Source organism: Pleurodeles waltl, chromosome 3_1 (assembly GCF_031143425.1).
Source record: "Pleurodeles waltl isolate 20211129_DDA chromosome 3_1, aPleWal1.hap1.20221129, whole genome shotgun sequence".
Taxonomy (NCBI): domain Eukaryota; kingdom Metazoa; phylum Chordata; class Amphibia; order Caudata; family Salamandridae; genus Pleurodeles; species Pleurodeles waltl.
In genome coordinates this window covers 380,138,597-380,210,685 of record NC_090440.1, presented here as the reverse complement: position 1 = coordinate 380,210,685, position 72,089 = coordinate 380,138,597, and positions in this window count along the sequence as shown.

The window sequence follows — 72,089 nt, the reverse complement described above, 5'->3', positions numbered from 1 at the left end:
CAAGCTCATAGGTGTCGGCGTTTTGGCCTTTAGTGGCAGTCAGAGGTCCGTCAGACCATCACCAGGACTCAGTGTTGTTAAATAATGCAACAGGTTGCAAAACTAGGCTCTGTACCAACACACCAGGGGACTTCAACCTACAAGCCCAAGTAAACAAATCTTTTGAATATAGGAAAGCTAATGTCTGTCTCCATCCACATCTGCTCAACACATGCAAGTCAGACATTATCTTCTCATTTGACAAGCTGAATTGAAAGTCCATGATAATACTTGAACTGGGACTGAAAACTAGGAAATTATTGTGCGGAACTGTGTCATGAGGAGGGTTATAACCCCTTTCTGGATCTGCAGTTGGGATTCAATATTATGATTTAAAGGGGTTATATAGAGTGTTGTTGTTTATGAAATGGACATTCATTGGAATTGTTGTATATTTTTTATGAACTTCCTGAATCCTATTGAGTAATCGTTGGATTTTAACAGTACGGAGCTGTCTTATTCATTGGTTGAAGACTGGAACATATGTACGCATACTATATCTAAATAATTCCTCTAGGAGCATTTTCAAGGGAGACATTGTCTGTACCCAGTTCCTAGGGGAATACTGGGTTGCCCCTAAGTGTGTTCTCGTTTAGAAAGTAGGCATGTTCTTGCTTAAACTATTCTGTGACTCTGCCTGCTTGTGTATCCCCTGTCTGGGTCAGACTGACAGTTGGGCTGTTTGTGAATCCTATCTAGAGAGTGACATAAAGGGAGCTGGGGTGTAGCCTGTATATCCTGATGGGCCATCTGAGCTACAGTGGAGGAGGTAGTAGTCACTTACACCTGAATGGGCTGTGCCTGCCCTCACACAATGCAGTCTCCAACCCCCTGGAGCCAGGCGTGGCAAGGCAGGATCTTGTGAACAACAGAGTCTTTCCTTTGAAGTTTACCTACTTCAAAGGCAGAAAGGAGCTCATGTAGTGGCCCCAAAAAAACAGTTTTTTAGATTACATCTGGAATCAAGAGGAACCTCTGCCAAGGAGAAGAGCTGAAGAGCTGGAGGAGGAGTACTGCCCCTTTGCCTGTGACGGTGCTTTGCTGGGTTGGTCTGAAGTCGTTGCTTCTACCTGAAAGAGGACAAAGAATGGACTTTCTGGTATATTCCTGCTTGTGAAGAATCTCTAAGGGTTTGGATTGAGCTTGCCTCTTGTTTTGAAGTCTCAGGGCCATCAAAGACTTCCTCTGTCAGCACCTGGACTCTCTGCTGAGACTCCTGCCATGCCAACTGGTGCCCTGTCCAGTCCCTAGGCCCTTGAGAAGTGAAGTTGGCAGAACAAGGACTGAAATCCACACACAGAACATGGTGCAGAGAAAATTTCAATGCACCACCTGCAACGTGGCTGAAAAACAACACGCCACCCTCTTTGTGGCTAAAATCGACTCTCCACCTGCTTCGCGGTTGGGAGATCGAAGCATCCTGGCTGAAGAAATTATGCAACACGCACTTGCAGCTGCTGATAACGATGCAAACCCCACACAGAGCGGATTTCTCATGCATCATTGATGGGTGTAAAAAATCAATGCAAGCCTTTGCGGATCCTTGGTGCCCGTCTGGAAATCAACGCATCGCTCTCTTGCAGGAGAGAAAAACGACCCGACCTGACCGGAGCAGAAAATGACGCACAGCCTCACTTGCGAGTAAGGAATCGACGCATCGCTGACTTTTTCGATGCACACTTGTCCGTGCAGCTTTCCAGGTACTTTGTTTAAAATCAACCTTTCCATTGTTTTCTATGGAGTAAGACTCTTATTCTTTTGAAAACTCATATCTTAACTGGTGTATGTTGGATTTTTGTCATTTTGGTCTTGTTTGATTTAGATAAATATTTTTCTAAACTGGTGTGGTGTCCATTTTGTAGTGTTTTCACTATATTACTCTACGTGTTGGTACAAATACTTTACACATTGCCTTTGAGATAAGCCTGACTGCTTGTGACAAGCTACCAAGGGGGTGAGCAGGGGTTATCTTAAGTGTGTATCTCCTTCGCCCTGACTAGAGTGAGGGTCCCTGCATACTGACTGCCAACCAGAGACCCCATTTCTAACAGCAGCCGTCACTAAGTTCCTTATTTTCAAGCACACAATCTTCTAAACTCATTACAGACATGTAAATATAGTTGAATTACTGTCAACATCTGAGATATGTTGACAGGTTAAAAGACATAAACATTTCTTCCTGTTTCTCATGTTTTTGCATTTATATTCAGTTTACATAAACCTAATAATGTTATATCATTTTAAAATAAAATCCATCATTGACACACTGTCCTTGGCAGCATACTATTCAGACAAAGAAGGTCTCCATATATATATATATATATATATATATATATATATATATACACACACATATATATATATATATATATATATATATATATATTAGAAATTGAGTTTCTGGTTGGCTAGGGTATGCACCGAAGGCAGGCAGAATGCACCATTGAATAAGTTACACACCAAAACTTACGTGTGCTCACCCCCGTCAGCTTGGCACAGAGCAGTCAGGCTCATTTCCAGAGGTCATGTGTAAAGCGTTTGTACAAAACACACAACAGTAACAATAAAATACACCACAAAAGAGACTTCACACAAAAGGTATAAAATAGGTTTCTATATTGTAACATACATCATATACTAAAAATGTCATGTCATAAATATTGTGCAAGGGAAACCCTTATTGCCATGGAACTCAGTATAACGATCATGCCCAGATTACCACAAACTGAATTTACTGATCAATAAAAGCTTCAGTCACAGCAGTAAAACCTGTACATTCCCTAGTGTCCCCATAAGAGCATGTCCCATAGGGAAACCCTCCCCGCCATCCTCTATGATGCAGTAGCTTATGTGGAACATCTGAATCACGATATGAATACCAGGACTGTAGCATTGTCTAGAGGCATTAACCTATAAAGCCACTGAATAAGCAATACTTTTTGAGCAAATAATTAGCAGGCATTTTAACAAAAGCGGTCAGGTTATGCCAAAGAGTCAGCATGACAGGTTATCACCATCAAAAACACAGATGAGTAGCCGGTACAGTACTTACGTTATCCTCAACATATAGGGTGCACTGCACCTATGCTGTTAATACCTGGGGTTTGGATACTTGTGACGTGGCCTTCCCAAAATCGGCAAAGCGGGAGGCATCCTTCAAGGTTTCACCCTGGTGTGCTTGGATTGGGCAAGGTCACCTGCCTGCAATCACCGGGTGCAGCTGCATAAAGCAGACCGGCTCTTGTACCTGGTCCTAGGTACCACGAAGGGAGCACCTGCGTGGTCAATACAGTGGCCAGTGAGGGACTGCAGACTGGCAGAGTTTTTTCCACAACCCTGCTGCATCCCTCAGCATCGCTGAGAGAGTTTTTGGACCGTCTCTCTCTGGTCTAGTAGTGTATGAAACTAACTCTCTGCATCCCTCACGGTACAGGGGCCTCGCCAAGGGGGTTCCCCACCACTGGTGGTGTTATTCCTCAGGAGGGGGAGGCTGCTGCAGGGCACATGCTACTCCTCACAGATCAGAAATTACCATGTAGACATGTATAAGGGAATTCCCAATGCAAACCTTTGAGAGGAGCAGCACTCAAAGTAGTGAAAAAAAAAGCTGTTTTCACTACTAGGACATGTAACACACAAAAATATATGTCCTACCTTTTACACACATAGCACCCCACCCAAACGGCTATCTAGGGCCTAATTTAGGGGTGACTTAGGTGTAGTAAAAAGGGAGTTTAGGCCTTGGCAAGTATTATGACTTGCCAGGTCAGTGTGGCAGTGACCGTGCACGCAGGCACTACAGTGGCAGGCTTGAGACAAGTTTGAAAGGCTACTTCTGAGGATGGTCCAATTTGTGCTGCAAGCCATTAGTAGCATTTAATTTACAGGTCCTGGGTATATGGTATACCACTTTAAAAGGGACTTACAGGTATATTCAATAAGCCAAATAGGTGTAAGCTAAATATACCATGTTTTAGGCGAGAGATTACATGCACTTTAGCACAGTGGTAAAGTGCCCCAAGTCCTAAAGTCAACAGATAGAGGGCCATGGCAAGGGCACGAGATACAGTTACCTTAGGACGCATGATATAGTTACTTAAAGGAATTTCTATGGTTTTATATGAGTAAATTTAGAACCTAACTATCATGTCCCTGTAACCTTTGTTTTTCTCAGTGAACAGATATATTCACTTAAAAAAACCAAAGGTTACAGGGATGATATAATTAGACTCACATTTTAAACATAGCAAACCATAAAAATTCACCAGCTATAGAGTTACTTCAAGCAACTATAACTTGTGCCCTAAGGAAACTATAATTCACTCATTTTATTTTCCCGCCTGATCCGTGGATCTGCTGCAAATCAATGTGAAAAGTTTGAAAAAAATGCTTTTTAGCCCTATGGGGGTTGCTTTGGGACCCCAACACCAGAGCTAGGGGGTCAAGGTATCTGTAACCAGGCCCCTTTTTTTTTTTTTACATTTCTGTCTGGAACTTAGCTCAAGCTGAGTCCCAACATGGCTAACAACACTTCCTTGTTAAAAGTGTGTCAGCCAATCAGATCTCAGCACGAGATTGGGAGGGGTGGCAAATACAAATTTGGATTTCCTTAAATTTCACAAAAACTGCTGAACTTATTTACACTCACTCAATTCGTCCCAGTAGTTTTTGTGCTATTGCTGTTCAAAATTCCTATGGAAAAATGAATGGGGAAAACATACTTTGGGACCTCCCTTTTTCTTGGCCTACCCTGGACGGGTCACCCCTAAAACTTTGCAGACAGCAACTTATGTGAGCATTCAAGTTTTTGGGAAAATTTCGATAAGATTCATCAAGTGGCAACAAAGTTATTAGCAAAACAAAAATGCTTTGTCTTTAGAATCTTGGTCCTAACTATAACTACCTTGTGGCGACTGCCACTAGGTATTACATATATATATATATATACATATATACATATATATATATATACCCCCACACACACATATCTATGTCTGTGAGTAGTTCAACACAAGATTTCAAGGCTATAGTGAGAAACTGATCATTAATGTTCTCCTTACTGACCTCCTATGATTGTAAAATTTTGTGATGATTTCCTCACTGGACAAGGGTGATACACCTTGGCCAACTGCTTTAAGGCCTCCTCAGGATAGAACAAGGTAGTGTGTGAATATTCAACTAAAAAAAACAAAAATAATATATTTATATATGTGCATAGCTATGCTAATGAAATAAAGGAGAAATAATTGGACTTGTGGAGTGCAGTGAAAATTCTTTGTTTTCTATATATTAATGTGGGTGGTCCCCATCGTCACAAGCACCGCAGATGAGTGCTCTATATATATATATATATATATATATATATATATATATATATATATATATATATATATCAACAACATTCATGAAATACTTCACGAACGACCGTACTCCGGGATCTCTTGTTTCACAAATTTCATTTATTCAGGCTCAGTTCACTTCGTCTACAGCTCAACAATCACCTGCCCTACGCGTTTCGGTCTGAGAGACCTTGATCACAGGCATTTCCGGTAGGGGGTTTCTATTTCCACATTTATATCTACAGATAACAATTCATTAAGACTCAACATATTTCTAAATGCACTTAGAAAATACTTCTCTCTGCTTGTTAAGTTTAATAACTGCGGTCTACACAACTAAAACTCTCCCATAATTCCCAAATAAATCCAATTATTAACTGGTGCACTATAAACTTATAATGCTGCATTCTGGGAGTTGTAGTTACCGCAAAACTAAACCAATTTAACCAATCTGTTGATACACCTCATAAATGTGCGGATGTGACATACTGTCCATGTCTCACCCCATAATAAAAAAACTAAAATATTAACCAAACTGAATATTAGCTGCAAGTGCTGCAGAATAGAAAATAGAAAAAACAGTGTTTTATGATTATTTGCAATGGCTGCCATGTAAAATTACAAATGTACAAATAACTCCTCATCCTGATTCATCCCCATAGGGGTCAAGGTTCGAATCTCCAAGATGTGTTTAGACTCCAATTGTCGTAGTCTCTTTTCTCTGTCCCCTCCTCGTTCACTTATTGGGACATGGTCAATCGCATAAAAAGTCATTGTTTCCCATTGGCTATCATGTGCCAACTCCATATGCTTAGCCGTGGCGTAACTTCTGTCTGTGTTGACGATGGCACGAATATGTTCAAGGATCCTTTTCTTTGTTTCACATATGGTGCTCCCAACATACTTTAAACCGCAGGGGCATTCAATAACATATACTGTGAACCGGCTCTTACAAGTGATATGTTGTTTAATGCTTTTTGTAACACCATTACCAATGGTGTATTCCTTAGTGTTTTTCGCAATTTTGCAAGCCTTGCAATTGCCACATTTCCAAAAACCTGTTTTTTTGAGCCAGTTGCCCCTTTTCGGAGAGCTAAAGTGACTTTTCGTGATTCTGTCCCGCAAATTTGGTGCTCTTCTAAAAGTCATTCGAGGAAAATCTCCCATAATCTCCTTTACTATAGAATCCAATTGGAGAATAGACCAGTGTTTGGTTAGAATCTTCCGTAACTGGGAGACGTTATTGGAGTATGTTGTGATGAAACGTATAGGATCCTCCGATTGACCTTCCAACACAGAAGTTTTTTTATGAACTAATTCTGTTCTCGAAATCTTTTCCACTCGCTGTTTTGCCTTATTAATACATTTCCTGGGATATTGTCTGGAGATAAATCTTTCTTCTGAGGCCTTTATATGTTTAGCAAATTCTCCAGATTCTGAACAAATTCATTTTATCCGTAAGAATTCACCATATGGTATGTTCCATTTAGTATTAGGTGGGTGAAAACTATTGGCATGTAACACTGAATTTGTGGCAGTAGATTGTCTGTGTAATGTGGTATGTATCTCTCCTTCTCTTATATAGATTTCTGTGTCCAGGAACGTCACTCGTGTGTCACTGATTTCATAAGTGAATTGCAGTTTGGCAACAGTATTGTTCAGAACGTTAAAATATTCTTTAAATTCAATTTCTGTGCCATCCCAAATTAGAAATAAATCATCAATGAATCTTAACCAGCTAATCACTTTCTGCTGGAATCTTTCATTTTCTTCTGCCCATGCTATTCTCTGTTCAAACCAGCCCATTGTTAAGTTCGCAAAATTAGGAGAAAAGGAAAAGCCCATGGCTGTTCCTTTTATCTGTAAAACTAACTGCTGGTCAAACTGAAAGAAATTATTGGTAAGGCAGAGATGGATCATTTCTAAAAGCATTTCATTATGTTGGGCAAATTGAATATTTCTTTGGCTCAGAAAGTGCCTACATGCCTGGATGCCAATCTGATGTTCAATATTGGTGTATAGTGAAATGACATCCATTGTTATCAACTTATATGAGTCCTGCCACGGAATGCCATCCAAATGTCTCAATAAATCCCCTGTGTCTTTCAAATATGAATTTAAGTTACACGCCACTGGTGCTAAAAAGAAATCAATATAATTTGATATAGGTTCCAATAGAGATTGATTTGCTGAAACCATTGGCCTCCCAGGTGGATTTTTTAGATCTTTGTGAATTTTGGGAAGAAAATAAATTGTGGGAGTGACCGGATGTTCAACTGTCAGGTATTTAGCCTCCTCTTGATTAATGAGGCCATGTTCTATCCAATTTTGTAAATATGTTTGAATCTGAACTGCCACATGTTTCGTAGGATTGCTATTAATGGGTTGATAATAAGTTGCATCTGATAGTTGTCGCATTGCCTCCTGTACATATCTGTTTTTATCTTGAATTACAATATTCCCGCCTTTGTCTGCAGGTTTTATTATTAAAGTTTCATCTTTTTGTAAATCACGCAAAATTTGTACTTCAGTTTTTGTCAAGTTGTTTTTGCCACGAATCCATTCTGTTTTATACAAGTCATCAACAACAATTTCAGCAAATAAATCAATTTTATTTCCTGCTGGTAATGCTGGGCAAAACTTGGACCTAGGTCTTTTTTTAGTTAGGCCTGCGCCTAATGGTATTATCGCCTGTGATTCGCTAATCGGCTCTTCCTCTTGTGTGCAATCCAGATTTATTAAAGTCATTAAGGTATCTTTATCTTGTACTGTTAATTCATAAATTGGCGTGGTGATACTCGTTTTACTAATGAGATTTGCATCTCTTTGAAACTTTGCCAATTTGATTTTCCGTATATATTTGTATAAGTCAATCCGTGTCTGTACTAAGTCAATGTCGATGGCAGGACAAAAATTGAAGCCTTTTTTCAATAAGGACTCTTCTTGTGATGACATTACTCTATCAGAGAGATTTATCACATTTAGGCCCATATTTATACTTTTTGACGCAAAACTGCGCTAATGCAGTTTTGCGCCAAAAAAATTTGCGCCGGCTAACGCCATTCTGAAGCGCCATGCGGGCGCCGTATTTATTGAATGGCGTTAGCCGGCGTTAGCCGACCGGCGCTGCCTGGTGTGCGTGAAAAAAAAACACGTACACCAGGCAGCGCCGGCGTAGGGAAAAATGGCGTTTGGGCGTCCACAAATGGGGCAAGTCAGGCTGAGGCAAAAAAATCGTCTTAACCCGATTTGCGCCATTTTTTTACGACGCCCATCCCCGATAGAAATGACTCCTGTCTTAGCAAAGACAGGAGTCATGCCCCCTTGCCCAATGGCCATGCCCAGGGGACTTCTGTCCCCTGGGCATGGTCATTGGGCATAGTGGCATGTAGGGGGGCACAAATCAGGCCCCCCTATGCCACAATAAAAAAAAATAAAAAAATACTTACCTGGACTTACCTTAATGTCCCTGGGGTGAGTCCCTCCAGCCTTGGGTGTTCTAGGGTGGGAGGGGGTGTCCCTGGGGGCAGGGGAGGGCACCTCTGGGCTCATTCTGAGCCCACAGGTCCCTTAACGCCTGCCCTGACCCAGGCGCTAAAATCTGGCGCAAATGCGGGTTTTTTAGACCCGCCCACTCCCGGGCGTCATTTTTGCCCGGGAGTATAAATACGACGCAATAGCATTGCAGTCATTTTTTAAGACGGGAACGCCTACCTTGCATATCATTAACGCAAGGAAGGTGTTCACGCAAAAAAATGACGCTAATTCCATGGACTTTGGCGCTAGACGCGTCTAACGCCAAAGTATAAATATGGAGTTAGTTTTGCGTCGAATTTGCGTAAAAAAAAACGACGCAAATTCGGCGCAAACGGAGTATAAATATGCCCCTTAATTCTTGAATAATGTTGCGGCATTCGCTCTGGTGTTTCTTTGAATTCCCCCTCTGTCCCCTTCCTGTGCGTTTGTTTTTCTTTCGCCCCGTCCTCGTCCTTTTCCACGTCTGCTGCTCTGTTGGTCCTTGGATTGTTGTTGGAGGGCGAGACGCATTTCGTTTAAAAGTGTCGGATTCGATTCATGTGATGTTGCACTTCCATCCTCACTTGCGCTGGTGTCACTATGCACAGAAAGAGATTCAATACTTGAATTTTCCGATCTTTGAGATTGTGGCGAATCAAGTTGAGCTCCATGTTTTGCACTCTGAAATTTGCGCGAAAATGTGAATATTTTTCCTTCTGCATAATCCTGTTTATCTCTCTGAAATTTAAATTGCTTGCGCGCTATAACAGTTTCCTCATGTTGCTGTACTTTCAAACTTAAATCATTTTTAATTTTCTTTTCTTCCTCAGTCAGAGTTAGAGAGTCCAAATCTTGTTCAAGATTTTTTAGCTCATTTTGAATTTTATCCAATGCTATCTCTGCATGCTTAATAAGGATTTCAACCAAACCTCTCGATGACTCCAAAATATATGTTCCCCATTCTTCCAATAGGGCACTGCTGGCATCTTGGTAACTTGGCATAATTCTTATTCTCAAACCTCTAGGTATACGTTTTACTTCAATGTATTTTTTCAAAGTCACCACTTCCCACCATTTATTTATTTCCTTCCGAGACAGTTTCTCCCATTCACGTAATTTAGCTTTCACATTTGAAGGGCCTTGACCTGTGCCCCCATTATCAGTTTTGGAATTAGTGGAAACTATTTGATCAAATATTGTAACCATTTAGTTTCACAGTGCCGCTTTAAAACCATGCCAAGTATAAAGCAAATATTCACCGGCTTTTCATTCAAGGAAATGCTTTCCTTCGGTGTTTATACAACTCTGGTAGTTAATCAAAATGTGCTTACTTGGAATGGTGGCTGCTCACGCCGATTTGTCTGCAAGTATTTCAAAGATTGTCCCTGTTTTGGCATGTACTAGCGCACTTAATTCAGCGGTGGTGCTGGTGACGGCAGGACACTCCGTAATTTATCAACAACATTCATGAAATACTTCACGAACGACCGCACTCCGGGATCTCTTGTTTCACAAATTTCATTTATTCAGGCTCAGTTAACTTCGTCTACAGCTCAACAATCACCTGCCCTACGCGTTTCACATATATTCACTGCAAAAACAAAGCTAAATGTGACATTATAGTTAGGTGAACATTTCAGTGCCAACATAATAGTTTATACACACAAAAAACACTGAAATTCACCAGTTATAATTATTTCTAGTAACTAGAGCTCATGCCACAGCCGGGGGCGTGACCAGAAACCGAGGGAGTGAGACATGGTCTGCCAGAGCTCCCGACGGGCCCCTACATCTGACCCCATCTTGTTGGCTCTTTTGACTCTCAGGGCAGCTAACCCCCTATTGTTGTTGCCAATGGATTGCGGTCCCCCCTTGGTGACCTGATGATCAGTGGGAATAGCCTGCTGCTGCTGGGTGCAACTGTCAACACCAGCTGCATTGCACAGCTCCCAAGATAGCAGCTGCCCACTGTTGATTGCAGCAGCTACCAAATACCTTCCTTCTTTATGGTGGGAACTGTTGCCAGACACCAGCGGGGCTGCTGATCCCTGGACTTTCTGGTGGGGCTATTGATGGATCTCCTCTCTGCTCTCCTCTCTGCCTTCAGCCGCACTGCCCCACCTTCATGCTGGTGGGCTCCTGGACCTGAGTGGGGTGATGAGAGACCTTTCATCCGAGTGCAGCTGTAGCGATGCCAAGATGCCGTCGACACACCTGGAGACCCACTTCGGGTTAGTGTAGAGAGGAATGATGATGATTATGGGCCTGTGATTGATGTCTTGAGGGCTTAGCTTGCACGCTGGCCCTAGATGGCCTGCCTCAAGCCCTTCTTCTGTATCCTCGGGTCTCCTGACCATCTAAAGAGCAGGCATCACTGGATTCAGATTGGGGGAGCCCATTGGCAACTGCTGGCCCCCACCAGACTTTACGGCGACTCCGACTGCTGACTAGAGGGCCCAGCTTGCATGTCGGCCTCAGACAGCCTACCTTGCATCCTCCCTCCACATCCATGGGTCCCCTGACCACCTGAGGAGCAGGTGTTTCAAGACTTGGGTGATACCTCCGGGGCCCTGTGTTGCCGTAAGACAATGAAGATCAATGATGTGGTTTGCCCCCAGCGAAGGCCCCAAACTGTTCTCCTAGAACTGCCAGCTGGCGCTTTGGCCCTGGCTTGGAGACCCTAATATCTGCCACACTCATATATTTATTTATTTTTTATCAAGGGGAAAAAAAGTTCTCCTAGGCTCCCCAACTAAGTCTTAAAGGAGATGCCTCATCCCCTTTAATCACTTCATACTTGTCTACTGCTATGGGAGCTATTTCTACCTAACTTAAATTGGCTGAAACCTGCATGGCTGCGGTGCAAAAACTGATTAATGTCCCTCCAAGTTCCCCGCCATCTCTATTAACTGAGGGAATTGCTGTCTCTTTAAGCAACCTTTCAAAAGACTCCCAGCAGATTGCTCCTGTTCCAAATACAAATCCTTGTGTTGTACACAATTTTGTCTACAATATCTCCATTACCTGTTCCACTACATCCCCTTAAATGTCTCTAAATCGCCTCCCTTGAAACAAAAATGCAATGAAGGTAATTTAAAAAAGGAAGCAGCTAAGCTCAACAATTCCCATGCCAAAGCAGCTATACCATCCACCTTTTCAGCTCCCAATAGCATTCGAAAGAATATTAAACCTTTCTTTGACAACATTGATATTAAATTGAGAGAATTCAAACAGGCAGTATTGTCACTAATCTGTTAAATGAAAAACAACAAACTTTATGTGATAACCAGGGTAATCTTTCATAGCCCCATCCCCACCAGCTATTGCAATCCAGACCCTATCAAGCATCTGCTCCTAATATATCAAGTACTCCCCTAGCAACTAGTACTTCTGGCCCTCCCGTGCCGGACCACTTAAACATACTACCGGCTCATCTGAACAAGTTAATATTGTGCAAGGCTCCAGTTTTATACGGAACTTCAGCGTGAAAAACCCAGGGGCCCTGAAATCACTGACCATAGTTGCTCCATTTGCTTACAATAGCCCCCTGATTGTACGCCATATGTCTTTGTCCTCACAAGTGTGACTTCCCCGTGTAAGGATTCCTCGAAAGATTGGCAAACACTCAAATGAAGAGTTGTTTGTCTCAAAAACAGGCTGGGGAACTGATCGGATGGATGACATTCTTACTGTATTCAGGGTTGACTGGGTTGGCCATGCCCTAAAGTTGATTCAAGTACTTAGTCATACATTTTAGAAGTCCTTGACTGGTGCATTCCCCATTTCAATGTCTGGATTATCTCACTACAAGACATGCCACTATCTGTGCTTTTCCCCTTGGTTACTTCTACAGTCCACCACCCATATTAGGGCAGGTCACAAGGATGCCCACTGAAGAATGTATTCATTCTAGCAATCTCATAGCTCTTCCTGCGTCAGTTAAACAGTTAGCACATCACTCTGGGCTCTCAGATAATGAATGACTTCCCCCACAGATTCCACCGATAGCCCCCAGTTATAGACACACACACAAATACCCAAATACTCTTTCAGGAGAGTCTACTTCCACTGGTACCACCACTATCCCTAAGTTATCCAGGTCAGGCGGGCTATGCATCTTTTCTTGGAACGTTGCAGGCATCTGTGAAAAACTGGACAATGTGGGCTGGTTGGAAACTATAAACCAGCTTGATGTGTGGTGTTGCCAAGAAACATGGGCTTTCAACAATTTCCCTGTAAATGGTTATCAATCCTTTTGTGTGGCAGCTATGCCCTATTTGCCCGGTTGGCCCAAGGGTCAGCTTGAAGTACTCGTTTCACTCAAATTGAGAAATTTAATAACTGTTGAATTGAATATGACCCCTTGGTATCAAATTCTGTTAATGAGCTTTCCTGGTTTTAATTTTCATTTGATTAATTTCTATTTTAACTATTTTAAAAAATCAACCTGTTTAAATCCTTTAGGAACTGGTTAGTTTTATTTCTGATTTTTAGCGTGAAGCTTGAAAAGGGTGACTGTTATATGGCTAGGAGACTTTAGCATCTTGAAATGTTCCTTACCAGGGGACAGCATATGTGGCTTTAAGCTCATTTCTTTGATCATTGATGTGAATTATGTAACCTCTCCCATCCTAAAGAGTATCCCTGGTAAGGCACCTGGCCCGGACAGGGTCCTGATTGATGTTTTTAGGCATAATCTACTCTTTTGGACACGTTCCATGGCATATCCCAAGCAGAAATACAAAGCTCTTGGAAGAAATCTACCAACATCCCCATCTTCAAGAAGGGTGACAGAAGTAGCCAAACATGCTACTGCCTGATCTCCCTGTTGGACTACTGTGTCAAACTTCTTGGCAGGGTGATTCTTTGGAAATCAAAGACGTGGGCAGAAGAGAAGGGCTTCCTTTCTGAAGTTGTTTGGTTTCCTACCAGGTGTGGGCATGGTGAAACAGTCTCTCAACCTGCCCCTGATCCTGGGGAAGTACGTAGAGGCCAAGGGAGGCTCATTACATCTGGCTTTCATGAACCTTTCTAGTGTGTTTGACCTTGTGATAAGGACATGTTGTGGGATCTAATGTCTAAAGCTGGGGTAGACAGCTGGTTGATCTAACTACTTAAGCGCCTATGCTGGAACACTCTAGCCCAGGTGCGGTTTGTGGCTAACACCTACTCTTAAGGTCCACAGAGGGTTAGACAGGGGTGCATACTAGATTTTGGTGTTCCATACCTATTCCATTCACCTAATAACATTGATAACAATACGAAGACTCGAATGCGCTCTCTTTGTGAAACTAATAGTGATATAAAGAGGTCTGCGGTGATGGGTACTGCGGTTTATCAGAAGGAGAATACTTTACTTTAACAGGTTGAGCCACATTTAGCGTGGATCTCCAACCAGGAGCATAGATTTTACTTAATAAGCTTTAAGTTGAGTAGCACCAATTTTCTGGTTGCTCTTCCACAACATAGCAGCTGGTTTTCCTCATTGCCCCGCTGTGCATGTGACAATATTAGCCTTAGCCAGCAATCCTTGATGCACTTTGTTTTTTTGCAGATTGTATATTACTTCCAGAATTCAATTTATATGCCCATCTTCATTTCCATTAACTGCAGATCAGCCAGACAAAGTCTCAAACTTCTGCTGCGTCTGCCACTTGAAACTGTCTACCATGCTGTTATTAGTTTGATATTTTATTCTCTCAGGATCAAGAGACACATAAAGACACCGACAAACTGTTAATTTTGAGCTGTTTACATTGTATTTTATTTATATTGCTTGTATTTTAACTGTTTCTAATTGTATGCTCATCTCTGCCATGTCTTTATGACCATTTTGACTGACAAATGTTGGTTGATTGTGAGAAAGTAGCCTCTTTCTAGCACGGTTACACCCACTTTTGGCCTGTTTGTGAGTGTGTGTCAGTGTGTTTTTATTGTGTCACTGGGACCCTGCTAGCCAGGACTCCATTGCTCAAAGATAAAAACCTATCTGTCAGTATGTTTTTGCTTGTCTCACTGTGATCCGTCTGGTCAGGACCCCAGTGCTCATAATGCATGGCCTAGTGTGTGTGTGTTTGTATAGTGCCTGACTGTGTCACTGAGGCTCTGCTAATCAGAACCTCAGTGCTTATGAGCTCTCTGCTTTTAACTTTGTCACTGTAGGCTAGTGACTTCATTTACCAATTTACCCACGTGACCCCTTCAGTTCCCTAGCCTAAGCACTCCTGACCCCCTCCCTCTGTCCCACGAAACTTCCTGGGGGAAGACTAGACTGCGACTAGCTTCCCCAGGACCCTCCCTTAAAAAGCTGATTTAGTGAGCTTTTGAAAGGCTTAGAGTTGTTATGGTTGTGAGAGGTTGTGCATGTGCTTTCCTTGCAGTGCGCTGTTTGCATTTGGAAATTGGTGCTGATTTGACCATAGCAGCCGTTGGTGTCCTCTTTCCATTGCAGTTGCTCAGCTGCAGATGTCAATACAATTGTGCACCACGTGTGAACCAGGCATGCACAGGGCAAACACTGGAGGTCGAACTACTTTTACATTTTGTTTATTATAATTTATTTTGCAGTTTGACATAGCGTTTAATACTGAATTCTAGTCCGGAGATGTGTATCAGAACCCTGCCACTGGACTAGAGTGTTACTGTAGCACTTAAAAGCCACCCAAGTCAATGCATGGACAGATGTAGGTGTAGATGTGGCATGGACATGCATGTTCATTCTGTTACCCACCATCGAGTTTGTGCCTGAGCCTCCCATTCACAGGACTCACTTGTTCTCTAGAGCTAATAAAGCACATTGGACACCACAGTAAGAGTTGAACATATTTAATGCAGTAACATATGGGGCATTTTATGTGTTTAACTATTTTTTGTCTTCACAATTGCTTAACAAATCTACCTGCTCTCTCAATTTTGCTTTAAAATGCTCCATTTGCCCATTCTTTAAAAAAAGAAATTCTTACAACAGAGCACTCATCCATGACTTTTACGCCCCACCACTTTTAAATGTCATCAACTGCCACTGATGTGAGACTGGCTTGACTTACACCCTGAGAAGAGAGATCACGGTTGACATGCTCGGAGAAGGCCCCAGAACTGGTGGGGGAGGAGTGAGGCTTCCTCTTTAGACCAGGTGTGCAAAGACCATCAGAGTGCTGAACAGATAGCTGCTAAGCTTACAGTCTGCAGCCCAGATTGCCACTCACCTGAAGAGCGGAATGCATCTAGTGGTCCTGATGCAGGTTCGGAGTCTGATTCCACATTGAACTCTCACTCGAGCTGGGACCTGCCCAAGGTCACATCTTAGAATGCAGAAATCATCCCCTATGTATTGGGTCTTTGGCATTATGATTGCACATAATCTATATACTTTTGTTAGAAATGGGGTCTCTATTTGGCATTGATTTGCACCATAATAAGTAGGGACCATCACTATAGTCAGGGTAAGGGAGTCACGCAGCTAAGATAACCCCTGCTCACCCGCTTGCTAGCATGACTCAAGCAGTTAGGCTTATTTCAGAGGCAATGTGTAAAGTATTTGTACAAACACACACACACACAGTAACACAGTGAAACCACCACAAAAGTACACCACACCAGTGTACCAAAACAACAATAATCCAACACACACAAGTACATTTTCAAACATTAAATCATAGCACTAAGAAACACAATAGCTCCAACTGGGGCTATCACAGCAAATTGACGGAGTTGCATCCAACAGTCCGAAGCCACTCAAGAGGGAGTGCGAGTTTGTCACCGAGTAACCCAGACCCCAGGTACAGTACCTTGGAAAACAACAGGGAAACAAAGGCATTGCATAGAGTTGTGGGATGAGGCATAGCTGGAGCCGATGCAGCATTGGTCCTTACTGCTACCGGGGAGGTGGGGCATTGGTTCTTTACTGCTAGGCAGGGTAGGTGAGGTATTGGTTCCTTACAGTTGCAGGGAAGGTGATGCGGTGGTGGCAGGGAGGCATTGGTTCCTTACAACAAGGTGGGATCAGTGAATCCAGCAGGTCAAGATGTGATGCATCATCTTTGCTGGGTCACGATCCCAACACGGGCCACGGGGTGATTCAGCCGAGTCAGGTGTCATGGACGTCAGTGACACAGCACTTGGGACTCAAGCTGTGGCTGGACTTCGGAGGCATTGCAGCAATGTCAGGCTTGTGTTGCTGGTCATGACAGTTGCACTGAGCATGGAGAATGGCTCCAGAGCCTACTTTACATTACATATACTTAGAATAGATATAAAAAACATTTTCAAAAATTAAAAATTCTAAAACAAAATAGTTCATTGAGTGGATCATACCAAGCTCAGAGAAACTCAGATGCAGACAACCGGGAAAGCTGAAGACAATTAGGCCTTAAACATCTGAATCGGAATGAGGCAAGAGATGGGCAGACAAATAAGAAATGGATTAAATCTTGGGTTTCGGCAAGACAAAAATTACACTCTTTTTGCCGAGCCCTGCCATTTCGCCAGTAACGTATTCAAAGGAAGCAAACGCTGACAAAGCAACTTTCAAAAACGCCTTACCCTGTGTGGAATATTCCATGAAATATAGGGTTGTGTTTTTTTACAACTAAATAATTTGCTAAATTCATAAAATAACTATTTTTTGCACAGCTCTCAAAGTCTAGTCAAAAACTCAATGACCACATTGCCTGTTTCCAGCCAGCTTTCAAATGTAATGGGGATAATTCCAGGATAACATTTTGATCCAGCTCCAACCTTTCAAGAGCATAGGAAAAGTTCTTACAAAGGGAGGACTTGGTATTATTATCTGGAAAGATTTCTTTCCTTAGAACGGATCTTATAGTGTTTTCCTCGCTCCTTATGAGCGAAGCGGGCAAACGTATAACCCCTGCTAATTCTTGAACATATGCACTTTGTAGCCCCATTTCCAGCCTTATGGCCACCACGGAAACTGCAGTGAAGAATTTTCTAAGGATTCTACCATCCGACTGATTCAGGAATCCCCATTATATAAGTACATTCCACACCATACAAAAGGGACGTGGGGGTTTTAGCTGGATACACTGATAAGAGGTATGAAGAGAACCTTCTTCCTGTAGCTATATATAGGGCCCATAGACCTCTTGCTTGACAATCGGCCTTCGATTTGTTAGAGGAAATATGAGCTACTTCACTAAGGTTCCGGCAAACTTTTTTCCCTAAAAGGGGATATGATTTCACAATTTCCAGGTTTTGCTTTCCCAATGACCACTGAAAGTCGGGAAATTTCATATTTTTATTCCCCCGTAAGCACAGAACCTTACTTTTTAAGGCATTAATCTTTAATAAGTGGGACTCAGAATATTTTCACCGAAGCTGGAGACGATTCTGTAAACCTTTAGGTGTTAGGTCAAAAATTATGATCAGTGTAGAACAACCAACATATTGGGTACCCACCTATTTGTGAGGGAAAACCCTTGCTCTGGGATAGGAAAGAAGGATTTGAGATGGATAAGGAAAAAATCAAGGGTGCCAATAGACAACCTTGCTTTAGTCCATTCAGAGTGGATATCTCTTGGGATAAACCTTTATCGCCCCCTAGAAGAATTCTACAGTAGTGGAGTGAAGAGCTATTACTAACTCTAGGTGAAACGAAGGCATCCCAATGCTGGCCAACTTTCTCCATGACAGATCTCTATCCACTTTATGGAATGCAGTTGAAAACTCAATGAAGGCGGCATATACCACCAACACTTCTCAGTTTCACGTATTTTTCTGTAATAATTTGCAACACGGCAATGTTATCCAGGATACTATGATTGCACCTAAACCCTGATTGCTTCAGGGGAGTAATGTTATCCTCCTCTGCCCAGGAGGTGAGTCTGGAATGCAAACATTTACTAAAGATTTTTCCAACTGCATCCAAGAGGGCGAACTGCTGGTAGTTGGCAGGACAGTTTTGATTGCCCTTTTTTATATAAAGGTACGATAATACTACCAACCAAGGAGGGAGGGATGCTTGTAGAAAGGCAGACAACATATAAGATTTTGCTCCAAGAGCAAATATCTCATTTTGTTTCAGAAATGGGAAGTTCATAAGGACCCATTGCAGCAGAGGAACACATTGAGCGGATGGCAAGTTCCCTCTCTTTTACTGAGAGAGGGGTGAAAGAATGCATCCCATTATTTTCAAGGGCCTGAAAAGCTTCTACTCCATTTGAAGCATAAAGGGAGGCAATAAATTCAGACCAGCAGGCTTCAGCTATGGCGACAGGTGACAATCAAACTCTAGACCCACAGCCTTCACCCACCAATGCCCAAAAACACTTAGCCTGACCCTTTACTGCTGCTTCCTGGAGGTGGATCTAAAGTCTATCCCCAGATTCTCTTGCGAGGCGGGCCTTCAAACGCCTTTTTCTCATTTTTAACAAAGCCGCCCTGGTATTCCTTTCCCATGAGTAAACTAAATACTGAGACCTGACCAGGTTATTTATTTCCCTGTTTAAATCAACAAATTGGAGAGGGATCATACTCCAGATATTTTTTGACTCCCCGGAGGAAGAATTAGTTAACAGCTGCTTCATAAAATTAGAAATGTTTTGCAGTTCAGTCCCCTCCCAATTAATCAGGTCAGCAACCACAGTTACTAACATCACTGATACACCTGCAACCCTTTTAAAATCCCACTGTGTCCTCTCTGTCTTTTTATCAAAGCTTGGAATTAACCCACCGAACTTCCAGGACCCAGTCAATGGTATGTTTGTTTCTAGTGTAAATAGAAGCAAGTTGCGGTCACTGTGATGGGTATTTATAATCTTAAAATCATCCAGTAGACAATAGGTAGAATAGCACTAAATAATCTAAAATTGCCCTTTCCCCAACAAAATGTGTGTAAAAGAAGCAGGAGAATCAGAGGGAGGCCTTCCATTGGCAATGATGCAGTCATTTTTCCTAAGAAGGCTGAGGAGAAGTTCCCCTCTTTTATTTGTTCTTATCGAGGGGGGGGAATGCAAGCTGTGATTCGCAGCTCTCTCCGTTTTGCACGTTTGACAGAAGGCATGGTTAAATATCTTGCAATTTAGATCTCCCACTAGTACTATAAATGGGGGAAACTCACTGTCTAATGCGTCCTCAAGATAGGCAAAAACCGTCTGAAGCAAGGAGTCAGGCTGCCTCAGGGGGAAAGTAAACATTAATAGTAGCAATGAGGTGGAGCCTTCGAGAAGTGTTAAGCAATTGAACGGTTAAGGCCATAGATCTTTATGACAAATGAAATCCCATTTAAGTGGATTGGACAATAAGCAGACAACCTCCCTTTGGCATGCCCCCTTTGAGACAAAGTGGCCATACAGTCAATAACAAAACAGTCATCCCATAGTAAATCCTTATCAGACCAAGTTTCCTAGAGGCAGATCAGATCAGATCAGGATTTAATGATTTTTCCCTGCTGAATTTTACCCCTGTTGTGTTCCAGGAGATAACTTTTAGGCCTTTGCTAGATAGAGGATTGGGGCAGGGACCTGGGCCCCTGTGCTTGACTTAGGACACCTGGGAGCCAACCCCACTCATGTAGAACATTAGTATTTTGTTGCTTAGGTGCAGGTCGTAATTCCCGCAATAGCACCTGCCTATCATTCCCCATTAGGGAAACTTTAAGAGCCTGCAGATCTATTCTGGATCTAAACACAGAATGTTCAGTGTATTTAAGATGCTCAGAAGATAAAGGACAATTAAAGGACAATTAAAGCCCTGATTTGCTACCTTATCCCCAGGGTAACCAGCCTGACTCCAGAAAGAGACAACATAAATCCCACAACATTGCAAAAAGTCTGCATTTTGAAGGACCAAATTCGCCAAAACGCTTGGAACAAAATATAATCCTAGACATAAATCCTGCGTTCGAGACCAATAGGAAAACAAGAGCAATGTCATGGCTTGAAATATGTTTCAATGAACTAGACTCTGAATAATATCTTAACAGAGTGGATCTATTTAGAGTTAAGTCTGCTTCAAAAATTGGAATAAAGTCTACTATGTGGGTATCAACATTATGACCTATTGAAGGAGTGCCTTCCCCAGATGAAAAGACATTAATGTCATGAAGGTCAACTACCAGCCTTGGAGGCAAAAAAGGCATAGCTGTTGGTATCAAGGCTGACGGCAATCCCAAGGTATGGCTGGGAGAAGGATTCGTTTTATACTCCCTTCTGGGCTCCCTGGAGGAACCACTAGGCCGTGACGGCAGGAGCGAATGAGGGGACAAAGACGACAACTCCGGGTGTATTTGCAGGGAAATTATAAACTCAGGAAAATGTACTTTCCTTATGCCTTTCTTATTAATCTGTTGATTTGATCTTTTCAATCTTTCTGTTCTTTTGACACCTTTAACTTTGTCTCCCTTCTTTTTTCCTTCTCCTATAGACTATAAAGAAGGTGATTCCATGGGACCGTTCTTTTGGTTGGAGGAGTTTTAAAAAATTGTGAATACCTTCTGTGCAGACTGTTTGGACTTTGCTTATTGTTTACTTTTGGCTGTCGGAGTGTCAAAGATAAATAGAATAAAATCTACTGAGCTGTCCAACAGTGTCTTTGCTTCACAGGGTCTGTTGCACTGAGATTTACCGGCTTGTGTACTCACATCCACTCTCGAGCATACCCTAGGAATTGTCTTAGGAGTCTCCCTGGGGGACCTCTGATCTTGTAATAACTGCGAGGGGGCAGCTCTGATCCTCAATGGGACTAAAAGAAGTCCCTCTTTTTGTTGACTTTAGTCAATTCCTTAAAATTTAAAATGGCTGTCACGGAGTAAAAGATGCAGTCCGACCCTCCTACAAATTTCTCCTAAAGCTTTAAGATTGATGAAAGTAGATTTTCCAGGCTAAAGAAAGATGCCGAAAGCCTGGCCTCCTGATCAGGGTGTGGAATGGGCAGGATACCACTTACTTTTTGAGCAGGTGTCACAGACAGATGAGAATACGCCAAGTCTTGGAGAGAGGGAGTACTATAAAACAGGTGCATACCTGTGGACGGAGGTATACACGTGGACCTGGTGTCCCCAGGTGGCGGAGAAAAGTCTTTATCAAGGAAACCATATCTCTGACATAGACCTAGATCCAAATCCAGCAAGGTAAAGTCTTTCAGCCCCACAGCTGTGGATGCTGCAGACACTGCAGATAGCAAAAGGGCACCACTTTCTAGGGGGCTTCTGAGTGCCTTGTCAGCTAGTGGGAGTAGTCAGACTGACCGGGAAGATGAGGAGGGAGGGAAGAGACAAGACTGTGACCTGGACAAGTTCTGAATGCACTGAATGCTCTGAATATTCTGGATATTCTCTGTAATCTCTACAGAGGACTCCAGGTAGCCCTGTTCCAAATCCTCAACTCCTCTTTTCTGATTCTTTCCACAAAATAGGACTCCCTTGAAGACTTCCTTAAAGACCCTTCAGGCGGGTCCATACCAAGTGTTGTATTGGGGGGCAGCTCTGTTTAATTCCTCAAGTGGAATTTTTTCTCCTCCCCAAAAAGTAAATATTTGCTTCTGCGTCTGGCCCTTCAGCTGAACTGCAGGATTTGCTTTATTCTGGAGGGAGTTGGATTTAGTTTTTATTCATGTCTTCCTGGAAGCAGGCTACCTGAGCGTAACTTCTTCATGGTCATTGTTAGAAATTAATTTCTGGCTGGCTAATCAGGGCAAGGGAGTTACACGTCCAAGATAACCCCTGCTCACCCCCTTGGTAGCTTGGCACGAGCAGGCAGGCCTATCACAGAGGCAATGTGTAAAGCACTTGCACAACACACACAAAACACATGACGTACTATCCCCCCCATAAAGGAAACACAACACCAAGTTATATTAAAATATACTGTATTGTACACAATGCAATTATTAGACCAAACATCACATATCAGTAATATCCTGCTACCTTAGCAGTTGTCAGAACGTTACACATTAGTAACTCTGCAAACTAGCAGTAGTCACATATAACACACAGGTTACTCAGTATTCTGCAACGTAAGCAGTAGTTATGAAACACGTTATTACACCAAAGAACTTGCCATAAGAATATCATAAACGCCCATATTCGGAACATTAGAAAACGTATGGCAAGCTATAAAAACATATTAGCATGGTATGCCCATAATAGGAACATTTGCATACATATATGAAGGGATCAAAAACAGGTAGGCAATATATGCAACAACAAAGTCTGTAGAAAGAACCTATGATATATATTGTCCTTTATAAAGAGTATCAGGTTTGATGAGGAAGGCACCTCCAGAGCCTGGAGAACGAAAACAAGGGGGCCCATGGTGCTCCTCTGCGCTAAACCAGGGACTCTGATATCCTCAGAGGCAGAGTTGGCAGCACGCACCTCCTCTGTGCTATTGACGGGTCCCTCCAGGGGCCTGTGATCAATGGGGGCCCCTGGGCCTCAACCGGCCCTCATGATGGGGGCCAAAATCCTCAAAGTAGTGTAGGAGAGAGAGGGGGGCCACCACGCACCCCCTCCGATTGGTGGCAGGCCCACAAGGGGCCAACAAGGGACCTGCCGCAAGGGCAAGCCTCCGGCGAGGCTACCGTCCCGCACGCTGCCGACAAAGAGCCCTCCTGGGCTCTGCAGGGCAAGGAGAGGCGTCCTCCTCTCCTTCCTGCCTTCGGTGTCGTTCAGGCCCAAATCAGGGCCTTCTGGTGCCCCGGGGGCACTCTACAGAGCAGACCTCACCCCGGGGGCACCAATAGGAACACACTTGGTCCGGTCTTCAACAAAAAGATTTCCTTCATGCCCCAGGGGCACTGTGAAGCGAGCTTCACTTGCGCTTCGGTTATACAGCCTTCCCGGGCTGCGGCGGTGATTCCAGGCACAGCGACGCGCTTTTCAAAGCACTCGGGCATTACATTAAGCCTGAGTCGCGGCAGATAATTTCTAGCCACAATATGAAAAAGTGCTTTTCAAGCGCTAACAACACTCCAGAGGTAGTGCTTTCCACAGCGCTAGTCAGACAGACAGACACCTGTTGAGGCACTCTTTGTGCATGAAGATCGTCGCAGGGGTCAGGGGCCACAGCACCCTGCTCCTGGGGGGACAAGAGTCAGAGAACAAGGCCCACAAAGGGAGGCGCCCAGCAACAGGCCAGCACAGGGGATGCAAGCAGGTGGCAAGTCCTTTACAGTGACCAAGCAGGTCACAGGTCAGCACAGCAGCAGCAGTCCATGGCGGTTCCTGGTGAGTCATTCCAGTTTTCTGTGTCCAGTTCCAAGATGATTCCAAGAGTCTCCAAATTGTGGGGAAAATTCCCCTGTACTTACACTCAGTCCTTACAGTGTTTTACAATGGTGGGGAGAGGAGGTTCCAACCAGTTACAACTGGTTCTGGGAGAGCCCCCTCTCTCCTTCAGCACATGCTCCAAACATCAGTGGGGGATAAACAACCCTATTGTGTGAGGCCATCAGCCACTGTCATAAACATAATGAGGTACACACCTCTAATGTCATACCCATGCTGCATATGTCAGGGTCCACCCTGTGCCTGGGTCACAATAGCTCCAATGACACCATGCAATACCCCACCTGTCATACTGCTCGGACAACAGCATTGAGGGGGAGGACATATTTCACCGGCTAGTGAAATTCACCCTCACAGTCAGAGGAGGAACTGAAACACTGCTAGGACCATCAGTGCAATCCAATGTAGCACACATTCCTCCACATCAACATTACACACTACCAATGCTGACATCTGTAGTGTGCCATGCCAATGCTATACATAGCATATGCTAGGTTTCAGAAACATATAGCTGGATGTGAAATACCTGAGACTGGCTCAGTTCCAGATTGTTAAGTGTGGTGCAAGTGCCATCAGAACAACCACAGCCAGTGCAAGGCCTCACCATGAGAATGGAAGTAGACGGAGGGTTGAGTAGGACAAGAAGGTGGCAATATACAATTTGGCCAAACCAACACCTAGAGGATGTGATGCTGACAAGTCCCCAAACTGACCACACTACATGTGACATGCAGGTGGGGCAGAGGCCTGGGAGAATGCTAATATTAAAGACAGGATTAATTAACAGGAACCAAGATCACAATGTGCAACAAATAGGAAGGCAGGCATGTCACATTACAAATCCTACAACACAGACACACTAATTGTACAATATCTCATTGCAGAGGACGATGGCTCTCCTGGGGATATGCCTGTCCTGGACCACCCTGATGACATGGATGACAAGCTGACAAACATCCGCCAGTAGACCCTCCAAGATGTCCTTGGGACCCTCCAGACCCCACCTTCAGTCGCAAGGTGGAGCACAGATACAGCACCCATCACAGAGGACCTACCCACCACCCCAATTGTACGACCTGCCAGCTCCAACCCAGCTGAGGACTCTGACGACACTGGCACCAGCTTTGAGAGAACTGTAGGGTGGAGTACAGCAGGAGCTGGCCAAGTAGGTGCGGTGGGGATGGAAAATATGGCAGCCAGCCTAGAGGGGGTGCATTTGTGCATGATGTCAACTGCAGACCAGGCAGCAGCCATGCAAGGGCGAACATCAATCTTGCATGAACTTGAAAGAAGTGTGAAGGAAATCAGCACAGCTGTAAGAGAGTTGATACAACACCTCCAACAACAAACCTTTCAACGTGTGCACAAATGTAAGATTGACCCCCCCTAGGGCCAACCTGGCTGCCTACCACAGTGATGTGGCTGCTATTCTTAAGAACCAGCAGCTCCTCCTTGCTGCAGTACTGTCCTTAATAGCCCCACAGTTGGCAGCTACCGGGATGTCTGACTCCACATCTTCAAACACTGAGGTGTGTGTTGACCCTTCACAACCACCACCACCAAGGGCAAAGGAGACAGCACACAAATTAGAAGATGAAGACGTGGAACAGATCACCTTCACCTGTAAGAGTACCCAGTAGCACTAGTCCCTGCCACCTGGCCACTTATAACCAAGGTCCTGTGCTTTGTAACATGCCAGTCTTGCAAAAGCTGCTCTCAAGCACTGTTCTCCAGCCCACTGTTTATCTTGTCACTCTGCCCTGTGATTGTCTCTTACTACCTCATTGAAAAATCTTGTCCCTCTGCACTGCCTGACACTTCACCCCAGCATGTCCAATGACATGTCCTTTTGCACTTGTGTAGGATCGCAATGGAAGGTGTCACACTAATGGACTCACAATCATGGACAATGTAAATATAGCACTACAGCACTTTATAATAAATAGCACTTACACAACCACTTTGTCTCTGTTTAATGTGACACATCAACCATGAGAGAGATCAGTGAAGTTTGCCTCATGTCAGTGATCATAGAATGTCAATACAACTGTCCTGAAAGAATGTGGGCTGATAACTATGCACTGTGGTCTGGATTGTACCATCATCTGCCCTTCCTGAGAGTTAATTCTGAGGGAAATAGAATGATGTGTTGGACAGAATAAGTCTTCCTCAAGGGATGTCTAAGCTAAACATTATTGCCTTCAAATGTTTCTTCAAGCCAATCTTTACGTATGTGACATTTGACCCAACATTTTCCTAACACACACCATACAGCAGGAATGGATTTGTATGAGTGTGCGTACAAATAAGTAACCTGGCTGAACAATGTAACAAATGATAGGTGTGAGTTATGTATACCATACTACATGAGATCATACCACCACTCACCTTATAAGGCTTCACTTGAACATCAGGCTGCAGGCAGACATAACACAGTGTCCTCGATACCAAATCTGGTCCCAAAGTATGTGAGATTGGAAACATACATCAAAAATTAACAACACTTTGGGATCCATAGTAACCTTGAGTTGTGGGTGCAATGGATGGCAGAATCTTAGCAAAGTAGCTCTGGTGTAGCTGCCAATGTAACAGCTTAATTGGGAATTGGTTGCAGGGTGGGACACAAATGCAAATACTAAGGAGACACTATTCAGCCATGGCAAGGCCCTGAATCCCAAGCATTTGACACATACTGTAAAGGATTAACTAAATATTTATTTAACAGTGAAAAAGGAAGATAAAACCTGTGGAAAAACCCTACCTAACCTAACCTATCCTAACTACACATTACCCACAACAGGCCCTAACTAACCTAAGCTAAACGTACTTATCACATTTAACTAAACACTCTAAACATCAACCACGTACCCCCCTTATAAGACGGGGCACATGGAGGAAAACATATACTAACCTAAACACATAGGGGGTCATTACAACATTGGCAGTAAAAGCCGCTTACCGCCGTGCAGAAGACTGCCAATACACCACTGCGGAATTCCGCCACAGCTATTATGACACACATCTCGGAATCCGCCGAAATTCAGACACCCACACAAGTCCGCCACACCAAAGGTCAGTGATAAACTGGCGAAAACGAAACCTCCACTGTCACGCCAACAGAAACACGCCCATGCCATCACGACCCACGAATCCACGCGGCGGTCTTTCAAACGCGGTATTCCATTGGCGGTACACACCGCTGCGCTCAAAATACACACACATCTCCAAAACACCGCCACATTGGACAATTCCAAATACACACACCTGATACACATACAAACACCACTCCCACACACCCAACACAATATAAAACACACACCCACATCACCCACAAACCCAAACGACCAAAAATTAGAGACGAAGGCGACAGACAGAGAGCACAGCAATAGACAACCCCACCACACAGAGACACACAACACCATCACCCGCACAACATCCACGCACAAAACACCACACACCACTACACATCACCAAACTCATCACCACATACACTACCCCACACATCACCTACACCACCCGATGGCACGCCAAAGACATCCCAGGTTTTCGGAGGAGGAGCTCAGGGTTATGGTGGAGGAAATTGTACAGGTAGAGCCACAGCTATTTGGCTCACAGGTGCAGCACACCTCTATGGCTAGGAAGATGGAGCTATGGCGAAGAATCGTGGACAGGGTCAACGCAGTGGGACAGCACCCAAGAAATCGGGAGGACATCAGGAAGAGGTGGAACGATCTACGGGGGAAGGTGCGTTCCGTGGTCTCCAGGCACAACATCGCGGTTCAGCGGACTGGCGGCAGATCCCCACCTCCTCCCCCACAACTAACAACATGGGAGGAGCAAGTCTTGACCATTATGCATCCGGAGGGCCTCGGAGGAGTTGGTGGAGGAATGGACACTGGTAAGTCAAATCTTAACTATCATATCCCCCACCCTACCTGCATGCTATCACAGAACCCCCACCCTCATCCCCTCCCCTATCACCCCAACTCCTCACATATGTCCCAACATCACAAAACACCCATCCCAACACCAAGCCCTGCATGCAACAACAAAGCATGGTCACCCATCACTAAAGCATGCCCACTGCACATACCCATACAACCCCCTAAACCATCATCAGACAAGCCCCCACACAGGAATGCTAGCACTGGGGTACACGGTTACCCACCCATTGCACACCATGACACACACAGATGCAATAATCATGCTTTTATACCCCTGCAGGACCACTACCTAACGTCACCAGACAGGAGGGTCCAGACATCTCCACCCCACCCACAGAAGAGGCCCACAGTGATGACAGCAGCTCTGGCCAACTGGATCCAGATGACCAGCCTGGACCATCGTGGGCCTCGGGACAGTCGGTTCCCCTCGCACAGGCACAGCCCAACACTGACCTTCCACCCTCTGGGAACACTAGTACAGCACCCACCCAGGGGGCCCATACCACCGTCCCCAGGACACGTCAATCAGCTGTGTGTCCACCTCTACAGGGAACCCAGGATAACCCACCACCCCAACAACAACAGGGACCTGGGGGCAGTGGTAGTGGGCACACAGTCCAGGGGACGGAGGCACAGGAACACAGGGGAACAGGGAGGGCTGCTGTGCGACAGGGGGCGGACAGGCCAAGGGAACCCACTCTCCACAAGGCCCTCTCCTCCATCATGGGAGCATACCACCACTCCCAGGAGACGATGGCTATGGTCCTGGCCAAGTTTCAGGACACCCAGCGCCTGCAGGAGGAACAGTATTTGGGGTTCAGGGAGGAACTCAGAACCATCAGCTCCGCCCTGGGCACCATCGTAGGGGTGCTGAAGGACATACAGAACACCATGAGGGACACCGTGGCACTCCAAGGGGCCCCTGACACTAGCATGGACGAAGAACTGCCCACCACCTCCGCCAGCGCTAGTGGACAGGACGCCCCGCCATAGGACCACCACACCAGCACCCTGCAGACGGAGAACCACCCCGCAAGCAGTCCCTCAGATCCAGGAACAGGACAGAGCACGATGGCAAGACCCCCGCCAAAAAATAAGACCACCCTGATTGTCATCCCACTGTACCACTTTGTGACCCTGTCCATATTGGAACTGCCCCAGCTCCACTTCCTATGCCCATATGGGCAGTGCACCTGTGAGACTAATAGACTGGACTCTGCCATGGACATTCCTCCACCATCACTCATCACCATTTTACAACCCCTCCAATAATTAGCACTTCAATAAACACCCTTGAACCACAAAACAATCTGGAGTCAGTCTGTGTTTTTGAAAAAGTGCATTAGCTATGACAATGACAAAATCCGTTCCCAATAGTAATGTCAACATACCTATGTCACACATCACAAGTCCATGAAGGATGCAAGCAGGTGACACACGTTGGTAACCACACCTGTGAAACCATAATGGAAATGTACAATTCAGTGACCAAATACTGCATGAAACTGACAGACAGGATAGAGGTAGAAGTGTGAAAGTAAATGTATTAGTAAAGAAAGTGTTCTCACCTGTGTGTCACGGGAAATATTGCTGCATGACTGAGTCCCTGTTGTCAATGTCTTCTTCCTCTGCTTCCTCCTCATCACTGTCCACAGGCTCCACAGCTGCCACAACACCGTCATCTGGACCATCCTCCTGCAGAAAAGGCACCTGGCGTCACAAAGCAAGATTGTGAAGTATGGAGCAGGCGATGATGATCTGGCACACCTTCCTTGGTGAGTAGAATAGGGAACCACCTGTCATATGGAGGCACCTGAACCTGGCCTTCAGGAGGCCGAATGTGCGTTCGATCACCCTCCTAGTCCGCCCATGGGCCTCATTGTAGCATTCCTCTGCCCTGGTCCTGGGATTCCTCACTGGGGTCAATAGCCATGACAGGTTGGGGTAACCAGAGTCCCCTAATAGCCACACCCGGTGTCTCTGGAGTTGACCCATCACATAAGGGATTCTGCTATTCCGCAGGATGTAGGCGTCATGCACAGAGCCAGGGAACATAGCATTTACCTGCGAGATGTACTGGTCTGCCAAACATACCATCTGTGCATTCATCGAATGATAACTCTTCCGGTTCCTGTACACCTGTTCACTCCTGCGGGCGGACCAGAGCCACATGGGTCCCATCAATGGCACCTATGATGTTAGGGATATGTCCCAGGGCATAGAAGTCACCTTTAACTGTAGCCAAATCTTCCACCTGAGGGAAAACGATGTAGCTCCGCACATGTTTCAGCAGGGCAGACAACACTCTGGACAACACGTTGGAAAACATAGGCTGGGACATTCCTGATGCCATGGCCACTGTTGTCTGAAATGACCCACTTGCTAGGAAATGGAGCACTGATAGCACCTGCACTTAAGGGGGGATTCCTGTGGGATGGCGGATTAGTGACATAAGGTCTGGCTCCAATTGGGTACACAGTTCCTGGATTGTAGCACGGCCAAACCTGTAGGTGATGATTAAATGTACTCCTCCATTGTCAACAGGTCCACCAGCGGTTGGTACACCGGAGGATTTCGCCATCTCCTCACATGTCCCAGCTGATGGTGCCTAGGAAGGACAAAAGCGACCACAGAGATAAGCAACTCAGAGGTATGTACCCACAGCTACACAGAACACAAAACATAATCCAAAAAGTTGAAGCCATGTGGGCCCCTGAAATGTCGGATGCCTGACCTCTAAAGTGGGACAATGAGATGTGAGGTAACTGCACTGGCGTTGTACACCGTCGCGGTAGGCAGTCGTAGACCGCGGCGCAATGCAGCATTGGTTAACATTGGACCCTATGGGTCCCAGGAGCCAATGACGAAGTGCGCCGGCGGTCATGATACGCACCGCCGCGGACGTCACAGCCGCGGACGTGACCGCCATTTTCTATCTGTTCAATCACTCGATACCTGATCTTCGACAGGAGAGGACCTACACTGCAAGTGCTGCTGTGACCTCGGTCTGGAAGAGACAATGGCTCAAGTGTCTGGGGAAAGGGCCCCTGCCTTCACTGCACAGGAGTTGGAGAAGCTCATGGACGGGGTCCTCCCCCAGTACACGCTACTCTACGGTCCTCCAGACAAACAGGTGAGTACACAGGGTGCAAGTTGTATGGGCTATGCCTGGGTGGAGAGGACTGGATGTAAGTAGGAAGGGGGCAGAGTTCTGCGAGCATGAAGGAGTGTGAATGTATGTGCCACATGGCAAGGGCAGGGATGTGGGCCACTCACTTCGAAGGTGCAGTTGGTAATGACTTCTCTTCTTCCCCTGCACATGTCATGTAGGTCAGCGCCCACCAGAAGAAGGATATTTGGCATGCCAACGCCAAGGACTGTCGGACCCTGGGGGTCCACCAGAGACGGAGCACCCACTGCCATAAAAGATGGGAGGACATTCGCCGCTGGAGCAAGAAAACGGCTGAGGCTCAGCTGGGGATGGCCTCCCAACGTGGGAGGGGTGCCCGTCGCACCATGACCCCCCTGATGTTCCGGATCCTGGCGGTGGCCTACCCTGAGTTGGATGGGCGCTTGAGGGCATCACAGCAGACATAAGGGGGTGAGTACACTCTCATTCAGCTGACTTTGCGCGCAGTGGAGGGGTCTTGGTGGGGGAGGAGGGCTGTGGGTTTCCCTAGGTCAGGGCGAGTTCCATAGGCTAGGCCCCTCCGTAATGCAGGCCATGTGGCACTCCACCCCACCTCTGTAGAGTGCCAAGTACAGGTATACATGCCCCTGTGTCATCTATGTGGGCAGATGTCTATCATAGCCATGTAGGCCATATTCCAGGAACTGCCTCTGTAGAGCCCAAGAGCGTGGCGTAGTGCAGGGGGCCTGCTGTGTCTGTATTGTCCGCCAACGGTAGCGGTAAGCCATGCACTCAACCTGTCTTTCTTCTGTTTCCCCACCCCTTTTTGTGCTCTCCCTGTTCTCTTGTGCATCATCAGGCGGAGGTACAGTGGCACCGGAGCACGTAGGGGCTGCATCCTACATGGCCATGGAGGGCCACACCACGGACTCTGAATACACCAGTGGGACGGAGGGCGAGGGGAGCTTCACGGCGGTCACCGGATCAGCAAACAGCGACACGGACTCGTCCTCCGATGGGAGCTCCCTTGTGGTGGCGGCACCATCTGTGTCCCCACTTCTACAGGTAAAGCCGCCACCCCCCCACCAGCACCGCCCTCCCAGCAGCCCCTCAGCCTTTGCCCCGTGCCCGCTCACCCAGGAGGGTGGGCATCACCTTCGCCCCAGGCACCTCAGCCCCTGCCCCTGTCACCCCTGCTGCCCTCAGTGAGGAGGCCATTGACCTCCTCAGGTCCCTCACTGTTGGGCAGTCTACCATTGTGAATGCCATCCAGGGTGTGGAAAGGGAGTTGCAACACACTAATGCATTCCTGGAGGGCATTCATTCTGGGCAGGCTGCCCATCATCGAACCCTGCAATCTCTGGCCTCAGCACTGATGGCAGCCATTGTCCCTGTGTCTAGCCTCCCCCCTCCAACTTCCTCCACCCAGACCCAATCCCCAGTACCTCAGCCTATCCCAAGCACACCATCAGACCAGCCAGCACACACGTCAACACACAAGGGAAGCTCAGGCAAACATAAGCACCACACATCCCACAGGCACTCACAGAAGGTTCACCCACATACAGACACAGCAACATCCACTGCCTCCACTGTGTCCCCCTCCTTGTCGTCTCCCTCCTCCCTCCCAGTGTCGTCTACACTCTCACCTGCATGCGCTACCACTACAGCCACTAGGACTTGCACCAGAACACCCAGCACCACACCCCGCTCACCTGCACTCACCACCCCCACTACCATTTACATGTCCCCTGTGTCCTCTCCTAGTGTGTCTGTGACGCCCCCTCCCAAAGTACACAAACGCGGGCACACACACACCCAACATCCATCCACCTCACGACAGCCTCCAGAACATGCACCTGCACCCAAATCACCTAAAGTTACACTTCCTACAACCACCGCCTCTTCCTCCACTCCCAGACCCCCTCCAGCTACCCGTCCCAGTGTTCATCAGAAACTTTTCCTGATCAACCTTGACCTCTGTCCCGCCACCTCCCCCCCTCCAATTCCTAGGTCCTGTACAAGCACCTCAGCCAAAAAAAGTCTGGTACCAGTGGTGCCTGTTAGAGGTATGTGGAGTGCACCGGGCACCAGGGCAGCCAGTGTGACACGGAGCCAAAGCACTGCCAGTCCACCCCCTGTGAAGCACCAGAAGTTGGACAGTGCCCGACGGGAGAGGGAGAAGGCTCCTGCCAGCAAAGCCGCTCAAAAGGTTCCAGGGGTGAGTGTCGAGTCAGCTGTGACTCCTCCCAAGATGGGGAAGGGGCAGAAGAAGTCGCCAAAGTCTGGGAAGAGCAGCACGGCGGAGAAGGCCGCCATCCTCCCCGCTGCCCAGGACGCCACCGCCAGCCCCATTGTTACTGGTCCGGAGACCACCGCCAGAATCAGTGCCCAGGAGGAGTGGTCCGGGTCCGGAGACCACCGCCAGAGTCAGTGCCCAGGAGGGCAGCACAATCATCACTGGTCCGGAGACCACCGCCAGAGTCAGTGCCCAGGAGGGCAGCACAATCATCACTGGTCCGGAGACCACCACCAGAGTCAGTGCCCAGTAGGGCCCCGGCAGCCACAGCCCCGCTGGGCAATGAGGGACCGCCATGGCACACACCGCTGCACAGGTCAGAGACAGCAAAGTCAAGCACCGCTGAACAGGCCAAGCACCGCTGAACAGGACAAAGACCGACATGGCAAGCACCGCTGAACAGGGCAAGCACCGCTGAACAGGGCAAAGACCGCCATGGCAAGCACCGCTGAACAGGGCAAGCAAAGCTGAACAGGCCAAGCACCGCTGAACAGGGCAAAGACCGCCATGGCAAGCACCGCTGAACAGGGCAAGCACTGCTGAACAGGCCAAGCACCGCTGACCAGGGCAAAGACCGCCATGGCAAGCACCGCTGAACAGGGCAAGCACCGCCGAACAGAGCAAGGACCGCCAACTCAAGCATCGTTAGCCCATGTGCAGCAGGGGCAGTGACGGAACTGGGACCGTCATGGGGAGAGTGATGCACTCTGGGCACCAGTCCCCCTCCAGAACCAGTGGGGAACAGCATCCACTCCGTCTGTCCTTAACAGGATGAAGCACTCTGGGCACCAGTCCCCCTCCAGAACCAGTGAAGACCAGCATCCACTCCGTCTGTCCTTAACAGGATGAAGCACTCTGGGCACCAGACCCCCTCCAAAACCAATGGAGACTGTTATCCACTTGAGAGTCTGTGGCTTTGCACTCCCCAGGATGGTACAGTGGGCAACCCACCCACTGTAAAGACTTGTGAGACTGTGGCTTTGCACTCCCCAGGATGGTACAGTGGGCAACCCACCCACTGCAAAGACTTGTGAGACTGTGGCTTTGCACTCCCCAGGATGGTACAGTGGGCAACCCACCCACTGCAAAGACTTGTGAGACTGTGGCTTTGCACTCCCCAGGATACATCAATGGGCATGGAGCCCCGTCGTGGATCTAGCGTGGTGCTGTCATCCGGCTGAGGTGCCCCCCTTCCCTTCCCCCTGAGGTGCCTGTTGTATTTCTATCTGATGCCCCAGCAGGGTTCTCTCCGTTTCTGGACAGGTATCGTGTGTGGGCCTCGCCCATGCATTTTGGGCCCAGTGGTCCACGGACATTGAAATGTGCATACCTGCACTACTAATCGTGATGTATATATTTGGAATGTGTATATATTTATGTATATATGAGCTTACTGTATTTTGATACATTACAATGGTTGTACTGAATTTCCTTTTGTCTTTGCATTCTTCCGGGGTGGGTTGGGGGTTGTTCCTGTGATGTTTGGTAATGCATTGGTGTGTGTGTTGTAGTGTGCGAGGGTGGGGGTGGGGGTGTTGCGTGTGTGTGTCCCTGACTTTTGCCTCCCCCCTCCCCTATGTCGTAGGTGCAGTACTCACCGTTGTCTTCGGCGCCACCGTTGCTGATGTTCGTAGAGGAGCAGGAACACAATAGCAGGGAGTATTTGGAGTTCCGGCTCCATGGTGTCCTCCTTCCTCATGGAGTGTGTAGAGGTGAGCGTTTTCCCATTGAAATGGCTGTTTCCGCCGTGTTTTTATTCACGGTGAATCCGCCCCGGAAAAGGTGGCGGATTGGCCTGTTGTAATACTGTGGGCGGTACTTTGTCTCCCGTCTGTCTGTTGGCGGTGACCGCCGTGCTGCTTGTCTGTACCGCCGTGGCGGTCGGAGTGTTAAAGTGGCTGTCTATGTTGGCGGTTTCCGCCACGGTCATAATTCCCTTTTTTGTTCCGCCGGCCTGTTAGCGGTATTACCGCCGCTTTAACACCGCCCGCCAGGGTTGTAATGACCACCATACTATCTTATACTAAACAAATATATATATATTTTTGTATTTTTATACATATATATTTTTTTAAATTAAAACACCAAAACCTCAACATCATCATCCACACACATATTAAAAAAATATATTAAAATTATCATACCCCCACCCCCAACCCACTACTACTAACTAAACTAACAGCCTACCCTAACCTAACACTAAGCCCCTTAAACCCACTAATTTAAAGAACCAGGAAAGAGGAGGGAGGGGAGGGAATCATGGCTGAGGGTATATTTTTCACGAGTTCGCCCTCCGCAGGGTCTTCTTGATGGCATGCACCCACTTATTAATTTGTGCCACCTCCTGCTGCAGCCTGTTCATTTTCCTCAACATACGTTGCATGTCACGTTGCATCCGTTAGAAATCTGCAGGGTCAATGACTGCAGCAGGGGTGGTCTGGGGGCCAGTTGAAGATGTTTGTCCGGTTGTCGGTGCCATGCTTGTAGGGGGAGGTACAGATGGTGCTGTCATAGGTTCAGGAGCAGTGGATGTCGATGGTCCTGCAGTGGTGCCTGATATGGTTGGTGCCACCTGGGTGGTAGTGGTGGTGCTGGTGGCTGTGGTGGACACCGAAGGGCCCCCTTGGGCAAATGCCCTCCACACTCCAGAGGCTCTTTCATGGCGATAACGCATCCAGACTCCTGAATCTGGATGGCATTCATATTGGCTGCTGTTAAAAAAAGATAAACCCAAACATTAGGTACTTCATTGTGTGATATAGCTACTGAAGTAAATCAGACAATACATCTAATGTAGCAGAAACAGGCCATATCACCATAGAGATCACAGATTGGCCCTGAGGAAATACATGCCAACGCAGCCTACACATGTCCTAACAGCACAGCAATGCTCTAAAAGATGTGTAACAACTTAAATGACCCATGCATCATTGTTCAGCCATTTGTCACATAACAAATGCTGCAAGTCCTCCACATGTGACAGGCCAACTAATGACTATCTTCTGGATGACAATCAAGGGCCACAAGATCTGTGATTTGTAAATGGAATTGCCAGGATGGAATGCAGTTGCTAATCATGAGTGGGTATCCTAGTTTTGGACAAGTGATTTACAGATTTACATGTCTGTGTACTAAACGTGGATCCTTACTCCTAGGTACACATTTCATAACCCTAAGCCTGTGCCGGAAGGGGGATGGACAAGCAACAAATACTTTCCAACATCTAGGACACCCATGAAGCTTTGGAAAGCTGTACATGGGTTTGGGCAGTCCACCACAGGTAAGGAGGATGTCCAACTAAGGTACACCCAAACCTTGGATAATCCCATCCACATTTATGTTTGGAAATGCAGACAATTGTCAACATCATTTAATACCACTAATACATGTCTTACAATAAGCAGATAGATGCAAGCACACATCTGGCCATGAGCTGCATGCACATCTATGACATTGTACTCAAGTGCCACATACACGTAGCACAACGTGTGGAGCTACATGCTGCTAGGAAGTCAAACATACAGTTGAACATGTTCATTAGTGAACAGGGAGGCTCAAGTTTGTGGGTAAGACTTTGGCATCCCTATTCTGTGAGATTTAGGGTACGACTTGCTGACAAAATCATAAATATAGCCCTCTGCTAAATTTTCTTAATAAAAATATTATCAACAAATGTCACCCTATTCACATGGCCATGCCTACAGGGCTGCACTACAATCCCAAAATATGACTATACGCTAATGATTGTCCAACTCAAAGATGGAAAAAAGGTTATACTCCACTCAAGTAACATATCCGATAATTTCCCAGCACATCATACCTTGCTATGTGTCCAACACACAGGAGTCAATAACACAACAGCTGCAAACACAACACAGAACTGAAATATCAACACTTACTAGAGATGTCTGGGTCTGCAAATCGAGCCACCTCTCCGATTGTGTAGGGGGCAGGTCCACCTGTAAAGCATGGAAGGGAGAAATGTGCTCAATGTCTGTGCACTCTACAACACTTCCAAATAAAACTACTGTGTGTGACATTAAATCTGAAAGTCCAGCCTCTCAGGCGTGATGATACTGCAACAGACATACCACTGCAAACATGTACAGACCTGGTCACTCCAATGAGTGATACACACATATCTGCACACATGCAGTGGCCCTAACTATCATGTGGTGGCAAACATGCTCCATCAATTGTTTGCAGACTCATTTATGGAGTGCACTCCTCTCATCATTTGAAGTAATGAGAGACATGCAAAGCCACTTTCCTGGAGCACCGCAATACCAGTCACTCAGGTATTGTGGCTTGTGCATCAAAGGACAATCATTTACTGTGTGACGCACCTGTGGGTTGAGTTAAGGTCATGAATGGGCCTGTGTTGTGTCTAGGTTACATATGCTACATTAACAGTGTACCCTGAGCTACATATGCCCCCTATGACACCATAATGGCAGGGATCCTGTGCATTATTTGGTGACAGTTTGAGGCTAGCCATGGATTGACCAGTTTTAATATTTGGATACAACAAGGAGATATATGTTGACAGTGTATATTGTAGTCATCCATGACAGACTCCATGGGCACAGGTGTAGTCCTTGCACCTGAAATGTGTCACTCATTGCCCTGTGTACCCATTATGGGTTTAGGAAATCACAGATGAGCCACATTCATCATCTTACATTTGCCAAGTTGGTTGATCAGCGGATATACAGCAAACTGACACTGTGATAATTTTAACACATGGTTTATCAAATGTACCACTGTGTCAATCATGATGATGTAGGTTTCAATTTGTATGTACCTTCGGAATGACAGCAGTCACAGGAATGCTGGTTTTATGATCTTAGCATACACCCATGTCAGTAATAGCCTCCATACTGGGAAGTTAGTTATTAAACATATGCTGCACTAGATCAGCATAGCATGGGTGTGCCAAACTAAACTAGCAAAGTATTAGTGATATGTATGATGGAATTGGTCAAGGGTCCCTTGCACGACATCATGCACGTAATACATTGTGATCATGCATTCCCCAACGTCAGGTAGCCCATGATGATCCTATAACTTATGAGAAGTTCATGACAATAGAGTATCACAGATGGCAAATGCATTAGCTCTGTTCCAGCTATTGTGACTAAGACCAATGTAAAACACACAGGTACAATGAACAGAGGGCCATGGACAGTTGTTACCCCTCAATTTGTATCATTTGCTTAATTTTATGTGCCACAGCTATGGAAAGTAGCACCAAACCTTTAGATATGAACCCATGTGCATTACTTTTGGCATCCATCCCTAATTTATTCGAGGCACAACCAAGTCAAACTATCAGCCTAAGATGTTACCTGAGGTCAGAAATAACTTGTTACGTATGTGTCAGAATCCAGTTCAGACATGTATCAGAAATAATTGGGGGACACATTAATTCTTGAAAATATCTGGATTAAAACGTGTCTTTCCTGGTACACTCACAGACCATGCCTAAAACATATGTTAGAGCCACATTTGCATCATCTACTGATGTGAAGGCAGCACTAATTTACAGGCTCCAGTTGTGTTTTGTAACTCAGTGCAGCTGTTGCGTCAACAAATGATGGTAATGTGTAGGAATTATTGTATAACTCACGGCCACTGTACTGTATGTTTAACTTGCATTCCACATGTCCAAAAACATTGCCTTCAGCATATGAACAAATCTGCTTCTGTCACTACAGAGCATTTAAATGTGCACATTACTCTGAATTGTACTCACCAACAGGGCCACCAATCACAATCCCCAGGTGGTCCAGCAGGTCTTGCTCCCTGGCAACCAGGTCAGCCCAAAGGTGTTTTAGCTGGTGGTCTTTGTGTGGTGTGTTGTATATTCTTTGCAGATGGTACAGGACCTTTGCCCACTGGAGCCTCCTTGCCTCTGTGTAATACTCCTGTATCACCCGATCACCTGCTTCTATCATCAATGGGAGGAAGTGGCACACCAGCCAAATAAATCCCCCCAGGTCGTCCTCTCCCATTCTACCGAGATGTGGCCTACCCAACATGCTTGAAAAAAAAAGAAGGAATTAAGGGGTACAGAGGATAATGAAGGGAAAGGAGGAGAGGGAAATGAAAAGTAAAAAACACTACAACAGCCCAAATATCCCCAAACTAACACTACCCACAACAGACTCCCAACAGTACAAAGACAAAATTAGACACTAGAAATGACAAAAATACACAGGATACCTCGGACACTTAGAAAACACCAAAAGACAATATAAAGAGCACACAGGAGACACATTCACAATATTCACAGAGAGACAAGTCCAAACACAGCCACACAATCAAGAAAAATCACAGACTGCAAAATGAAAGTGAAAGTACACCCACTGTACCAATTCTGTAAAGAGGATATCCTATTACATCACTTCCTGCCTCAAATGCGGTGCGTTTTTATTCTTATGCGTCAAAATATTGTAACGCTTACAGTCTGTGCATCATTTTCTTTTTTTACGCACATGATTAGAAATTACGCCGCATCCATATTTTCAAATATTTTTCATAGTTACCCAATTCATGAGGTACAGTGTGATAATTACCGCTCAGAGCCAATGGATATATCATGGCAGTGAGTGTAATTTTTCTAAGCATATGCAGCATTATCTGACGCATGTGTGTCTTTTTTGATGCGTATGTGTCAAAATTTCTGTCTTTTAGTGGGTTTGGGTCATTTCTCAAATTTTATTGTACATGACAGGTGTAACTATACAAAGATAGGCTGTTTGCACCTGCATTGTGCATTCCAGTGTATGGGCACATGTGGCAGATCATACTACTGCAGACCATGATCCTCTAGTTGTTGTACTGGATTTGCACTCTTCCTTGACGCAATAGATCCCCAAACGTGTGGAATACAAACTGGTATTACCCAGTTTGAGCAGGTTGTGTGTCAATAGAGGATAGCAAGGCTACGCAACTCAATACAGTAACTCATTGCCTGTGTGTCAATGTGTGTGAATTGGCTCTTACAAATTTAGTTGTCCCACTGTGTGATCATCACAAGACGTGTTTTCATAAATGTGCTTGTATGCATGTGTTGTCAATGTGGCCAACCATCAGATGCTATTCAGTGTGGAAATGAGAAAGGAAATGTGTTTGTCATACACGTTGCAACAAATGGTGTGTGAACTTCCCAGATTTTTGGGACATAAGCATCTCCAATGACAAACCATGCACAGGATAGATAGAAGATGGTTCATCATGGCAATGTTCTAAGACTAAGCCATCACATGTCCTGGAATGTTGGATACCACTTCCTGGTCACTTGTTTGTATACTACCCATGAGTCAGGCATTGGAAAATGCTATGTGGGTACGGTGTTTGTGACACCAAGTCCCAAAACCAATCTACAAATATAATGTCACTCCACAGTTTGAGTTGTATAAATGGCCTATATTTCTCCTGTGGCAGTGGAGGACCAGCAGACCAAGAAGCACGTGTTCACATATTTCCAGTGGTTAGTTGCACAAAGGTGTCCAGTTCAAGTGTGTGGGCCCATGTGTAGCCTGTATCATTGAGGTCCATGTTGTCACAGTTACGTGCAGGTCTAGTCATGAGTCTGTGGAGCCATTCCCTGCATTAACAAAGTATCCTTCACAGCTGAATTGAACGAAAGCCAAAGAGGAATTGAGAACACAGCGGAGGATAGTCCAGCTATGGCACTGCAGATATGAGACTGACAACAGGGCAACCTTGGTTTGCTGACAAAGTTAATGGATCAGGAATTTTAAACCAGCAGGTTTCCTCATTACATTTGTGCACAGGGTGGCCTCTAAAATTCCCACTGCATCCGGGAACATCAGTGCCTCTGTGCTGATTAATCTCACAGCTATTCACCACGCAAGCCCCATCAATATTTTGGGGGCGATGTGAATCAGTGTGTGGACCATCAGGATACAAACATGTGTTGACATTTCATGCACATTATCTAACGTTGTTTGTTGTGCTAAGGGTACCATACCCAATCCTTGCATACAGCCATGGTACACTGTCACTATTTGTCACTCATGCATACATGAAACCCTGACAAGGGATGGGCCATGATTAGGCTATTTGAAGACAAGTTCCACCCCATGATACGATAAGTAAACTGATTACGCTGTACAATGTATTTGAGTATTCATTGTAGACCTACCAGACACAGTACCCCAGGAGGAGAGTGAGGGCGTGGATAGCAACTATGAGACAAATGTAGCCATAGGGAACCTTTATGGTAACGCAGGAACCAGTCAGGCTAACAGGATGCATGGTCAATCAGGAACAAAAATTAACAAGGCAAATACACAGTGAGGAGACTGAGACAGGTCAAAGCTGGAACAACACTGTGGAAAATGTAAACTGTTTTTGTCCTGTGTGCTGCAACGGTACACAATAACCCAAGGCCTGTGTTACACAAGTGATTTATACGGCAATGCATAACAGTGATATACATATAATGGCAGTTTCTATGCCGTTCCAGGCAGCTGCAAGGGCAGTGCATGTTCAAATGGCTGGTCTGCATGGAGGTGCTCACAGGTGTGTGCAGCTTCCGTTTCTCACAAGTCCTGTAGGTGAGAATCAAGTTCAAAGGGCCAACAGTGGCCAGGTGATTACAGGTCCTACAGACTACAAGCATTATATTATATGCATTATAAGCATTCTGCTGGGCCGGCGGTGCAAACAATGTTTTAGTCCGCCGGCCCAGCAGAATGCTTATAATACGGCTGGCGGGGTCCCAGAGGAGCTGGCGGTCAATAGAAAGTCCGCCAGCATGAACATGGCGGTTTGAACCACCGTGTTCATAATGAGGGCCTTTGTCTTCTATTATGAGAAACTCTTGCACAACAAGGTTGATGCAGGACCCTGAAATAGCCACCACCTGATATTGCCATTGTCCCTTGCAACAAAACCAGTTCACAGACCTCTGGGTCACAGCCATTCGGACACCTTGCTGTTAAATTTATCCAAGATGTTTGCCGCTGTATGTGATTTCCCCATGGCAAACGTGGCTACTGCTGCATGGAACTTAATGCTCTTAAAACATTCTTCAGGGCCAAGACCTTTAGATAGCTTTTGCTTTATTCCCCCTAAAAGAGATCCAGTGTGCAGTGATGCACATGTAATCAGCTGCCTGATAAGTGGCTTGCCCAACCATTTGCAGCACATCGTGATGCAGTGCTGGAACAGCAACTCTGGCAAAATAGCTCTGACTTGAAACCTTTCATTTCAGGCAGATGACTGCCACAAAGTCTAGGAATGCCACTCCTTCCAAAAAAGAAAAGGATGGAGGTCCAGCACTAACATTTTTGCCATCTTCCCATTGTACAAACGTGCTGTTAGGTGGCTGTGGTCGTAGGGCCCCACCTGCTTAAACATACCCGCAATAGTAGTCTGGATTTTCTTCATTTCTGGGGCCTGGACATCCTATTCAATTTAACATATGCAATAGAATTTGTTAAACATCAGTGAGGCCCTTTGATTTGGCTAGGTGACAATGTACAACACATCTCCATAAGTTGCCAGCACTGATATGTTGACAACTGACAATGCACAAATATCCCATGTGTGACAAGTTCTCTGCAGACCTATTTCCCTGCCCTTGCCGAGCTGACTCATGTTCAAATGTGTACCTATACTACTGAACCTGGTCAGTTCAGCTGGCTAACTTGGTTGTGAGGTTGACGTTTTGAGTGTCAGAAGGTCCATATGCCTGTAAATCTGTTGTGTGAGTGTGAAAATATCTCAATCCGTATGTGTAGGAATGTGCACTTTCAATATTGTCACATCAATATGTGTTCTTAGCATAGTACACTTGCTTATTGGTAGTGGGCAATGTCAGAGCAGGAGTGATGTGAGATATTGGTACAGCCTCAATGATTCCATGTCACCTTCATTGTAGTCATCATCATCATGCTATGTGTCTCATGGTGTTTGACCTGCAGCAAAACACATTGTACACCCCTTATACTGTACTTATTGCTTGGAAGGGTGTTTGATTGAGTGTTATTGATGTGATATTGAAAGACTCATCTTCCAAGTTGTACTGCCAGTTAAGGCCATGTCATTGTCATTGTGTTGTTTTAAATTGTTCCTTTGTGTCTGTGGAGTGGCATCTGTTGTTATTTGGAACTGTCATTTGTCCATAGGTGTGTATCTCATTGGGTGAGGATATCAAACATGCCTAGCAGTGTCACAACCTCAGTGTCTTCCTGGCCACGTGTCAATGTAGTGGTGAATGTGTTGTGTGTCCTACAGGGTTGCTGTGCAGTGTGTATATAAGTAGGTTTCTGTACTTACCAACAAGTAGGCCATTTCCATATCATCCATCCTGGAAGTGTTGACTAATGGTGCAGTGGCAGAAGATGAATGAATCATGTACACTACCAGGATACTTTGCCACGATGTTGGTGATCAATCCCCGGCGATTGACAATGGCCTGCACATTGATGGAGTGTGTGTGCTTCCTGTTGCGGTATAGATGTTTGGTTGCAGCACGTGGCACAATGCGTACATGTGTGCAGTCAATGGCACCAAGCACGTGTGGGAAGCCGTTGATTTGATAGAAGCCCTGTTTGGTTTCCTGCTGCTTCTGCTGTGTGTTGAAGAAGCTGATATGGTGGGGTGTGAAGGAGATGATGGCATCCAATACCTTGGGTCGGAAGGCAGAGAATGAGGGCTGTGAGATCCCAGCAACCAGGGCATCAGTGGCTTGAAAGAAGGAGGACAGCTGGCAGCTTGGTTTCTGGTAGAATGGTGTCTGCAAGCTGGGTGCCAACAGTGGCTCAATGTTGCGCAGCAGCTGCTGAATGGCTTGCCAGTTGAGTCTGTACCTCTGGATGATGTCTTGTTGCCGGAGTCCCAGAAGGGTTGTCCTGGTGTGGAATATCCTCTCCTGCCTTCTGCGTTGCCTCAGAAGACCGGAAGGAGAGAAGAAAGGAAGACTGGAAGAACACAGAAGAACACAGAAGAACACAGAAGAACACAGAAGAAGATACAGAAAAACGAAGAACAGAGGGCAGAAGACCACAGAAGAAGATGAGGAAGAAGAGAAGAAGAGTGAAGACGGGGGAAAGAAGAGTACAGAAGAAGATTACAGACGAGGAGCGAGGAGGAAGAACAGAAGAACAGAGAAGAAGAAAAGAAGAAAAGAAGCAGGAGCAGGAGAGAGGGTGAGTAGCGCGGGGCAGAGCGAGGGGCTGGAAGGGGGGGTACTTACTGTGAGGTGGGTCTCAGGAACTCAGGAACCTGGAGGAGCTGCAGCGGCAGGGGGAGCAACCTACCCTTGGGTCAAGGGTCGCTACCACTGTCGCGCAGCAGCCGCCCTATGAGGTAGGAGGGGGGGAGGGGTCAGGTGGGGGCGAATGGGAGCTGGGGGGGCGGGGGCGTGCAGGAGGTCGCGGCGGGAAAGCGCGAGGGAGGGGGGGACAGGTAGAGTGAGAAGAGCTGGGGGAGGGGGGTTTAAGGGTGGAGGGGGGTGAGTGTTAGGAGGTTTAGGAGATAAGGGAGAAAGATAGGAGTAGGGTTGAGAAGATAGGGGAGGGGGGGTTGTAGAGGTGGGTGAGGGTGAGAGGTAGAGTGAGAGGATAGGAAGATAGGTAATAGAGGGGGTGAGGGGGGGGAGAGATAGAGAAATAGATAGAGAAAATAGATAGGGAAATCGATAGATAGGGAAATAGATAGAGAGATAGGAAGATAGGAGGAGGTGGAGAGTGAGGGAGTTAGATAGTGGGATAGAGAGATAGGTAGATAGGAGGAGTGAGGGAGGTAGATAGTGAACGGGTTAGATAGGAGAGATAGAGAGGGGGATGCGAGTGGGGGAGGGGGATGAGGCAGGAGCAGGAGGGCAGGCGCGGGGAGAAGAGGACGGAGGAGGCAGAAGAGCCGAAGACAAGAAGAACAGAGAACAGAAGACCGGAAGGAGAGAAGAAAGGAAGATCAGAAGACTGGAAGGAGAGAAGAAAGGAAGACCGGAAGAACCCAGAAGAACACAGAAGAACACAGAAGAAGATACAGAAAAACGAAGAACAGAGGGCAGAAGACCACAGAAGAAGATGAGGAAGAAGAGAAGAAGAGTGAAGACGGGGGAAAGAAGAGTACAGAAGAAGATTACAGACGAGGAGCGAGGAGGAAGAACAGAAGAACAGAGAAGAAGAAAAGAAGAAAAGAAGGAGGAGCAGGAGAGAGGGTGAGTAGCGCGGGGCAGAGCGAGGGGCTGGGAGGGGGGGGGTACTTACTGTGAGGTGGGTCTCAGGAACTCAGGAACCTGGAGAAGCTGCAGCGGCAGGGGGAGCAACCTACCCTTGGGTCAAGGGTCGCTACCACTGTCGCGCAGCGGCCGCCATATGAGGTAGGAGGGGGGGGGAGGGGTCAGGTGGGGGCGAATGGGAGCTGGGGGGCGGGGCGTGCAGGAGGTCGCGGCGGGAAAGAGCGAGGGAGGGGGGGACAGGTAGAGTGAGAAGAGCTAGGGGAGGGGGGTTTAAGGGTGGAGGGGGTGAGTGTTAGGAGGTTTAGGAGATAAGGGAGAAAGATAGGAGTAGGGTTGAGAAGATAGGGGAGGGGGGGTTGTAGAGGTGGGTGAGGGTGAGAGGTAGAGTGAGAGGATAGGAAGATAGGTAATAGAGGGGGTGAGGGAGGGGGGGAGAGATAGAGAAATAGATAGAGAAAATAGATAGGGAAATTGATAGATAGGGAAATAGATAGAGAGATAGGAAGATAGGAGGAGGTGGAGAGTGAGGGAGTTAGATAGTGGGATAGAGAGATAGGTAGATAGGAGGAGTGAGGGAGGTAGATAGTGAACGGGTTAGATAGGAGAGATAGAGAGGGGGATGCGAGTGGGGGAGGGGGATGAGGCAGGAGCAGGAGGGCAGGCGCGGGGAGAAGAGGACGGAGGAGGCAGAAGAGCCGAAGACAAGAAGAACAGAGAACAGAAGAACGGAAGGAGAGAAGAAAGGAAGATCAGAAGACCGGAAGGAGAGAAGAAAGGAAGACCGGAAGAACACAGAAGAACACAGAAGAACACAGAAGAAGATACAGAAAAACGAAGAACAGAGGGCAGAAGACCACAGAAGAAGATGAGGAAGAAGAGAAGAAGAGTGAAGACGGGGAAAGAAGAGTACAGAAGAAGATTACAGACGAGGAGCGAGGAGGAAGAACAGAAGAACAGAGAAGAAGAAAAGAAGAAAAGAAGCAGGAGCAGGAGAGAGGGTGAGTAGCGTGGGGCAGAGCGAGGGGCTGGGAGGGGGGGGTACTTACTGTGAGGTGGGTCTCAGGAACTCAGGAACCTGGAGGAGCTGCAGCGGCAGGGGGAGTGACCTACCCTTGGGTCAAGGGTCGCTACCACTGTCGCGCAGCGGCCGCCATATGAGGTAGGAGGGGGGGAGGGGTCAGGTGGGGGCGAATGGGAGCTGGGGGGGCGGGGCGTGCAGGAGGTCGCGGCGGGAAAGCGCAAGGGAGGGGGGGACAGGTAGAGTGAGAAGAGCTGGGGGAGGGGGGTTTAAGGGTGGAGGGGGGTGAGTGTTAGGAGGTTTAGGAGATAAGGGAGAAAGATAGGAGTAGGTTTGAGAAGATAGGGGAGGGGGGGTTGTAGAGGTGGGTGAGAGGTAGAGTGAGAGGATAGGAAGATAGGTAATAGAGGGGTGAGGGAGGGGGGAGAGATAGAGAAAAAGATAGAGAAAATAGATAGGGAAATCGATAGATAGGGAAATAGATAGAGAGATAGGAAGATAGGAGGAGGTGGCGAGTGAGGGAGTTAGATAGTGGGATAGAGAGATAGGTAGATAGGAGGAGTGAGGGAGGTAGATAGTGAACGGGTTAGATAGGAGAGATAGAGAGGGGGATGCGAGTGGGGGAGGGGGATGAGGCAGGAGCAGGAGGGCAGGCGCGGGGAGAAGAGGACGGAGGAGGCAGAAGAGCCGAAGACAAGAAGAACAGAGAACAGAAGACCGGAAGGAGAGAAGAAAGGAAGATCAGAAGACCGGAAGGAGAGAAGAAAGGAAGACCGGAAGAACACAGAAGAACACAGAAGAACACAGAAGAAGATACAGAAAAACGAAGAACAGAGGGCAGAAGACCACAGAAGAAGATGAGGAAGAAGAGAAGAAGAGTGAAGACGGGGGAAAGAAGAGTACAGAAGAAGATTACAGACGAGGAGCGAGGAGGAAGAACAGAAGAACAGAGAAGAAGAAAAGAAGAAAAGAAGCAGGAGCAGGAGAGAGGGTGAGTAGCGCGGGGCAGAGCGAGGGGCTGGGAGGGGGGAGGTACTTACTGTGAGGTGGGTCTCAGGAACTCAGGAAACTGGAGGAGCTGCAGGGGCAGGGGGAGCGACCTACCCTTGGGTCAAGGGTCGCTACCACTGTCGCGCAGCGGCCGCCATATGAGGTAGGAGGGGGGGGGGGTCAGGTGGGGGCGAATGGGAGCTGGGGGGGCGGGGCGTGCAGGAGGTCGCGGCGGGAAAGCGCGAGGGAGGGGGGGACAGGTAGAGTGAGAAGAGCTGGGGGAGGGGGGCTTAAGAGTGGAGGGGGGTGAGTGTTAGGAGGTTTAGGAGATAAGGGAGAAAGATAGGAGTAGGGTTGAGAAGATAGGGGAGGGGGGGTTGTAGAGGTGGGTGAGGGTGAGAGGTAGAGTGAGAGGATAGGAAGATAGCTAATAGAGGGGGTGAGGGAGGGGGGAGAGATAGAGAAATAGATAGAGAAAATAGATAGGGAAATCGATAGATAGGGAAATAGATAGAGAGATAGGAAGATAGGAGGAGGTGGAGAGTGAGGGAGTTAGATAGTGGGATAGAGAGATAGGTAGATAGGAGGAGTGAGGGAGGTACAGAGTGAACGGGTTAGATAGGAGAGATAGAGAGGGGGATGCGAGTGGGGGAGGGGGATGAGGCAGGAGCAGGAGGGCAGGCGCGGGGAGAAGAGGACGGAGGAGGCAGAAGAGCCGAAGACAAGAAGAACAGAGAACAGAAGAACGGAAGGAGAGAAGAAAGGAAGATCAGAAGACCGGAAGGAGAGAAGAAAGGAAGACCGGAAGAACACAGAAGAACACAGAAGAAGATACAGAAAAACGAAGAACAGAGGGCAGAAGACCACAGAAGAAGATGAGGAAGAAGAGAAGAAGAGTGAAGACGGGGGAAAGAAGAGTACAGAAGAAGATTATAGACAAGGAGCGAGGAGGAAGAACAGAAGAACAGAGAAGAAGAAAAGAAGAAAAGAAGCAGGAGCAGGAGAGAGGGTGAGTAGCGCGGGGCAGAGCGAGGGGCAGGGAGGGGGGGGTACTTACTGTGAGGTGGGTCTCAGGAACTCAGGAACCTGGAGGAGCTGCAGCGGCAGGGGGAGTGACCTACCCTTGGGTCAAGGGTCGCTACCACTCTCGCGCAGCGGCCGCCATATGAGGTAGGAGGGGGGGGAGGGGTCAGGTGGGGGCGAATGGGAGCTGGGGGGGCGGGGCGTGCAGGAGGTCGTGGCGGGAAACGCGAGGGAGGGGGGTACAGGTAGAGCGAGAAGAGCTGGGGGAGGGGGGTTTAAGGGTGGAGGGGGGTGAGTGTTAGGAGGTTTAGGAGATAAGGGAGAAAGATAGGAGTAGGGTTGAGAAGATAGGGGAGGGGGGGTTGTAGAGGTGGGTGAGGGTGAGAGGTAGAGTGAGAGGATAGGAAGATAGGTAATAGAGGGGGTGAGGGAGGGGGGGAGAGATAGAGAAAAAGATAGAGAAAATAGATAGGGAAATCGATAGATAGGGAAATAGATAGAGAGATAGGAAGATAGGAGGAGGTGGCGAGTGAGGGAGTTAGATAGTGGGATAGAGAGATAGGTAGATAGGAGGAGTGAGGGAGGTAGATAGTGAACGGGTTAGATAGGAGAGATAGAGAGGGGGATGCGAGTGGGGGAGGGGGATGAGGCAGGAGCAGGGGGGCAGGCGCGGGGAGAAGAGGACGGAGGAGGCAGAAGAGCCGAAGACAAGAAGAACAGAGAACAGAAGACCGGAAGGAGAGAAGAAAGGAAGATCAGAAGACCGGAAGGAGAGAAGAAAGGAAGACCGGAAGAACACAGAAGAACACAGAAGAACACAGAAGAACACAGAAGAAGATACAGAAAAACGAAGAACAGAGGGGAGAAGACCACAGAAGAAGATGAGGAAGAAGAGAAGAAGAGTGAAGACGGGGGAAAGAAGAGTACAGAAGAAGATTACAGACGAGGAGCGAGGAGGAAGAACAGAAGAACAGAGAAGAAGAAAAGAAGAAAAGAAGCAGGAGCAGGAGAGAGGGTGAGTAGCGCGGGGCAGAGCGAGGGGCTGGGAGGGGGGAGGTACTTACTGTGAGGTGGGTCTCAGGAACTCAGGAACCTGGAGGAGCTGCAGGGGCAGGGGGAGCGACCTACCCTTGGGTCAAGGGTCGCTACCACTGTCACGCAGCGGCCGCCATATGAGGTAGGAGGGGGGGGGAGGGTCAGGTGGGGGCAAATGGGAGCTGGGGGGGCGGGGCGTGTAGGAAGTTGCGGCGGGAAGGCGCGAGGGAGGGGGGACAGGTAGAGTGAGAAGAGCTGGGGGAGGGGGGTTTAAGGGTGGAGGGGGGTGAGTGTTAGGAGGTTTAGGAGATAAGGGAGAAAGATAGGAGTAGGGTTGAGAAGATAGGGGAGGGGGGTTGTAGAGGTGGGTGAGGGTGAGAGGTAGAGTGAGAGGATAGGAAGATAGGTAATAGAGGGGGTGAGGGAGGGGGGAGAGATAGAGAAATAGATAGAGAAAATAGATAGGGAAATCGATAGATAGGGAAATAGATAGAGAGATAGGAAGATAGGAGGAGGTGGAGAGTGAGGGAGTTAGATAGTGGGATAGAGAGATAGGTAGATAGGAGTGAGGGAGGTACAGAGTGAACGGGTTAGATAGGAGAGATAGAGAGGGGGATGCGAGTGGGGGAGGGGGATGAGGCAGGAGCAGGAGGGCAGGCGCGGGGAGAAGAGGACAGAGGAGGCAGAAGAGCCGAAGACAAGAAGAACAGAGAACAGAAGACCGGAAGGAGAGAAGAAAGGAAGATCAGAAGACCGGAAGGAGAGAAGAAAGGAAGACCGGAAGAACACAGAAGAACACAGAAGAACACAGAAGAAGATACAGAAAAACGAAGAACAGAGGGCAGAAGACCACAGAAGAAGATGAGGAAGAAGAGAAGAAGAGTGAAGATGGGGGAAAGAAGAGTACAGAAGAAGATTACAGACAAGGAGCGAGGAGGAAGAACAGAAGAACAGAGAAGAAGAAAAGAAGAAAAGAAGCAGGAGCAGGAGAGAGGGTGAGTAGCGCGGGGCAGAGCGAGGGGCTGGGAGGGGGGGGTACTTACTGTGAGGTGGGTCTCAGGAACTCAGGAACCTGGAGGAGCTGCAGCGGCAGGGGGAGCGACCTACCCTTGGGTCAAGGGTCGCTACCACTGTCGCGCAGCGGCCGCCATATGAGGTAGGAGGGGGGGAGGGGTCAGGTGGGGGCGAATGGGAGCTGGGGGTGTGGGGGCGTGCAGGAGGTCGCGGCGGGAAAGCGCGAGGGAGGAGGGGACAGGTAGAGTGAGAAGAGCTGGGGGAGGGGGGTTTAAGGGTGGAGGGGGTGAGTGTTAGGAGGTTTAGGAGATAAGGGAGAAAGATAGGAGTAGGGTTGAGAAGATAGGGGAGGGGGGGTTGTAGAGGTGGGTGAGGGTGAGAGGTAGAGTGAGAGGATAGGAAGATAGGTAATAGAGGGGGTGAGGGAGGGGGGGAGAGATAGAGAAATAGAAAAAATAGATAGGGAAATCGATAGATAGGGAAATAGATAGAGAGATAGGAAGATAGGAGGAGGTGGAGAGTGAGGGAGTTAGATAGTGGGATAGAGAGATAGGTAGATAGGAGGAGTGAAGGAGGTAGATAGTGAACGGGTTAGATAGGAGAGATAGAGAGGGGGATGCGAGTGGGGGAGGGGGATGAGGCAGGAGCAGGAGGGTAGGCGCGGGGAGAAGAGGACGGAGGAGGCAGAAGAGCCGAAGACAAGAAGAACAGAGAACAGAAGACCGGAAGGAGAGAAGAAAGGAAGATCAGAAGACCGGAAGGAGAGAAGAAAGGAAGACCGGAAGAACACAGAAGAACACAGAAGAAGATACAGAAAAACGAAGAACAGAGGGCAGAAGACCACAGAAGAAGATGAGGAAGAAGAGAAGAAGAGTGAAGATGGGGGAAAGAAGAGTACAGAAGAAGATTACAGACGAGGAGCGAGGAGGAAGAACAGAAGAACAGAGAAGAAGAAAAGAAGAAAAGAAGCAGGAGCAGGAGAGAGGGTGAGTAGCGCGGGGCAGAGCGAGGGGCTGGGAGGGGGGGGGGGTACTTACTGTGAGGTGGGTCTCAGGAACTCAGGAACCTGGAGGAGCTGCAGCGGCAGGGGGAGCGACCTACCCTTGGGTCAAGGGTCGCTACCACTGTCGCGCAGCGGCCGCCATATGAGGTGGGGGGGGGGAGGGGTCAGGTGGGGGCGAATGGGAGCTGGGGGGGCGGGGGCGTGCAGGAGGTCGCGGCGGGAAAGCGCGAGGGAGGGGGGGACAGGTAGAGTGAGAAGAGCTGGGGGAGGGGGGTTTAAGGGTGGAGGGGGGTGAGTGTTAGGAGGTTTAGGAGATAAGGGAGAAAGATAGGAGTAGGGTTGAGAAGATAGGGGAGGGGGGGTTGTAGAGGTGGGTGAGGGTGAGAGGTAGAGTGAGAGGATAGGAAGATAGGTAATAGAGGGGGTGAGGGAGGGGGGGAGAGATAGAGAAATAGATAGAGAAAATAGATAGGGAAATCGATAGATAGGGAAATAGATAGAGAGATAGGAAGATAGGAGGAGGTGGAGAGTGAGGGAGTTAGATAGTGGGATAGAGAGATAGGTAGATAGGAGGAGTGAGGGAGGTAGATAGTGAACGGGTTAGATAGGAGAGATAGAGAGGGGGATGTGAGTGGGGGAGGGGGATGAGGCAGGAGCAGGAGGGCAGGCGCGGGGAGAAGAGGACGGAGGAGGCAGAAGAGCCGAAGACAGGAAGAACAGAGAACAGAAGACCGGAAGGAGAGAAAAAAGGAAGATCAGAAGACGGGAAGGAGAGAAGAAAGGAAGACCGGAAGAACACAGAAGAACACAGAAGAACACAGAAGAAGATACAGAAAAACGAAGAACAGAGGGCAGAAGACCACAGAAGAAGATGAGGAAGAAGAGAAGAAGAGTGAAGACCGGGGAAAGAAGAGTACAGAAGAAGATTACAGACGAGGAGCGAGGAGGAAGAACAGAAGAACAGAGAAGAAGAAAAGAAGCAGGAGCAGGAGAGAGGGTGAGTAGCGCGGGGCAGAGCGAGGGGCTGGGAGGGGGGGGGTACTTACTGTGAGGTCGGTCTCAGGAACTCAGGAACCTGGAGGAGCTGCAGCGGCAGGGGGAGTGACCTACTCTTGGGTCAAGGGTCGCTACCACTGTCGCGCAGCGGCCGCCATATGAGGTAGGAGGGGGGGAGGGGTCAGGTGGGGGCGAAGGGGAGCTGGGGGGGCGGGGGCGTGCAGAAGGTCGTGGCGGGAAAGCGCGAGAGAGGGGGGGACAGGTAGAGTGAGAAGAGCTGGGGGAGGGGGGTTTAAGGGTGGAGGGGGGTGAGTGTTAGGAGGTTTAGGAGATAAGGGAGAAAGATAGGAGTAGGGTTGAGAAGATAGGGGAGGGGGGGTTGTAGAGGTGGGTGAGGGTGAGAGGTAGAGTGAGAGGATAGGAAGATAGGTAATAGAGAGGGTGAGGGGGGAGAGATAGAGAAATAGATAGAGAAAATAGATAGGGAAATCGATAGATAGGGAAATAGATAGAGAGATAGGAAGATAGGAGGAGGTGGAGAGTGAGGGAGTTAGATAGTGGTATAGAGAGATAGGTAGATAGGAGGAGTGAGGGAGGTAGATAGTGAACGGGTTAGATAGGAGAGATAGAGAGGGGGATGCGAGTGGGGGAGGGGGATGAGGCAGGAGCAGGAGGGCAGGCGCGGGGAGAAGAGGACGGAGGAGGCAGAAGAGCCGAAGACAAGAAGAACAGAGAACAGAAGACCGGAAGGAGAGAAGAAAGGAAGATCAGAAGACTGGAAGGAGAGAAGAAAGGAAGACCGGAAGAACACAGAAGAACACAGAAGAAGATACAGAAAAACGAAGAACAGAGGGCAGAAGACCACAGAAGAAGATGAGGAAGAAGAGAAGAAGAGTGAAGACGGGGGAAAGAAGAGTACAGAAGAAGATTACAGACGAGGAGCGAGGAGGAAGAACAGAAGAACAGAGAAGAAGAAAAGAAGAAAAGAAGGAGGAGCAGGAGAGAGGGTGAGTAGCGCGGGGCAGAGCGAGGGGCTGGGAGGGGGGGGGGTACTTACTGTGAGGTGGGTCTCAGGAACTCAGGAACCTGGAGAAGCTGCAGCGGCAGTGGGAGCGACCTACCCTTGGGTCAAGGGTCGCTACCACTGTCGTGCAGCGGCCGCCATATGAGGTAGGAGGGGGGGGAGGGGTCAGGTGGGGGCGAATGGGAGCTGGGGGGCGGGGCGTGCAGGAGGTCGCGGCGGGAAAGAGCGAGGGAGGGGGGGACAGGTAGAGTGAGAAGAGCTAGGGGAGGGGGGTTTAAGGGTGGAGGGGGTGAGTGTTAGGAGGTTTAGGAGATAAGGGAGAAAGATAGGAGTAGGGTTGAGAAGATAGGGGAGGGGGGGTTGTAGAGGTGGGTGAGGGTGAGAGGTAGAGTGAGAGGATAGGAAGATAGGTAATAGAGGGGGTGAGGGAGGGGGGGAGAGATAGAGAAATAGATAGAGAAAATAGATAGGGAAATTGATAGATAGGGAAATAGATAGAGAGATAGGAAGATAGGAGGAGGTGGAGAGTGAGGGAGTTAGATAGTGGGATAGAGAGCTAGGTAGATAGGAGGAGTGAGGGAGGTAGATAGTGAACGGGTTAGATAGGAGAGATAGAGAGGGGGATGCAAGTGGGGGAGGGGGATGAGGCAGGAGCAGGAGGGCAGGCGCGGGGAGAAGAGGACGGAGGAGGCAGAAGAGCCGAAGACAAGAAGAACAGAGAACAGAAGACCGGAAGGAGAGAAGAAAGGAAGATCAGAAGACCGGAAGGAGAGAAGAAAGGAAGACCGGAAGAACACAGAAGAACACAGAAGAACACAGAAGAAGATACAGAAAAACGAAGAACAGAGGGCAGAAGACCACAGAAGAAGATGAGGAAGAAGAGAAGAAGAGTGAAGACGGGGGAAAGAAGAGTACAGAAGAAGATTACAGACGAGGAGCGAGGAGGAAGAACAGAAGAACAGAGAAGAAGAAAAGAAGAAAAGAAGCAGGAGCAGGAGAGAGGGTGAGTAGCGCGGGGCAGAGCGAGGGGCTGGGAGGGGGGGGGGTACTTACTGTGAGGTGGGTCTCAGGAACTCAGGAACCTGGAGGAGCTGCAGCGGCAGGGGGAGTGACCTACCCTTGGGTCAAGGGTCGCTACCACTGTCGCGCAGCGGCCGCCATATGAGGTAGGAGGGGGGGAGGGGTCAGGTGGGGGCGAATGGGAGCTGGGGGGGCGGGGGCGTGCAGGAGGTCGCGGCGGGAAAGCGCGAGGGAGGGGGGGACAGGTAGAGTGAGAAGAGCTGGGGGAGGGGGGTTTAAGGGTGGAGGGGGGTGAGTGTTAGGAGGTTTAGGAGATAAGGGAGAAAGATAGGAGTAGGGTTGAGAAGATAGGGGAGGGGGGGTTGTAGAGGTGGGTGAGGGTGAGAGGTAGAGTGAGAGGATAGGAAGATAGGTAATAGAGGGGTGAGGGAGGGGGGGAGAGATAGAGAAAAAGATAGAGAAAATAGATAGGGAAATCGATAGATAGGGAAATAGATAGAGAGATAGGAAGATAGGAGGAGGTGGCGAGTGAGGGAGTTAGATAGTGGGATAGAGAGATAGGTAGATAGGAGGAGTGAGGGAGGTAGATAGTGAACGGGTTAGATAGGAGAGATAGAGAGGGGGATGCGAGTGGGGGAGGGGGATGAGGCAGGAGCAGGAGGGCAGGCGCGGGGAGAAGAGGACGGAGGAGGCAGAAGAGCCGAAGACAAGAAGAACAGAGAACAGAAGAACGGAAGGAGAGAAGAAAGGAAGATCAGAAGACCGGAAGGAGAGAAGAAAGGAAGACCGGAAGAACACAGAAGAACACAGAAGAAGATACAGAAAAACGAAGAACAGAGGGCAGAAGACCACAGAAGAAGATGAGGAAGAAGAGAAGAAGAGTGAAGACGGGGGAAAGAAGAGTACAGAAGAAGATTACAAACGAGGAGGAAGAACAGAAGAACAGAGAAGAAGAAAAGAAGAAAAGAAGCAGGAGCAGGAGAGAGGGTGAGTAGCGCGGGGCAGAGCGAGGGGCTGGGAGGGGGGAGGTACTTACTGTGAGGTGGGTCTCAGGAACTCAGGAACCTGGAGGAGCTGCAGGGGCAGGGGGAGCGACCTACCCTTGGGTCAAGGGTCGCTACCACTGTCGCGCAGCGGCCGCCATATGAGGTAGGAGGGGGGGGTCAGGTGGGGGCGAATGGGAGCTGGGGGGGCGGGGCGTGCAGGAGGTCGCGGCGGGAAAGCGCGAGGGAGGGGGGGACAGGTAGAGTGAGAAGAGCTGGGGGAGGGGGGTTTAAGGGTGGAGGGGGGTGAGTGTTAGGAGGTTTAGGAGATAAGGGAGAAAGATAGGAGTAGGGTTGAGAAGATAGGGGAGGGGGGGTTGTAGAGGTGGGTGAGGGTGAGAGGTAGAGTGAGAGGATAGGAAGATAGGTAATAGAGGGGGTGAGGGAGGGGGAGAGATAGAGAAATAGATAGAGAAAATAGATAGGGAAATCGATAGATAGGGAAATAGATAGAGAGATAGGAAGATAGGAGGAGGTGGAGAGTGAGGGAGTTAGATAGTGCGATAGAGAGATAGGTAGATAGGAGGAGTGAGGGAGGTACAGAGTGAACAGGTTAGATAGGAGAGATAGAGAGGGGGATGCGAGTGGGGGAGGGGGATGAGGCAGGAGCAGGAGGGCAGGCGCGGGGAGAAGAGGACGGAGGAGGCAGAAGAGCCGAAGACAAGAAGAACAGAGAACAGAAGAACGGAAGGAGAGAAGAAAGGAAGATCAGAAGACTGGAAGGAGAGAAGAAAGGAAGACCGGAAGAACACAGAAGAACACAGAAGAAGATACAGAAAAACGAAGAACAGAGGGCAGAAGACCACAGAAGAAGATGAGGAAGAAGAGAAGAAGAGTGAAGACGGGGGAAAGAAGAGTACAGAAGAAGATTACAGACAAGGAGCGAGGAGGAAGAACAGAAGAACAGAGAAGAAGAAAAGAAGAAAAGAAGCAGGAGCAGGAGAGAGGGTGAGTAGCGCGGGGCAGAGCGAGGGGCTGGGAGGGGGGGGGTACTTACTGTGAGGTGGGTCTCAGGAACTCAGGAACCTGGAGGAGCTGCAGCGGCAGGGGGAGTGACCTACCCTTGGGTCAAGGGTCGCTACCACTGTCGCGCAGCGGCCGCCATATGAGGTAGGAGGGGGGGAGGGGTCAGGTGGGGGCGAATGGGAGCTGGGGGGGCGGGGGCGTGCAGGAGGTCGCGGCGGGAAACGCGAGGGAGGGGGGTACAGGTAGAGTGAGAAGAGCTGGGAGAGGGGGGTTTAAGGGTGGAGGGGGGTGAGTGTTAGGAGGTTTAGGAGATAAGGGAGAAAGATAGGAGTAGGGTTGAGAAGATAGGGGAGGGGGGGTTGTAGAGGTGGGTGAGGGTGAGAGGTAGAGTGAGAGGATAGGAAGATAGGTAATAGAGGGGGTGAGGGAGGGGGGGAGAGATAGAGAAAAAGATAGAGAAAATAGATAGGGAAATCGATAGATAGGGAAATAGATAGAGAGATAGGAAGATAGGAGGAGGTGGCGAGTGAGGGAGTTAGATAGTGGGATAGAGAGATAGGTAGATAGGAGGAGTGAGGGAGGTAGATAGTGAACGGGTTAGATAGGAGAGATAGAGAGGGGGATGCGAAAGGGGGAGGGGGATGAGGCAGGAGCAGGAGGGCAGGCGCGGGGAGAAGAGGACGGAGGAGGCAGAAGAGCCGAAGACAAGAAGAACAGAGAACAGAAGACCGGAAGGAGAGAAGAAAGGAAGATCAGAAGACCGGAAGGAGAGAAGAAAGGAAGACCGGAAGAACACAGAAGAACACAGAAGAACACAGAAGAAGATACAGAAAAACGAAGAACAGAGGGCAGAAGACCACAGAAGAAGATGAGGAAGAAGAGAAGAAGAGTGAAGACGGGGGAAAGAAGAGTACAGAAGAAGATTACAGACGAGGAGCGAGGAGGAAGAACAGAAGAACAGAGAAGAAGAAAAGAAGAAAAGAAGCAGGAGCAGGAGAGAGGGTGAGTAGCGCGGGGCAGAGCGAGGGGCTGGGAGGGGGGAGGTACTTACTGTGAGGTGGGTCTCAGGAACTCAGGAACCTGGAGGAGCTGCAGGGGCAGGGGGAGCGACCTACCCTTGGGTCAAGGGTCGCTACCACTGTCACGCAGCGGCCGCCATATGAGGTAGGAGGGGGGGGGAGGGTCAGGTGGGGGCGAATGGGAGCTGGGGGGGCGGGGCGTGCAGGAGGTCGCGGCGGGAAGGCGCGAGGGAGGGGGGGACAGGTAGAGTGAGAAGAGCTGGGGGAGGGGGGTTTAAGGGTGGAGGGGGGTGAGTGTTAGGAGGTTTAGGAGATAAGGGAGAAAGATAGGAGTAGGGTTGAGAAGATAGGGGAGGGGGGTTGTAGAGGTGGGTGAGGGTGAGAGGTAGAGTGAGAGGATAGGAAGATAGGTAATAGAGGGGGTGAGGGAGGGGGGGAGAGATAGAGAAAAAGATAGAGAAAATAGATAGGGAAATCGATAGATAGGGAAATAGATAGAGAGATAGGAAGATAGGAGGAGGTGGCGAGTGAGGGAGTTAGATAGTGGGATAGAGAGATAGGTAGATAGGAGGAGTGAGGGAGGTAGATAGTGAAAGGGTTAGATAGGAGAGATAGAGAGGGGGATGCGAGTGGGGGAGGGGGATGAGGCAGGAGCAGGAGGGCAGGCGCGGGGAGAAGAGGACGGAGGAGGCAGAAGAGCCGAAGACAAGAAGAACAGAGAACAGAAGACCGGAAGGAGAGAAGAAAGGAAGATCAGAAGACCGGAAGGAGAGAAGAAAGGAAGACCGGAAGAACACAGAAGAACACAGAAGAACACAGAAGAACACAGAAGAAGATACAGAAAAACGAAGAACAGAGGGCAGAAGACCACAGAAGAAGATGAGGAAGAAGAGAAGAAGAGTGAAGACGGGGGAAAGAAGAGTACAGAAGAAGATTACAGACGAGGAGCGAGGAGGAAGAACAGAAGAACAGAGAAGAAGAAAAGAAGAAAAGAAGCAGGAGCAGGAGAGAGGGTGAGTAGCGCGGGGCAGAGCGAGGGGCTGGGAGGGGGGAGGTACTTACTGTGAGGTGGGTCTCAGGAACTCAGGAACCTGGAGGAGCTGCAGGGGCAGGGGGAGCGACCTACCCTTGGGTCAAGGGTCGCTACCACTGTCACGCAGCGGCCGCCATATGAGGTAGGAGGGGGGGGGAGGGTCAGGTGGGGGCGAATGGGAGCTGGGGGGGCGGGCGTGCAGGAGGTCGCGGCGGGAAGGCGCGAGGGAGGGGGGACAGGTAGAGTGAGAAGAGCTGGGGGAGGGGGGTTTAAGGGTGGAGGGGGGTGAGTGTTAGGAGGTTTAGGAGATAAGGGAGAAAGATAGGAGTAGGGTTGAGAAGATAGGGGAGGGGGGTTGTAGAGGTGGGTGAGGGTGAGAGGTAGAGTGAGAGGATAGGAAGATAGGTAATAGAGGGGGTGAGGGAGGGGGGAGAGATAGAGAAATAGATAGAGAAAATAGATAGGGAAATCGATAGATAGGGAAATAGATAGAGAGATAGGAAGATAGGAGGAGGTGGAGAGTGAGGGAGTTAGATAGTGGGATAGAGAGATAGGTAGATAGGAGTGAGGGAGGTACAGAGTGAACGGGTTAGATAGGAGAGATAGAGAGGGGGATGCAAGTGGGGGAGGGGGATGAGGCAGGAGCAGGAGGGCAGGCGCGGGGAGAAGAGGACGGAGGAGGCAGAAGAGCCGAAGACAAGAAGAACAGAGAACAGAAGACCGGAAGGAGAGAAGAAAGGAAGATCAGAAGACCGGAAGGAGAGAAGAAAGGAAGACCGGAAGAACACAGAAGAACACAGAAGAACACAGAAGAACACAGAAGAAGATACAGAAAAACGAAGAACAGAGGGCAGAAGACCACAGAAGAAGATGAGGAAGAAGAGAAGAAGAGTGAAGACGGGGGAAAGAAGAGTACAGAAGAAGATTACAGACAAGGAGCGAGGAGGAAGAACAGAAGAACAGAGAAGAAGAAAAGAAGAAAAGAAGCAGGAGCAGGAGAGAGGGTGAGTAGCGCGGGGCAGAGCGAGGGGCTGGGAGGAGGGGGTACTTACTGTGAGGTGGGTCTCAGGAACTCAGGAACCTGGAGGAGCTGCAGCGGCAGGGGGAGCGACCTACCCTTGGGTCAAGGGTCGCTACCACTGTCGCGCAGCGGCCGTCATATGAGGTAGGAGGGGGGGAGGGGTCAGGTGGGGGCGAATGGGAGCTGGGGGGGTGGGGGCGTGCAGGAGGTCGCAGCGGGAAAGCGCGAGGGAGGGGGGGACAGGTAGAGTGAGAAGAGCTGGGGGAGGGGGGTTTAAGGGTGGAGGGGGGTGAGTGTTAGGAGGTTTAGGAGATATTGGAGAAAGATAGGAGTAGGGTTGAGAAGATAGGGGAGGGGGGGTTGTAGAGGTGGGTGAGGGTGAGAGGTAGAGTGAGAGGATAGGAAGATAGGTAATAGAGGGGGTGAGGGAGGGGGGGAGAGATAGAGAAATAGATAGAGAAAATAGATAGGGAAATTGATAGATAGGGAAATAGATAGAGAGATAGGAAGATAGGAGGAGGTGGAGAGTGAGGGAGTTAGATAGTGGGATAGAGAGATAGGTAGATAGGAGGAGTGAAGGAGGTAGATAGTGAACGGGTTAGATAGGAGAGATAGAGAGGGGGATGCGAGTGGGGGAGGGGGATGAGGCAGGAGCAGGAGGGTAGGCGCGGGGAGAAGAGGACGGAGGAGGCAGAAGAGCCGAAGACAAGAAGAACAGAGAACAGAAGACCGGAAGGAGAGAAGAAAGGAAGATCAGAAGACCGGAAGGAGAGAAGAAAGGAAGATCAAAAGACCGGAAGGAGAGAAGAAAGGAAGTCCGGAAGAACACAGAAGAACACAGAAGAACACAGAAGAAGATACAGAAAAACGAAGAACAGAGGTCAGAAGACCACAGAAGAAGATGAGGAAGAAGAGAAGAAGAGTGAAGACGGGGGAAAGAAGAGTACAGAAGAAGATTACAGACGAGGAGCGAGGAGGAAGAACAGAAGAACAGAGAAGAAGAAAATAAGAAAAGAAGCAGGAGCAGGAGAGAGGGTGAGTAGCGCGGGCCAGAGCTAGGGGCTGGGAGGGGGGGGGGTACTTACTGTGAGGTGGGTCTCAGGAACTCAGGAACCTGGAGGAGCTGCAGCGGCAGGGGGACCGACCTACCCTTGGGTCAAGGGTCACTACCACTGTCGCGCAGCGGCCGCCATATGAGGTAGGAGGGGGGGGAGGGGTCAGGTGGGGGCGAATGGGAGATGGGGGGGCGGGGGCGTGCAGGAGGTTGCGGCGGGAAACCGCGAGGGAGGGGGGGGACAGGAAGAGTGAGAAGAGCTGGGGGAGGGGGGGTTTAAGGGTGGAGGGGGGTGAGTGTTAGGAGGTTTAGGAGATAAGGGAGAAAGATAGGAGTAGGGTTGAGAAGATAGGGGAGGGGGGGTTGTAGAGGTGGGTGAGGGTGAGAGGTAGAGTGAGAGGATAGGAATATAGGTAATAGAGGGGGTGAGGGAGGGGGGAGAGATAGAGAAATAGATAGAGAAAATAGATAGGGAAATCGATAGATAGGGAAATAGATAGAGAGATAGGAAGATAGGAGGAGGTGGAGAGTGAGGGAGTTAGATAGTGGGATAGAGAGATAGGTAGATAGGAGGAGTGAGGGAGGTAGATAGTGAACGGGTTAGATAGGAGAGATAGAGAGGGGGATGCGAGTGGGGGAGGGGGATGAGGCAGGAGCAGGAGGGCAGGCGCGGGGAGAAGAGGACGGAGGAGGCAGAAGAGCCGAAGACAAGAAGAACAGAGAACAGAAGACCGGAAGGAGAGAAGAAAGGAAGATCAGAAGACCGGAGGGAGAGAAGAAAGGAAGACCGGAAGAACACAGAAGAACACAGAAGAACACAGAAGAAGATACAGAAAAACGAAGAACAGAGGGCAGAAGACCACAGAAGAAGATGAGGAAGAAGAGAAGAAGAGTGAAGACGGGGGAAAGAAGAGTACAGAAGAAGATTACAGACGAGGAGCGAGGAGGAAGAACAGAAGAACAGAGAAGAAGAAAAGAAGAAAAGAAGCAGGAGCAGGAGAGAGGGTGAGTAGCGCGGGGCAGAGCGAGGGGCTGGGAGGGGGGGGGTACTTACTGTGAGGTGGGTCTCAGGAACTCAGGAACCTGGAGGAGCTGCAGCGGCAGGGGGAGCGACCTACCCTTGGGTCAAGGGTCGCTACCACTGTCGCGCAGCGGCCGCAATATGAGGTAGGGGGGGGGAGGGGTCAGGTGGGGGCGAAAGGGAGCTGGGGGGGGCAGGGGCGTGCAGGAGGTCGCGGCAGGAAAGCGCGAGGGAGGGGGGGACAGGTAGAGTGAGAAGAGCTGGGGGGGGGGTTTAAGGGTGGAGGGGGGTGAGTGTTAGGAGGTTTAGGAGATAAGGGAGAAAGATAGGAGTAGGGTTGAGAAGATAGGGGAGGGGGGTTGTAGAGGTGGGTGAGGGTGAGAGGTAGAGTGAGAGGATAGGAAGATAGGTAATAGAGGGGGTGAGGGAGAGGGGAGAGATAGAGAAATAGATAGAGAAAATAGATAGGGAAATCGATAGATAGGGAAATAGATAGAGAGATAGGAAGATAGGAGGAGGTGGAGAGTGAGGGAGTTAGATAGTGGGATAGAGAGATAGGTAGATAGGAGGAGTGAGGGAGGTAGAAAGTGAACGGGTTAGATAGGAGAGATAGAGAGGGGGATGCGAGTGGGGGAGGGGGATGAGGCAGGAGCAGGAGGGCAGGCGCGGGGAGAAGAGGACGGAGGAGGCAGAAGAGCCGAAGACAAGAAGAACAGAGAACAGAAGACCGGAAGGAGAGAAGAAAGGAAGATCAGAAGACCGGAAGGAGAGAAGAAAGGAAGACCGGAAGAACACAGAAGAACACAGAAGAAGATACAGAAAAACGAAGAACAGAGGGCAGAAGACCACAGAAGAAGATGAGGAAGAAGAGAAGAAGAGTGAAGACGGGGGAAAGAAGAGTACAGAAGAAGATTACAGACGAGGAGCGAGGAGGAAGAACAGAAGAACAGAGAAGAAGAAAAGAAGAAAAGAAGCAGGAGCAGGAGAGAGGGTGAGTAGCGCGGGGCAGAGCGAGGGGCTGGGAGGGGGGGGGTATTTACTGTGAGGTGGGTCTCAGGAACTCAGGAACCTGGAGGAGCTGCAGCGGCAGGGGGAGCGACCTACCCTTGGGTCAAGGGTCGCTACCACTGTCGCGCAGCGGCCGCCATATGAGGTAGGAGGGGGGGTGGGGTCAGGTGGGGGCGAATGGGAGCTGGGGGGGCGGGGGTGTGCAGGAGGTCGCGGCGGGAAAGCGCGAGGGAGGGGGGGGACAGGAAGAGTGAGAAGACCTGGGGGAGGGGGGTTTAAGGGTGGAGGGGGGTGATTGTTAGGAGGTTTAGGAGATAAGGGAGAAAGATAGGAGTAGGGTTGAGAAGATAGGGGAGGGGGGTTGTAGAGGTGGGTGAGGGTGAGAGGTAGAGTGAGAGGATAGGAAGATAAGTAATAGAGGGGGTGAGGGAGGGGGGGAGAGATAGAGAAATAGATAGAGAAAATAGATAGGGAAATCGATAGATAGGGAAATAGATAGAGAGATAGGAAGATAGGAGGAGGTGGAGAGTGAGGGAGTTAGATAGTGGGATAGAGAGATAGGTAGATAGGAGGAGTGAGGGAGGTAGATAGTGAACGGGTTAGATAGGAGAGATAGAGAGGGGGATGCGAGAGGGGGAGGGGGATGAGGCAGGAGCAGGAGGGCAGGCGCGGGGAGAAGAGGACGGAGGAGGCAGAAGAGCCGAAGACAAGAAGAACAGAAGAACAGAAGACCGGAAGGAGAGAAGAAAGGAAGATCAGAAGACCGGAAGGAGAGAAGAAAGGAAGACCGGAAGAACACAGAAGAATACAGAAGAAGATACAGAAAAACGAAGAACAGAGGGCAGAAGACCACAGAAGAAGATGAGGAAGAAGAGAAGAAGAGTGAAGACGGGGGAAAGAAGAGTACAGAAGAAGATTACAGACGAGGAGCGAGGAGGAAGAACAGAAGAACAGAGAAGAAGAAAAGAAGAAAAGAAGCAGGAGCAGGAGAGAGGGTGAGTAGCGCGGGGCAGAGCGAGGGGCTGGGAGGGGGGGGGTACTTACTGTGAGGTGGGTCTCAGGAACTCAGGAACCTGGAGGAGCTGCAGCGGCAGGGGGAGCGACCTACCCTTGGGTCAAGGGTCGCTACCACTGTCGCGCAGCAGCCGCCATATGAGGTAGGAGGGGGGGGAGGGGTCAGGTGGGGGCGAATGGGAGCTGGGGGGGCGGGGCGTGCAGGAGGTCGCGGCGGGAAAGCGCGAGGGAGGGGGGGGACAGGTAGAGTGAGAAGAGCTGGGGGAGGGGGTTTAAGGGTGGAGGGGGGTGAGTGTTAGGAGGTTTAGGAGATAAGGGAGAAAGATAGGAGTAGGGTTGAGAAGATAGGGGAGGGGGGTTGTAGAGGTGGGTGAGGGTGAGAGGTAGAGTGAGAGGATAGGAAGATAGGTAATAGAGGGGGTGAGGGAGGGGGGAGAGATAGAGAAATAGATAGAGAAAATAGATAGGGAAATCGATAGATAGGGAAATAGATAGAGAGATAGGAAGATAGGAGGAGGTGGAGAGTGAGGGAGTTAGATAGTGGGATAGAGAGATAGGTAGATAGGAGGAGTGAGGGAGGTAGATAGTGAACGGGTTAGATAGGAGAGATAGAGAGGGGGATGCGAGTGGGGGAGGGGGATGAGGCAGGAGCAGGAGGGCAGGCGCGGGGAGAAGAGGACGGAGGAGGCAGAAGAGCCAAAGACAAGAAGAACAGAGAACAGAAGACCGGAAGGAGAGAAGAAAGGAAGATCAGAAGACCGGAAGGAGAGAAGAAAGGAAGACCGGAAGAACACAGAAGAAGTAAGAAGAACACAGAAGAAGATACAGAAAAACGAAGAACAGAGGGCAGAAGACCACAGAAGAAGATGAGGAAGAAGAGAAGAAGAGTGAAGACAGGGGAAAGAAGAGTACAGAAGAAGATTACAGACGAGGAGCGAGGAGGAAGAACAGAAGAACAGAGAAGAAGAAAATAAGAAAAGAAGCAGGAGCAGGAGAGAGGGTGAGTAGCGCGGGGCAGAGCTAGGGGCTGGGAGGGGGGGGTACTTACTGTGAGGTGGGTCTCAGGAACTCAGGAACCTGGAGGAGCTGCAGCGGCAGGGGGAGCGACCTACCCTTGGGTCAAGGGTCACTACCACTGTCGCGCAGCGGCCGCCATATGAGGTAGGAGGGGGGGGAGGGGTCAGGTGGGGGCGAATGGGAGATGGGGGGGCGGGGGCGTGCAGGAGGTCGCGGCGGGAAACCGCGAGGGAGGAGGGGGACAGGTAGAGTGAGAAGAGCTGGGGGAGGGGGGTTTAAGGGTGGAGGGGGGTGAGTGTTAGGAGGTTTAGGAGATAAGGGAGAAAGATAGGAGTAGGGTTGAGAAGATAGGGGAGGGGGGGTTGTAGAGGTGGGTGAGGGTGAGAGGTAGAGTGAGAGGATAGGAAGATAGGTAATAGAGGGGGTGAGGGAGGGGGGGAGAGATAGAGAAATAGATAGAGAAAATAGATAGGGAAATCGATAGATAGGGAAATAGATAGAGAGATAGGAAGATAGGAGGAGGTGGAGAGTGAGGGAGTTAGATAGTGGGATAGAGAGATAGGTAGATAGGAGGAGTGAGGGAGGTAGATAGTGAACGGGTTAGATAGGAGAGATAGAGAGGGGGATGCGAGTGGGGGAGGGGGATGAGGCAGGAGCAGGAGGGCAGGCGCGGGGAGAAGAGGATGGAGGAGGCAGAAGAGCCGAAGACAAGAAGAAAAGAGAACAGAAGACCGGAAGGAGAGAAGAAAGGAAGATCAGAAGACCGGAAGGAGAGAAGAAAGGAAGACCGGAAGAACACAGAAGAACACAGAAGAACACAGAAGAAGATACAGAAAAACGAAGAACAGAGGGCAGAAGACCACAGAAGAAGATGAGGAAGAAGAGAAGAAGAGTGAAGACGGGGGAAAGAAGAGTACAGAAGAAGATTACAGACGAGGAGCGAGGAGGAAGAACAGAAGAACAGAGAAGAAGAAAAGAAGAAAAGAAGCAGGAGCAGGAGAGAGGGTGAGTAGCGCGGGGCAGAGCGAGGGGCTGGGAGGGGGGGGGGTATTTACTGTGAGGTGGGTCTCAGGAACTCAGGAACCTGGAGGAGCTGCAGCGGCAGGGGGAGCGACCTACCCTTGGGTCAAGGGTCGCTACCACTGTCGCGCAGCGGCCGCCATATGAGGTAGGAGGGGGGGTGGGGTCAGGTGGGGGCGAATGGGAGCTGGGGGGGCGGGGGCGTGCAGGAGGTCGCGGCGGGAAAGCGCGAGGGAGGGGGGGGACAGGAAGAGTGAGAAGACCTGGGGGAGGGGGGTTTAAGGGTGGAGGGGGGTGATTGTTAGGAGGTTTAGGAGATAAGGGAGAAAGATAGGAGTAGAGTTGAGAAGATAGGGGAGGGGGGTTGTAGAGGTGGGTGAGGGTGAGAGGTAGAGTGAGAGGATAGGAAGATAAGTAATAGAGGGGGTGAGGGAGGGGGGGAGAGATAGAGAAATAGATAGAGAAAATAGATAGGGAAATCGATAGATAGAGAGATAGGAAGATAGGAGGAGGTGGAGAGTGAGGGAGTTAGATAGTGGGATAGAGAGATAGGTAGATAGGAGGAGTGAGGGAGGTAGATAGTGAACGGGTTAGATAGGAGAGATAGAGAGGGGGATGCGAGTGGGGGAGGGGGATGTGGCAGGAGCAGGAGGGCAGGCGCGGGGAGAAGAGGACGGAGGAGGCAGAAGAGCCGAAGACAAGAAGAACAGAAGAACAGAAGACCGGAAGGAGAGAAGAAAGGAAGATCAGAAGACCGGAAGGAGAGAAGAAAGGAAGACCGGAAGAACACAGAAGAACACAGAAGAAGATACAGAAAAACGAAGAACAGAGGGCAGAAGACCACAGAAGAAGATGAGGAAGAAGAGAAGAAGAGTGAAGACGGGGGAAAGAAGAGTACAGAAGAAGATTACAGACGAGGAGCGAGGAGGAAGAACAGAAGAACAGAGAAGAAGAAAAGAAGAAAAGAAGCAGGAGCAGGAGAGAGGGTGAGTAGCGCGGGGCAGAGCGAGGGGCTGGGAGGGGGGGGGTACTTACTGTGAGGTGGGTCTCAGGAACTCAGGAACCTGGAGGAGCTGCAGCGGCAGGGGGAGCGACCTACCCTTGGGTCAAGGGTCGCTACCACTGTCGCGCAGCGGCCGCCATATGAGGTAGGAGGGGGGGGAGGGGTCAGGTGGGGGCGAATGGGAGCTGGGGGGGCGGGGCGTGCAGGAGGTCGCGGTGGGAAAGCGCGAGGGAGGGGGGGGACAGGTAGAGTGAGAAGAGCTGGGGGAGGGGGGTTTAAGGGTGGAGGGGGGTGAGTGTTAGGAGGTTTAGGAGATAAGGGAGAAAGATAGGAGTAGGGTTGAGAAGATAGGGGAGGGGGGGTTGTAGAGGTGGGTGAGGGTGAGAGGTAGAGTGAGAGGATAGGAAGATAGGTAATAGAGGGGGTGAGGGAGGGGGGAGAGATAGAGAAATAGATAGAGAAAATAGATAGGGAAATCGATAGATAGGGAAATAGATAGAGAGATAGGAAGATAGGAGGAGGTGGAGAGTGAGGGAGTTAGATAGTGGGATAGAGATATAGGTAGATAGGAGGAGTAAGGGAGGTAGATAGTGAACGGGTTAGATAGGAGAGATAGAGAGGGGGATGCGAGTGGGGGAGGGGGATGAGGCAGGAGCAGGAGGGCAGGCGCGGGGAGAAGAGGACGGAGGAGGCAGAAGAGCCAAAGACAAGAAGAACAGAGAACAGAAGACCGGAAGGAGAGAAGAAAGGAAGATCAGAAGACCGGAAGGAGAGAAGAAAGGAAGACCGGAAGAACACAGAAGAAGTAAGAAGAACACAGAAGAAGATACAGAAAAACGAAGAACAGAGGGCAGAAGACCACAGAAGAAGATGAGGAAGAAGAGAAGAAGAGTGAAGACAGGGGAAAGAAGAGTACAGAAGAAGATTACAGACGAGGAGCGAGGAGGAAGAACAGAAGAACAGAGAAGAAGAAAATAAGAAAAGAAGCAGGAGCAGGAGAGAGGGTGAGTAGCGCGGGGCAGAGCGAGGGGCTGGGAGGGGGGGGGTACTTACTGTGAGGTGGGTCTCAGGAACTCAGGAACCTGGAGGAGCTGCAGCGGCAGGGGGAGCGACCTACCCTTGGGTCAAGGGTCGCTACCACTGTCGCGCAGCGGCCACCATATGAGGTAGGAGGGGGGGGGTCAGGTGGGGGTGAATGGGAGCTGGGGGGGCGGTGGCGTGCAGGAGGTCGCGGCGGGAAAGCGCGAGGGAGGGGGGGGACAGGTAGAGTGAGAAGAGCTGGGGGAGGGGGGTTTAAGGGTGGAGGGGGGTGAGTGTTAGGAGGTTTAGGAGATAAGGGAGAAAGATAGGAGTAGGGTTGAGAAGATAGGGGAGGGGGGATTGTAGAGGTGGGTGAGGGTGAGAGGTAGAGTGAGAGGATAGGAAGATAGGTAATAGAGGGGGTGAGGGAGGGGGGAGAGATAGAGAAATAGATAGAGAAAATAGATAGGGAAATCGATAGATAGGGAAATAGATAGAGAGATAGGAAGATAGGAGGAGGTGGAGAGTGAAGGAGTTAGATAGTGGGATAGAGAGATAGGTAAATAGGAGGAGTGAGGGAGGTAGATAGTGAACGGGTTAGATAGGAGAGATAGAGAGGGGGATGCGAGTGGGGGAGGGGGATGAGGCAGGAGCAGGAGGGCAGGCGCGGGGAGAAGAGGACGGAGGAGGCAGAAGAGCCGAAGACAAGAAGAACAGAAGAACAGAAGACCGGAAGGAGAGAAGAAAGGAAGATCAGAAGACCGGAAGGAGAGAAGAAAGGAAGACCGGAAGAACACAGAAGAACACAGAAGAACACAGAAGAAGATACAGAAAAACGAAGAACAGAGGGCAGAAGACCACAGAAGAAGATGAGGAAGAAGAGAAGAAGAGTGAAGACGGGGGAAAGAAGAGTACAGAAGAAGATTACAGACGAGGAGCGAGGAGGAAGAACAGAAGAACAGAGAAGAAGAAAAGAAGAAAAGAAGCAGGAGCAGGAGAGAGGGTGAGTAGCGCGGGGCAGAGCGAGGGGCTAGGAGGGGGGGGGGGTACTTACTGTGAGGTGGGTCTCAGGAACTCAGGAACCTGGAGGAGCTGCAGCGGCAGGGGGAGCGACCTACCCTTGGGTCAAGTGTCGCTACCACTGTCGCGCAGCGGCCGCCATATGAGGTAGGAGGGGGGGGAGGGGTCAGGTGGGGGCGAATGGGAGCTGGGGGGGCGGGGCGTGCAGGAGGTCGCGGCGGGAAAGCGCGAGGGAGGGGGGGCCAGGTAGAGTGAGAAGAGGTGGGGGAGGGGGGTTTAAGGGTGGAGGGGGGTGAGTGTTAGGAGGTTTAGGAGATAAGGGAGAAAGATAGGAGTAGGGTTGAGAAGATAGGGGAGGGGGGGTTGTAGAGGTGGGTGAGGGTGAGAGGTAGAGTGAGAGGATAGGAAGATAGGTAATAGAGGGGGTGAGGGAGGGGGGAGAGATAGAGAAATAGATAGAGAAAATAGATAGGGAAATCGATAGATAGGGAAATAGATAGAGAGATAGGAAGATAGGAGGAGGTGGAGAGTGAGGGAGTTAGATAGTGGGATAGAGAGATAGGTAGATAGGAGGAGTGAGGGAGGTAGATATTGAACGGGTTAGATAGGAGAGATAGAGAGGGGGATGCGAGTGGGGGAGGGGGATGAGGCAGGAGCAGGAGGGCAGGCGCGGGGAGAAGAGGATGGAGGAGGCAGAAGAGCCAAAGACAAGAAGAACAGAGAACAGAAGACCGGAAGGAGAGAAGAAAGGAAGATCAGAAGACCGGAAGGAGAGAAGAAAGGAAGACCGGAAGAACACAGAAGAACACAGAAGAACACAGAAGAAGATACAGAAAAACGAAGAACAGAGGGCAGAAGACCACAGAAGAAGATGAGGAAGAAGAGAAGAAGAGTGAAGACGGGGGAAAGAAGAGTACAGAAGAAGATTACAGACGAGGAGCGAGGAGGAAGAACAGAAGAACAGAGAAGAAGAAAAGAAGAAAAGAAGCAGGAGCAGGAGAGAGGGTGAGTAGCGCGGGGCAGAGCGAGGGTCTGGGGGGGGGGGGGTACTTACTGTGAGGTGGGTCTCAGGAACTCCGGAACCTGGAGGAGCTGCAGCGGCAGGGGGAGCGACCTACCCTTGGGTCAAGGGTCGCTACCACTGTCGCGCAGCGGCCGCCATATGAGGTAGGAGGGGGGGGGGTCAGGTGGGGGCGAATGGGAGCTGGGGGGGCGGTGGCGTGCAGGAGGTCGCGGCGGGAAAGCGCGAGGGAGGGGGGGGACAGGTAGAGTGAGAAGAGCTGGGGGAGGGGGGTTTAAGGGTGGAGGGGGTGAGTGTTAGGAGGTTTAGGAGATAAGGGAGAAAGATAGGAGTAGGGTTGAGAAGATAGGGGAGGGGGGTTGTAGAGGTGGGTGAGGGTGAGAGGTAGAGTGAGAGGATAGGAAGATAGGTAATAGAGGGGGTGAGGGAGGGGCGAGAGATAGAGAAATAGATAGAGAAAATAGATAGGGAAATCGATAGATAGGGAAATAGATAGAGAGATAGGAAGATAGGAGGAGGTGGAGAGTGAGGGAGTTAGATAGTGGGATAGAGAGATAGGTAGATAGGAGGAGTGAGGGAGGTAGATAGTGAACGGGTTAGATAGGAGAGATAGAGAGGGGGATGCGAGTGGGGGAGGGGGATGAGGCAGGAGCAGGAGGGCAGGCGTGGGGAGAAGAGGACGGAGGAGGCAGAAGAGCCGAAGACAAGAAGAACAGAGAACAGAAGACCGGAAGGAGAGAAGAAAGGAAGATCAGAAGACCGGAAGGAGAGAAGAAAGGAAGACCGGAAGAACACAGAAGAACACAGAAGAAGATACAGAAAAACGAAGAACAGAGGGCAGAAGACCACAGAAGAAGATGAGGAAGAAGAGAAGAAGAGTGAAGACGGGGGAAAGAAGAGTACAGAAGAAGATTACAGACGAGGAGCGAGGAGGAAGAACAGAAGAACAGAGAAGAAGAAAAGAAGAAAAGAAGCAGGAGCAGGAGCAGGAGAGAGGGTGAGTAGCGCGGGGCAGAGCGAGGGGCTGGGAGGGGGGGGTACTTACTGTGAGGTGGGTCTCAGGAACCTGGAGGAGCTGCAGCGGCAGGGGGAGCGACCTACCTTTGGGTCAAGGGTCGCTACCACTGTCGCGCAGCGGCCGCCATATGAGGTAGGAAGGGGGGGGGAGGGGTCAGGTGGGGGCGAATGGGAGCTGGGGGGCGGGGGCGTGCAGGAGGTCGCGGCGGGAAAGCGCGAGGGAGGGGGGGACAGGTAGAGTGAGAAGAGCTGGGGGGGGGGTTTAAGGGTGGAGGGGGGTGAGTGTTAGGAGGTTTAGGAGATAAGGGAGAAAGATAGGAGTTGGGTTGAGAAGATAGGGGAGGGGGGGTTGTAGAGGTGGGTGAGGGTGAGAGGTAGAGTGAGAGGATAGGAAGATAGGTAATAGAGGGGGTGAGGGAGGGGGGGAGAGATAGAGAAATAGATAGAGAAAATAGATAGGGAAATCGATAGATAGGGAAATAGATAGAGAGATAGGAAGATAGGAGGAGGTGGAGAGTGAGGGAGTTAGATAGTGGGATAGAGAGATAGGTAGATAGGAGGAGTGAGGGAGGTAGATAGTGAAGGGGTTAGATAGGAGAGATAGAGAGGGGGATGCGAGTGGGGGAGGGGGATGAGGCAGGAGCAGGAGGGCAGGCACGGGGAGAAGAGGACGGAGGAGGCAGAAGAGCCGAAGACAAGAAGAACAGAGAACAGAAGACCGGAAGGAGAGAAGAAAGGAAGATCAGAAGACCGGAAGGAGAGAAGAAAGGAAGACCGGAAGAACACAGAAGAACACAGAAGAACACAGAAGAACACAGAAGAAGATACAGAAAAACGAAGAAAAGAGGGCAGAAGACCACAGAAGAAGATGAGGAAGAAGAGAAGAAGAGTGAAGACGGGGGAAAGAAGAGTACAGAAGAAGATTACAGACGAGG